The 71,602-nt window shown below is 39.8% G+C and overlaps 3 protein-coding genes and 1 pseudogene across 5 annotated transcripts; all 4 read right to left on the bottom strand.

Moving 5' to 3' along the window:
- Window positions 1-984: 984 nt before the first annotated feature.
- On the bottom strand, window positions 985-18,919 carry LOC143859994 (protein NPGR2-like). Of its 2 annotated transcripts, XM_077370496.1 has the most exons (6): window positions 18,810-18,919; window positions 17,656-17,768; window positions 13,492-13,744; window positions 4,987-6,203; window positions 3,950-4,100; window positions 985-1,444 (listed from the first exon to the last, which is right to left on the bottom strand). In XM_077370496.1, exons 3-6 carry the CDS (start codon window positions 13,640-13,642, stop codon window positions 1,128-1,130), a joined length of 1,836 nt encoding a protein of 611 aa, XP_077226611.1. In that variant the 5' UTR covers window positions 13,643-13,744; window positions 17,656-17,768; window positions 18,810-18,919; the 3' UTR covers window positions 985-1,127. The 2 variants fall into 2 exon arrangements, with proteins under 2 accessions (XP_077226611.1, XP_077226609.1); XM_077370494.1 differs by having other exon boundaries at window positions 17,656-18,915.
- Window positions 6,229-10,203, bottom strand: LOC143860196 (protein FAR1-RELATED SEQUENCE 11-like; annotated as a pseudogene).
- A 10,772-nt stretch (window positions 18,920-29,691) lies between the features above and the next one.
- On the bottom strand, window positions 29,692-33,798 carry LOC143860872 (cyclin-dependent kinase inhibitor 4-like). Its single transcript, XM_077371715.1, has 3 exons — window positions 33,389-33,798; window positions 30,859-31,062; window positions 29,692-30,376 (listed from the first exon to the last, which is right to left on the bottom strand). Exons 1-3 carry the CDS (start codon window positions 33,685-33,687, stop codon window positions 30,307-30,309), a joined length of 573 nt encoding a protein of 190 aa, XP_077227830.1. The 5' UTR covers window positions 33,688-33,798; the 3' UTR covers window positions 29,692-30,306.
- A 15,314-nt stretch (window positions 33,799-49,112) lies between these two features.
- On the bottom strand, window positions 49,113-57,342 carry LOC143861709 (E3 ubiquitin-protein ligase PRT1-like). 2 transcript variants are annotated; one of them, XM_077372597.1, is made up of 8 exons: window positions 57,182-57,342; window positions 56,536-56,564; window positions 56,269-56,448; window positions 55,702-55,773; window positions 55,368-55,616; window positions 55,067-55,270; window positions 50,740-50,867; window positions 49,113-49,841 (listed from the first exon to the last, which is right to left on the bottom strand). In XM_077372597.1, exons 3-8 carry the CDS (start codon window positions 56,405-56,407, stop codon window positions 49,635-49,637), a joined length of 999 nt encoding a protein of 332 aa, XP_077228712.1. In that variant the 5' UTR covers window positions 56,408-56,448; window positions 56,536-56,564; window positions 57,182-57,342; the 3' UTR covers window positions 49,113-49,634. The 2 variants fall into 2 exon arrangements, with proteins under 2 accessions (XP_077228712.1, XP_077228711.1); XM_077372596.1 differs by lacking the exon at window positions 57,182-57,342 and adding an exon at window positions 56,999-57,175.
- Window positions 57,343-71,602: the final 14,260 nt, after the last annotated feature.

Here is a 71,602-nt window from a genome sequence, read left to right on the forward strand (position 1 = left end):
AGGTTTTGATTCGCACTAAATAAAAAATGTAACCCCTTAAAAAGTAGCAGAACCAAAATACAAAGGTGTAGATACATACTGCACCAATAAGCTTCAATCTTTTGAACAGATCCAAAAATAGAAAGGCAATAAAAGCCCTAAGCACCCTGCTCTCTGATAACATACAAACAATGTGATTAAATGGAAAGTATGGTATGGCTAATTTGGTCTCCTCTATCTAAAATCAATGATAAGTGAACTTCAAATTTTATAGATCAAGAAACTCATAAAACTTAATACAAAAACAATAAACAAGTACAAAGTATTCAAAAAATTGGCAATAGTATCCTTCAATCTTTATATTAAAAAAATTGGCAATAGTATCCTTCAATCTTTATATTCATAAAAATGGCAATAGTCTTCCAGCATCTCTAACAGCGTTGCAAACGACTAATCATTTGGATGTCTTAGTTGGAGGCTGAGGAAACTCACAAATTCCATTTGGTTAATTGTAATGAAACCAGGTCTGTCTTCCGGGGGACTTGTCCTCAAGAATATTGTCACAACTAATCATACCCTCCATATGAAATGGCTGTGGAGAATTATAATTAAAAATTCACATGCCATTGGAATTCCCAAATCACTCCTTAATGAATACTTAACTGAATTACTGAATGACCTGGACACACCAGTGCCAACTTTGCCAGATAACAAGGCCTTATCCGGATATAAAACCTTGACACAAGAAACCAGGTACTTCCAACAATGGAATAAGAAACCAAGCAATTTCCAACTGATCATTTATACCCAAGGTAAACACAACCTTCTGCATGTTCAAAGAAGAGAGGTGTTTCCACAACAACAAAAGGGACCACTATAGACACTCTTTTTGAAACTCAACAGAATATACAGAAAATATCATGTTCCTAAAAGTTGGGAAGAAGACCGAATTTAGAATGCCATATAGTGCACAAGCGAATAGGAATATTATATTGAACCCAAACAAAGCAAAAAGAAATACTATTTTTATTGCTATTAGGCTATAAATTATAAATCATATAAAAGTTACATTTGAAAGGAAGGGAAGGGATCATTTAGATGTATTTTGTTGGCTTACAGAAATGAAATTTGCTAGCAAAGCTTGAGGATCATCGGAAAGGTTCAACTGGTGCAGACTCTTCAAGAAAAGCAGCGGCCTGAAAGCACTCAGAAGCTTCAAGTGATGATCTACCACCCCCAACTTTAAAAACACGTCCGAGATTGAACCAAGCACAATGGTTTGTTCTGTCGAGCCGCAGGGCATCAGTTAGAAAGCTCCTCACAACTGGTGATGCTCCGTTGCCAAGCTGTATGAGAACTGTGGCTGTAGAGACCAAGCTAGGGACATGAGTGGGTTCTACTTCTAATGCACTTGCAAATGCTCCTAAAGCTTCCTTGTAGAGTCCCTTGGCTTCATACATTACCCCTGAGAAGATCAACAGAAAATTTAGAATTTTTATCTCAAGATCATGGCACAATACGTAAATTTTTTCTTTTAGTTTGTGTCATAATACTTAATTGTTTAGTAATCAATGCAACACTGATGAAAATTTGCCTATTGAAGAACAAAAAAAATTCAATGAGAAAGGGAAAGTTATCAACCGCTATAAGTTCTTGGGAATGCCAAACTACCATAAAACCAAACATTTTTTATGCTATGAAAAGCAATCTTGAACGGAAGCCTGCCTACTTACGGAAACTCAGCCATGGTAGCAGCCAAAGTGTTCAGTATCATGAATAAGGTAAAAAGACTACAAATTCATTGGAATATAAAAGCTGAAAGAATAATGTGGCTCACCTATCTCCCATAAGATCATGTAACATATAATGATTCTTTCAAATGGTAAAGAAAAGTTTAATGTCGTTAACGTGGCAGTTAACGGGACTTTGTAACCTCTTCACTTGAAAGAAAGCTATTTTCAAGAAGGGAAATGCTATCAGCACAACAGTGATTTAATAATTGCACAGATTCAGAAACAAAAAGGCTAATCAATTCAGAAAACATAGTTTGGAAATTATCAAAACATGGTTGTGCTGGTATCATTTCCCTTTAGTTAGGAACCGGGTATCTAGTGTTCTCTTTAGGTCGTGGGATATGTCCCAGATCAATTAGGTATCAGCATTCATAGCCTAGTATCATCTTCGTTTCTGGTTAGGAATCTCAGATGTTTCCAGAGTACGTGAGTTGACCTACACATCGATTCCACATATCCAACCTATGGCTAATAGGGTCAATGCTTCTTATCAAGGGCAAGGACAAGTCCGTCCGTTAGTAAATTTGAGCAAGGACAAGTCCGTCTGTTAGTAAATTTGAGCTCATTATTGCATCTTTGATCAGGATCATTAGTAGGGTCAATTCCACCTTTGTACTCGTTGTTAGCCTGTTATGGTCTCATTTCACGCAAATTTGTGTAGCTAACAACTCTCCTTTCTACCCCCCAATCTTTCCACTGTTCTGGATCTTGATCTCTTTCCTTGAACTTTATCGCTTCTTGATCATGACCTTGATCTGTTTCTAGTCCTTGATTCCATATTCTTCTCTATCCCTGTTTCGTGGTTAAAATCAGCCACGTACCTCCCAACTCTAGCTATCTCTCCCCTCTCTTGGGGATTACCTGCGGCAGGATGACACCCGAGTCCCAAGTACGGATCAATCATTTCTTTTCTTGTTAGCCTATCTATATTTCCCTTGACTTTTAAACTCAACCTTAACCCTAATATTTCCTATTTTATTTCTCCTGCTTCGTACCGTGAACCTATCAACCTCATTAGCCTTCTATTATGTTAGGATCCTTCTGAGTTGTAGTTAGTCATCAGTTAGTAGATATGATTTGTTTGATAGATTTTTATTGAGAGATGATTTCCTTGCTTAGTTCGCTAATTTTCTTTTGATTATAACCTATTGTTGGAACTTTTATTCGGATGAGTTGAATTCTATTGATGACTTAATTTTAAAGAGTTGAATCTTTATGAAAAATCTAGCTGCTTTGATTATTATGTGTTATTTATTTCGATTTGGGAATGTAAGTTGATATTATCTGAATTAGAAACCATTTCTTATGCTCCCAAGCTTCAAAAATTTATCGGTGAACCTATAGGTTTGCATCAGTAGAATAATGATCACTCTCACAAAACATTTAAAAATTACTGATTAAATAAAATGATGAAATGACCCTATGAGACCCATCCCTAGTAAGATTTACACAAAAGAAACTAAATAGAAGGGTTTTAGACGGGTAGAAAAAATTTCACTTATTACAAAACGTTAATAATTTACTGGCTTAATAAAATGATGAAATAACCCTATGAGACCCATCCCTCGTTAGGTTTACACAATGATATTAAAAAGAAGGGGTTTTAGTAAGGTTTTAGATGGGTAGAATAATGATCACTCACTACAAAACATTTAAAAATTACTGGTTTAGTAAAATGAAGAAATAACCTTGTGAGACAATGAGACTAAATAGAAGGGATGTTTTAGTAGTTCCTGCAGAACTAGCGGAATCATCTAAAATTTCCCTAGTGCAGTACTCAACTCAACTAAGCCTTTGTCGCAAACTAGTTGGGGTCGGGTAATGAATCCTTTAGAAAAAATTTCATGAAGAAGGTGAAAGGATCTACCCGGCTCAAATTGACTAAGTCTAATCCTGACAGTAGTTGGGTTTGTCTACATGGATCATTTTCTTCCATTCTATCATATGCAAGGTCATGTTCTCTGTTATATTCCTAGCCCTAGTACAATGCTTCCATAATTTAGAGCACTAGTAGCAGAAGATACTTTCAGCATCGCACCATAAAAGAAATTCCAGGCTATCTTATACATGCTGTTGAAAGAAAAAAAAAAGAAAAAAAAAAGAGAATACTACCTGTGGCATGCCCACCTGTTTTCTACATGATCTTGAAAGAAACTAAAAAGAAAAGAGTAGAGTACCAGTGGCATGCCACCTCGAAGCCGAGTGAGGACTAATGGCCTTCGATTTCGATAGACAGATCTCAGCATCACGCCATTGTGACATGCTTGTGTAGACATAAGCCAAATCATGCCATGTTTCCATTTCCAAACTCTTATCATCATTTCGACTCTGTCACAATTCAATTATGAAAAATAAAAAGGGTATAAGAACTTAACTAATCTGTTTTGAATTGCATAACAACTTAACTACATACTATATACACCCAACTCTTTAAAATATCATTAAATCCAAACACTACCCCTGAGCTACCATAAACGATGAAATAACCAAATTTCAATGTAATGAAAAAGAAAAGGAAAGATGAAGAGCATGCCAGTGTCTGAAAGCGGAAGCCATGATCAGATTTCCAAATTAAAACAACAACTTGAGTTCTAAAAGAAATTACTTCGCATGCTAATAGATTCACATTTTATTGATAACTACAAAGGCAACTTTAGTTCTGGTCAGCCTAAAAAAAGTAATGCAGGTTAACTTCAGCTTATAAGGGAAGAACATTGAAAGTTAACTTGCTTAAACTACGGCCTAGAAGGCAGTTTTTACATCCATTCACTGTTTTAAACTCATAATGGCAAGAGACTTGCAATTTTTATTTCTATTGGCCTAGAAGTTATGTCCATTCCCTGTTTTAAACTCATAATCGCAAGAGACTTGCAATTTTTATTTCTATTTTCATTTTGAATGGTAAAAATCATCTTAGGCCTTGTTTGGATTGAAGGAATTTTTTGGAAAGTTTGGAAAGGAAAATATTTTTAAATTTTCCAACGTTTTGACACTCGAAGAAAAGTAAGTTGAACCAACCCTATTCAATTTTTATTTAGAGGGACATTCAATTTATGTTGTCATCATGCTAAATTAACCAGAATCACATCATTTCCCTCTAAATCATGGAAAGAAAGAAACATTCCTGAGAAAAAAAAATTGGTCAGAAATGTTTTCCTCTCAACCCAAACGGCGCCTTAGTGATACTAAGAAACTAAAATGTTTTTCGTCAAACCTTTAGAAGCTTCTTTCCAACTCCATAGGTTTTACGTCGAACTTGAAGAACAGCAAGAAGTTGGGTATATGTTTCAACAGCATTCTTGAATTGACCCTGTGAAATTTGGAGTTTAGCTTTAGTTCGTAACAAAGCACCATGATCCCACTTCCCGGTCTGATCCAGGGAAGCATTAATGATTATCTCAGCATCAGGAAACCGTTTTTGAGCTGATAATATTCGAGCCAATAGAACCCACCCTCTAATATTAGACCCACCCTCTATTTTCAGCAACTCCTTTGCGTAATCAAGTGCTACATCCAACTTTCTCTGCTCAGCGTTTTCTAAGCTGAGATAGAATATTACTGTTGAATCTCTTTCTCTCATTAAATTTTCAGCGGTTTCCAAAGCCCCAAGTGCCTCACACTGTCTTGTTATTCTTTCTGAATCAGTGGGAGCAGATCTCGCCTGAGCCGAAAGAGAAATACCCAATAAGCAATTGGCGACACTTTTAATCTCATCACACCCACCGTGCAAATTAGCAAGCACCCTACGTGCAAAACATACGCCTTCTTCTGAATAATTACTGTGGTCCCCACAAATCTTAGAAGCTAGTATTAAAGCTTCAATGCAGTTTGGATTCTCTCTGCTACTCAAAAGCTTTCTCAAGAGATTCAAAGCGACCAAGTCATCGCCTTCCCCAAAGTAACACAATGCAAGAGTATAATATCTTTCACTTCTCTCCAAAGTCCCAGGAAGTAAATCTTCAACCTGATTGGCTAATGATTTTAGTTCCCCTGACACAGATAATGCAAAAATAAGGTGATCAATGATTGATGGGTCCCACTCGATCCTTTTGAGAGTATATTTCCTCAACAGAATCAATAACAGGAGAACGGCCTCTTCTATATTGTTTTTAGGTATAAAGGAACCTTCCATTTGGGAGCGGAGGTTTGGAGGACTTGCATCACAACCACCATAGAGAAGAAAAATAGCAAATTCTTTCTGTATTTCGGCAGTGGGCTGTGAGTCAATATTCCAGTGATTGAGAAGGGCCCGCCTATATGACAAGATTGCTTCATGAAAAAAACCAGCTTGTTTCCATAACTCGGGAAGAAGCTCAACGGCATTGTTTAGCGTCTCCTGCAATTTAGAATCGGCACCAAAGTTTTCAGGCAATCCTTCTGGTAATGCAGATTCAAAAGTGTCTAGAACAACTTTGCATGATTGAGCAGCTTCTGCAAAACAAAAATGACTGGCCAGGTTCAAGAGCTTCATCGGTAAATATAAGTACCCACAGTATTTGGTCAAAATGATAAATGTATACTAGAATTTTAAGAAAGAAAAAATAACAATAATCCATAAAATGGAGTGTGAGGCTAAGCACCTCATGCTTTTTGGAAAATGCCAAAACCCAATATTAGTAAACTAACAGTTCAATCGACATAGTTAAACTCCATAAAACGGCAAAGTTCACCATGATTTTAATTCATAAGAAAATCAGGACACACTGAGTCAGCATTCTTGGCATAAAAATGAGAAAACGAAGTGCAAGTTTTCAGAACCCGTCACTTCTTTATACAACTAATATGTAACTTTCTTATACGACTAACATGTCTAAGCCACTACCTTTGTTAGGGAATTCAAGAATCTTCTTTACAAGGTTTCAGGTTTCAGTTTTGATATGCATTTCTGTCATGGCGAACATGGAAACATGTTGGTTTCGAATGGATATTTAGGTAGAAAGTATGCAAAATCATGAAAACATATGCAAATGATGGGCACTTAAGATGAAACTTCAAGAAGCGGAAGAATATGTGCAAATATATACTCAAAATCTTCACATAAGCAAAAAACCACTCATAATGGTGTAACAACGATGAACACGTGTTATCACACTTGTCTAATAATTCAGTACATACCACATTTCACATATTATTCATATAAATATGTAAACACCATGTTTCGCATGCAATTCATTTAAATATATTTATATAACACATTCTGGTATAGTATATCACTAATACACTTATAGTTTTGGTTTCAGTATGCTTTTTGGTGGGGATGGAAACGAAAACATTATGGTTGTTTCGTGTTGGTTTCGGTGGAAATTTAAAACCATGCTTCTTTATGGTGAAAGAAAAATAGTAGAAAGTCGGCATTACTCATTATTTTAAGAAGAAACGACAACATTAAAGATTATTCAATGAAGGAGAACAGAAAGCTGGAAATAGGATTAGGAGTGCAACTTGGGTCGGGTTCCACGTGAACCCGATTTTTTCCCAAGTTGGGTTGGGCAATAGTCGGGTCGGGTTAGGGTTAGGGTTGGAAATTCGAAACTGGAGTAAAATTCGGGTTGGGTTCAGGTTGAGGGTCATGCAACCCGACCCGATTTGTACCCGATTCTCCTTTCTGTTTTTTTAATATTTTAACCTTCTAATAGTTGCTTTAAAATAAAGTTAAAATGTCAAAGCTTGCTTTTCTTTGAAGATTTCCAATGCCAACATATCTTCTCTTCTCACGACTTCACATGCGTAACAAATGTTTTGCCCGCTCTCTCTTTCCCATGTATGACAACTCTCTGTTCCCTATGTATGACAGCATCATCATTATGCAAAAGCTATTTCAACTTTCTTTCTCTATTTTTAACTATTATTTTTACTTCTTTCAAGACAACTATCACTATCGCTACAATTTTGTTAACGAGTGCCCCATTAAAAGCTCTTTTTTCATGTAGGCTTTCACGCTGGCCTTAACGATTCCTAGCTGGCATTAACCACCTATTAATTGGGGAAATCAATCTTCACACCCTTGAAAATAGGCCCAATTTATTATTACTTTTTGTTAACGAGTGCCCCGCTTTTCAAGCTGGCCTTAACGATTCCTAGCTGGTATTAACTACCTATTAATTGGGGAAATCAATCTTTACACCCTTGAAAATAGGCTCAATTTATTATTACTTTATTTTTTGGAGAAAATTGCATAAAAGGATAACTTCAGTCATTCGGAAATAAAGGGGTTTGGTGCAATTTTGGAAAGAGAATGGAAGACGGGTTTGTAAGTCGGAATATGAGTGCTACTTTATTATAAAAAGACAAGAATACCCTTTATTTTGTTAATAGACAAGAATACCCAACGAATAAATGGTGTAAAATTGTGGGCATGTAAAGGGTGTGCCCCAACCTATTCATCTGCATAAGGGGAGTTGGTAGGGCCCACCACATCAAAACATGGTGTAAAGTATGGAGATTTTATATTCTTTGTGCCCGCCAAGTCCAACATTTCAAATTGAACACAGGATTTAAACCTAAGTCTTTTTCTTCCTTCTCTGTGCATCATGTGACAAGCCAACATTTTCCTTTTCGGAACATGTTGTAATATTATGACCAGCACGCTTGCAAAGTCCACAAGTCTTGATTTGCTTTCCTAATTCCCTTCCACTTTTCATTCGCTTCTTCTTAGGCCGCCCTTCTGTTTTTTAGATCGGAGGACAATAAATAAAGTCATCTCCATCGGCTTCATCAATACCATCCAATATAGCATCTCCATCTAGTGAGATTTCCTTATCTAACACATGCACTTCCTCTCCATTATGTGATACTTCACCGTACCAACGTGATGGCAAATACATAAGTGGAATTTTGTAACAATCTTTATGAAGAAACACACTTAATATATGACGGCAAATTATCTCCCAAAATTCAAAATGATGACAACTACAAGTCGTCTTTTCACCATCCAAAAAAACCATATGCTTTTGACTATTTATCTCCTTATAATGTTGCACCACAAAATCATTACCATTCTCTTCAATTGTTGAATACTGAGTTGCTCTCACAAGCTCCATTTGGAACTTTTTGAAAGAAAAGGTGTGAGAACCCCATAAGCTTGCTCTTCTAAGGTGACATTATTTTTAAAGAACCTCTATATGTTTCCAACAGTGTATCATGCATTTGTACTTGCTCAATATCCTCAATAGAAAGATCAGCCTGAAAATTTAATTCATAAAATAACATAGAAGTTTTCTAATAATGTACAAATCTTGAACAATTATTTATCTAAAAAAAATTGAACCTAATAGATAATAACTAACTTGTTCAACAAATTTACCCAAGTATGAATGCGAATTAACAAAATGCTTGATAAATGCATTTATGCTTTCTGATCTTCCAATTGTCGTTATCACGCCAAAGAAATAAGTACGAAGATAAGCGGGTACCCAAAAGTGCTTGATTTGGTACAAACCATTTACATGTTTGTTGAAGTGCAAGTTATACTTCATAATCACTTGATACCATTAGTGCTCAAATTATTCAGGTGTATCTAACTTATATAACTTATAAAAATCAGCACACCATTTTGAATATTGATTTCGAAGAATTCCTGTAAACCAACCACTAAATTTAGCGGTAATATGCTATATGTAAAAGCTATGTTTTGTCAATGGTAATTCTTTTGCAATTGCATCGGTCATCCATGGATCTTGATCAGTCAAAATGGTTTTTGGTAGTTTCTTCATCAAAGATATAAAAGTCTGTAATCAAATGAAAATATATCAGAAAAATAATATACAACCAATTAAAAAAATATAACTATATAGCTAGAATCTTACCTTCATTAACCACCGGAAAGCACTCGTTGTCTCATTGCGAAGAAATGCACACCTAAATAGTATTGTCTTTCCATTATTATTAATACCCACAAAAATTCCAAAAGGCATTTTGTAGGCATTTACCTTATTATAAGTTGTATAAAAAACAACGACGTCTCCATATTTTTTGTACCAATCAAAACAAGGTGCGGGAGACCAAAAAATATGCTCCAACTTTCGTTCTTCAGCTATTGTGAATGTATATTGAAACTTGGGGTTCTCTTCCTTAGTAGCTTTGCAATGTTGTAAAAAGACCCATAACATAATTCCCCACATGGTTCTTCTTAAACTTGACATAAAGGTTACGAATGTCCCTTTGGAAAAATGGAAGATATCCATGTTTGATATTTTTCTCTAACTCCATCACACATATTATCTGTCTCACTAAAAGGCCCCATTCTTTTAATAAGATAATGCGATCTTCATCATCTTTAGTGATAATTCAATTTGCCGGAAGAAAACGTACTTCTAAAGGGGCTAATTATTCATGGTTATGATTTTCAACAAACGTAGTGACTTGCCATTCTTTTGGAAAAATATCAAAAGACTTACGTAAAACGATTCTCAAATGAGCCTGACATCCACATTTTAATGAGATTCTATTTTGTTGTTCCTTTGATGGGTCAACTAATTTCCATGGTAGTCTTCCTTCACGATGGCAAAAGAAGTCACGCCTATTTGGCTCTCCATCTTCAGCAATAAATCGACCTAGATCAAGCAAAGCATAAAATAACGCCTCTAGATCAAGTATTTTGTTAGTTCACACACATACTTGGGTAAATTTGTTGAACAGGTTAGTTATTATCTATTAGGTTCAATTTTTTTTAGATAAATAATTGTTCAAGATTTGTACATTATCAGAAAATTTCTATGTTATTTTATGAATTAAATTTTCAGGTTGATCTTGCTATTGAGTATATTGAGCAAGTACAAATGCATGATACAGTGTTGGAAACATATAGAGGTTCTTTAAGAACAATGTCACCATTAGAAGAGCAAGCTTATGGAGTTCTCTCACCGTTTTCTTTCAAAAAGTTTCAAATGGAGTTTGGGAGAACAACTCAGTATTCGACAATTGAAGAGAATGGTAATGATTTTGTGATGCAACATCATAAGGAGATAAATAGTCAAAAGCATATGGTTTTTGGAATGGTGAAATGACTACTTGTAGTTATCATCATTTTGAATTTTAGGGGATAATTTGCCGTCACATATTAAGTGTGTTTCTTTATAAAAATTGTTACAAAATTCCACTTATGTATTTGTCATCATGTTGGTGCCGTGAAGTATCACATAAAGGAAAGGAAGTGCATGTTTTAGATAAAGAAATCTCACTAGATGGAGATGCTCTACTGGATGATATTGATGAAGCCGATGGAGATGATTTTGTTTATTGTCCTCCGATCTCAAAGACAAAAGGGCGGCCTAAAAAGAAGCGAATGAAAGCTGGAAGGGAATTGGGAAAGCAAATCAAGACTTGTGGACTATGCAAGCGTGATGGTAATAATATTACGACATGTCCCGAAAAGGAAAATGTTGACTTGTCACATGATGCACAGAGAAGGAAGAAAAAAACTTAGGCTTAAATCATGCGTTCAATATGAAATTTTAAGAAATGCCGTTCTCTAAAAAACTACCTACCTTTTTTATGTTATTAGATGTGTTTTATCTCTTTTTGTCTAGATGTAAACTCTTGGAAGTGGAATTTAATTCACTATGTGGTTTATCTCTTTTTGGTTAGATTTGTTATCTTCTATTCTCCTTTTATTTTCCCCTTATCTTGGTAGGTTTAATGGTAAATAATGATAAGGCCACCTCAGGAAGTGTAATTGATTTCTAGAACAGGTCAGGCAGGCATGGCAGTAGCTCAATTCCTTTTTTTTATTTTTATTCGTTGTTTAGTTAACATCGTACTAGCTATGAATTTGTTTTATCCATGGATGAATTTCATTTTCAAAAGGTGTTCTTTTGTTGGGCTATAATTATAGATTCCAACCTTCAGAAGTTTTATTGGTGTGCGCACGTGAAGTTCATTATTTTTTCAAAAAGTATTGTGTGGCCTGCTTAATATGATGATCCAAACCAATCATTTGTTGGGCCACAACTTAAAAAGGCTGTACCGCGTAAATCATCAGCATAGGATGATTCTAACCCAGATCTATAGAGGTTTCTATAATGTGCAATCTCTCTACAGATAGTAGGGTTAGGATCTTCTTGTGGAGATGATTTACGAGATACAACCTATTTAAGTTTTGGCCCAACAAATGAACGGTCTAGATCATCATATGAAGTGGGCCTGAAAGTACTTTTTGAAAAATACTGGACTTGCGGGCACAAAGAATATAAAATCTTCATACTTTACACCATGTTTTGATGTGGTGGACCCTACGAACTCCCCTTATGCACATGAATAGGGTGGGGCACACCCTTTACATGCCCACAATCTTACACCATTCATTCGTTGGGTATTCTTGGCTATTAACAAAATAAAGGGTATTCTTGTCTTTTTATAATAAACTAGCACCTATATTCCGCCTTACAAACCCGTCTTTCGTTCTCTTTCCGAAATTGCACCAAACCCCTTTATTGCCGAATGGCTCAAGTTATCTTTTTAGGCAATTTTCCCAAAAAAAATTAAGTAATAATAAATTGGGCATATGTTCAAAGGTGTAAAGATTGATTTCCCCAATTAATAAGTAGTTAATCTCAGCTAGGAATCATTAAGGCCAGCGTGAAAGCCTATGTGAAAAAAGAACTTTTAATGCTCCTTAACGAGTGCCCCAGAGGCACTCGTTAACAAAACCCTATTTTGCTTATATATTTGCTTTTGTCAAGGAACATGTTTCTTACAAGCAACATATTTCCTTCCTTTTGATTCTTTTTTGTGTATTTCCTTTTGTCTTCTCTACAAAATGCCAGAAACGAGACAAATTTCTCCAAACCAGTGGAGTATTCCTCCATTGAAGGAGTCTCTCGAGCTGGTGAGGCGGCCATTGAAGGAGGTGCTGCAAGAAGAAAAAACAGTAGTTTGGCTGGATTATCTCAAATCAAAGTAGTGAACGGCATCTCCCATGCTAGTTGCGCATGGAACAGAAGCGACGCTGAGCGTGCCATGTTTCAAGCTTTTTCCACCTCATGGCTTTGATTTCCAACTAAGTTTAGTTTTCATTCTGTTGTATTAATTCCATTTAAAGAATTTTTTTTGTGTTTTTCTTTTTTCTCTGGTTTACAGTGAAATAGTCTCCACAAGTCACATTGTGTAGTTTCAAGAGATGCATTTGATACAGGAGATGCACTATGTAGTATGCATTGCACAAGAACTCAAAATGGATTCGGGTTCCGGTTGGGTTCGGGTTGAGTAAATGGTTCCTCGGGTTGGGTCGGGTTAGTGTTGAGTATATGGTTACTAGGGTTGGGTTCGGGTAGGCCTCTACACGACCCAACCCGACCCGAGTTGCACCCCTAAATAGGATAAGTATTTTAAACATCTCAGCAGAAAAAAGCTTTTTTCTATCGTTCAAAGTAAACCTGGAACATCCAAAACTTGTTCCTAGTAATAACCTATTGTAAAATATTTGAGGCATTTGAAATACCTATTGGAGAACATTATCCTATTGACATGGGAAAGCAACTTAGACCCACTAAACAAGTGGCAAACAAGAGAAAGAAAATGTGCTTCCAAGCAATGGGCAATTTCTTTCACATGGTTTCAGGGATATCCAATCTTGGAAAACAAACATGATGATCATTAACATATAGAATGACAAAAAGTCCGAGGAACTAAGAAAATAAAAAACAAAAGTGAAGAAAAAACAAATACACAATAATAGCTAGTCAAAATATAAAAAGTAAGCAAATCAAGTATTAAAATATACCTTTAAACCTCCCAAGGTCCTGCAATGATTTTGCTTTGAGATAAATAGCTTCAAAGAGTAAACTAACAGCATGCGGAGACATGGGTGGGGTAGCATCGCTGCTAGAACGGCGCCTACGACGTTCACCTCTTTTGGCAATGGAGAGTTTCATTTTGAGAGTTACAGCAGCAATGTCTATTCCATCAAATACACGAAGCGCAGCTTCTACATTTCCTCTTTGGTATTCCAGCCTTCCCAACAATGCTCTGGCTTCCTATAAATAGAGGAATGGTCTTTGAGCCTATAATGAGAATTCGTAGAAGATAAATCTAAAAACTTTATGCAAACACTGTTTTAAATGATGGGAAAACCTCATTTTTGCCATCTAGGTTTATGAAATATTCATTTTTGTCACCCTATGGAGAATTTTCAAGATTGCCACACATTTTTAAAGAATACTTTTTGACAAGGGAAAGAAGGAGAAGAAAATATAAAAGGAAGAATTAATAGCAAGAGAAAGTGTGTGTGTGTGTGTGTGTGTGTGTGTGTGTGTGTGTGTGAGAGAGAGAGAGAGAGAGAGAGAGAGAGAGAGCAAGTGAAATGAGACATCTTAGTCAATGGAAATTCCAAGAGAAAAAAAAAATTAAAAAAAAGCTATTGGGAGTTCTGAAGTTTGTATATAAGTAAAGGATAGAGGAGGAATATGGGCATTTTAGGAAGAATGATTTAATGAGGATGGAGTCAATTTTGAAATCAAGTGCATTTTAAGGTGCAAATGTGAATTATGAGAAACTAACAGAAAAAATAAAGATTCAGAAAATATGGGTAGCAAAAATGAGATTTTACTTAAAAGAAATGCATGGAAAAGTACCTACAATATGTCATGTACCCATGTGTGCCACTGGTGAAACTCATATTCATACCCAAGACTGGAATTTAAATTTCAGTACTCAAGGAAATTTAAGATTAAAACCAATGGAGCATGATGGGAGATTGGAGGTGCAAAACCAAAACAGAATGTTGGATGCATACGCACCTGTATACGTGTGGACTGTGTACATTAAGTGGCATAAATGTAATTAAAATGCAGGCTTATATATTAAAAAGGGCACATTGTCATCATATATGTTGTAAGGGGAAAAGAAACGAAAGTTTTCACCTGTACCGGGCAACTAGAATCCATATGTACTATGTGACCAAATCAGACTGCAGTTGTATGGATTCCATGTAGGAATCCAAATTGGAATGTTATAAATTAATAGCTTCCAGAACATTCCGTTGATTATCGAAACAACCAACAAAATTATATCCAAATAGCATAAGAAAATTTTCACATAAATTTACAAACACGCAGAGAAGAGGCAACCTAAGGAATTCAATTGGTGCTTCTACTAATTATTATAGCTTTTTTCTTTTTCTTTTCTTGAGTGACAACAAAAATATCAATAAATCAAGAAAAGGTATGGGATGGCCGGATGTAAAAAGGTCGAAAGCCAAATGACAAGCTCTAATCTTTCCACACCTTCCTCACAAGATTGCTTGCCTTTAAAAAAAAAAAAAAAGATTGCTTGCCTTATCATTCGCCGACTTTGATGTACGCTTAAAAAATGGATTCATCACCACGTTGATCTAATATCTGCAATATGAATCTCGCTGGCCTCCAAGGTCCTGGAGAAAGCTTTCACACCCATGAGATAACATTTCTTGAATCTCCCTTCAATAACAAGTAACCAGATAGATTTTCCTTAGAGATGGGGAGGCCAGTGAGGAGAGCTCCCACCTCTGCTTCATTGGTATTGGGAAGTGTTTAAAAACGCGGATGTGAAGCAGAATGCGGCCAAGAAAAATCCTTGTCGACTCGGCACGGACGCGGTTGAGGCAGTCATAACTCGGGAGAGTCAAAGGAGTTTATTGACTCCGTAGAGCAAAACGCGGAACGCGGTACAACGCGGTCAAGGTAAAAGGTAGTCGACTCGGGCAAGTTCCGAGTCGAATCAACGAGTTTTTAAACACTGGTATTGGGGACACCAATCAGATCGGAGACGACCTTCATTACTTGACCTTGTGAGTTCCTGAAAATTTTGCCCAACCCGCAATAAGATTACCATGTGAACTTCCACTGAAGTTTAACTATATCGTGTTATGTGGCAGACAAGAACGTCTTGGAAACATAGTCAGAATCTGGTGTTTCCCATGAGCAACCCACTTCCAATTCCCAAGGATGCATCAATAGATAAGCCGCGGAAGTTATTTTTCTTGGCAGTCCATTACTCCGTCTAGTAATATCTATGTTGATCTCCCTACTTAAATTCGCCGAATGATCTTTTTTTCTCTGTGAAAATCTGATTATTTCTTTCTTTCAGAAAATGCCAAAGGACCGCATACGAGTACCTTCGAAAGACTCATCAAACACACACTGAACAAATGGGTGTTCCAATTCCCGATAGCGTCACCAACCAATTTTGGGAACACCCAATCCACTCTGAAGCAAGTTAAAATTACTACTAGCCTTTATGGGTGATAGGGCAATTGAGCAATAAATGATTTGATGACTCCTCTTCATTCTTAAATTGAACTACCAAACACATGCTTGCTAGCAAAATTTTTTTTCTAAATCATCACAAGTGTTTAGTTTCCATGTTGCACCATCCAACAAAAAAACAGTTACCCTTCAGGGTTCAAAGAAAACCATATCAACTCAACTCAACAAAGCCTTTGTCCCAAACTAGTTGGGGTCGGCTAAATGAATCCTTTAGAAAAAATTCATGAAGAAGGTGAAAGGAACCTACACTGCTCTAATCCTGGCTCTAGTTGGGTTCTTCTATGTGGATCATTTTCTTCCATTCTATCCTATCCAAGGTCATGTTCTCTGTTATGTTCCTAGCTATCAAGTCTTTCCTCACTGTTTCTACCCAAGTTGTTTTCGGTCTGCTCCTACCTCTTTTACTCTATCAATTTGGCACGAGTCGCCTCTTCTCACCAGAGCATCCAAAGGCCTACGTTGGATATGTCCAAACCATCTTAAGCGGTGCTCTCTCATCTTCTCCTCAATTGGTGCCACCCCCACCTTTTTTGATGCAGCCCAAATCATAGGGCTGATTTGTTTCTATTTTCCAGCATGATTAGGGTAGAGTTGTTTCCAATTTCATACATGCCAATTAGATAGATTTATTTCTATTTTCTTTCATGCTAATTAGGATAGATTTATTTCTATTTGTGCATGGCCAAATAAGGAACATGTCATTCCAGGCATGGCTAATTAGGGCAGTTTAGTATTGTGTTTACTTTTATTTAGGTTGCCTTTAATGTGGAAGCATCAATTATAGATGTTTTTCCTTTTGCTTGAATGAGATTGGTTTTTTTTAGAATCCCTCCTAATCTTATTTAAGGGAGTGGAAGAGACATGTAAGGGGACTTCTGTTTTGATTATCAATTAATGAATTAAGAGAGAAGACATCCACTCTTGGAGTTTTCTTCTTTTCTCTCTATTTTGCTATCGTAGGACTACGATTTTCTATTCTTGTGATTTATTTTCACACTTCCGCTGTATCGGATTGCATTATTTTTACGAATGTCTTCATTTTTAATTCTATCTAACCTTGTGTGGCCGCACATCCATCTAAGCATTCGCATCTTCGCTACACTCATCTTATGCACATGCTGCTTCTTGGTGGCCCAACATTCTGAGCCAGTTAGCTGTACAGCATGGCTGGCCTCACAACTGTCTTATAAAACTTTCCCTTCAACTTGGTAGGGATTTTAAACGACATGGATAAAGTGAACCTAGTTATCTTGAGAGAATATGCAATAGATTCTACAGGGAAAGATTAAAAGCATCCCAATAATAAAGGTTATCATGAGAGAATATGCAATAGTCTCCACTGTAAAGATTAAAGGCATCCCAATAAAGGTTCCCATGATCAAATTGATGAACCGATGAAATAAGTCCAACAAGCAAGACGAATATGTTCAAGCAAGAAAGCAAGCAACACCAAATTAAAAGCATAACAGTTTTTCTTCAAAATTCTGAAGTCCAAAACAATGTTTCATACAGATCTTCAATTCATCTATGTAATTAAAATTCAATAATAAACCATCATATGGTTCCTCATAGAGCTATCTTATACATTATACAAGGAATGGAAAAAACTAATAACCAAAATACGAAGTCTTAGGAAGACCAACCTCATAATTCAAACAACCGCCCTCACGAAGAGATAATTCGGCTTCTTCAATGTTGCCAGTGTCAGGCTTACGTTCCCCCTCACCGATTCGAGAAGAATGCCCGCTTGCTGTTGCTGAATAAACCATGGTAGACAGAGACTCAGATGATGGGACCATTTCATCTGCTCTTAACTGTTCTGCTGAACATAAACACTTCATTATCTTTCCAAACCACTCCCTAATCTTGATTCCCCGCCTCTTCACCCATTTGCTACCACTTGTATTGTTTCATTACACTCCAAGTCTTTCTCACCGCCATTGCCCACAAGAGATATGGCTTGCGAAAAACTAGGCTAACTGTGAAATGACAACTTTACTATTCTAGAGGCTTGGTAGTAAATAACTAAATAATCTTCTAAATTCCAAACCCCAAACCACAAAATTCATGGAAGAAGAAATTCAAGATCTTTCATACAAAATGAAACAAAAAACCCTCAGCTCAGAAGGAAAATAAAAATATATAAAATCCTCACAGGCCAAATTTAAACCACCAAGACAAGAAACAGAATCCCTCAACAAATGTAACCCACCATTTTTTTTTCCAATAATCCAAATTCAAAACCCAACAATTCAACCCTAAAATACTATACTTCAACCCACCAAAAAAAAAAAAAAGGAACCAAATTCACCCCAAGATGCCAAATTCAATAGCACCAAGAAATTGGGTACAACAAATTCGCTCCTCAGCAAAAAAATCTCACTACTTCTCTTCCAAAATCCGAATTCAAAATCGCCCCTCAACAAAACAATCCCACTACTTCTCTTCCAAAACCCGAATTCAAAACCCTAAAAATTTTAACCAACAATTCCAAATTCAGACCACCAAATAAAACTCCCCTTACAAAGAAAAACCTACCATGTTTCTCACCAACCCAATTGAGAATCCCACCAAAATCGTCCAAACACAACCCTTAAAACCCCATCCATATTCCAAAAGTAGAAACCCTAATAAGAAAAATAACAGAGTTTATCCCCACACAAATAAATTCATAACCACCCAAATGAAAATCAATCTCCAACCATACCCATTAATACCATTCCAAACCCTAGATTGGAGAGCCGTCATATCAAATCAGGAACACCAAAAGAGCTCAAAACGCCATTAAAGCAAGTACCTTTTCACCTTGCCATGTACCAAAAGAAGTTGAAGCTGGGCCCGTAAAATGTTAACGGCACCACCCATCGCTCCAATTTCTTCACAGAAAACTCTCTCGCTCTCTCTCTCTCTCTCTCTCAAATTCAAAGTTTTAGAGCTACAAAAGTGAAGAGAAATTTGTAATAATTTGAAAGTTTTGACTTTTGAAGAGATATTTGGCGAGAAATCTTGAGAGGAAATCTCGGGGAAGAGTTTTCTGTGGGTCCCAATCTGTGCTCTTTCTTAGCCCTTCAAGAAGAAAAGATACAATGGATGCCCAAAATGCCCTTGTATTTAAGATGATCCAAACCGTTTGTTTGTTGGCCCTCCGATCTATTTAAGATCATCCTATGCAGATGATCTACAGGTTACAATTTATTTATGCTGCAGGCGAACAAATGAACGGTTTGGATCATCCAAAGGAACCTCTATAGATAAGAGGGTTAGGATCATCAAGTGGAGATGATCCACGGGGTACAACCTATTTACGTTACGGGCCAACAAATGAACGGTTTGCATCATCGTATGAAGTGGGCTCCACTGTGAAGTGACCTAAGTAGGTTATTGTTTGTTTCCTTTTTGTGACAATTAAAGAAGTTTTTGCCCTTTCTAAAGTCTAAACCATGGTTTTAAATTTCGGATTTCGGTGAAGACCGACACCAAAATTGACCAAAACCGAAATGGTCATTTATTTCAGCTGAAATTTTGGAATTTCAGAATTTCAGTCTAAATTTCGGTTTTTCCGAAATTTGACAAAAAAAAAACTGTTTTTTTAGTATTACTTTAATATTTTACCGACCAAAATTTCAGCAATTTAGGCCAAAATTTAATATTAAATAAAATAATCATTTTGGGTTATTTACCAGATTATTTCCGTCGAAATTTTGAAATTCCTTGGCCCGAAACCGAAATTTTAAACCTTGGTCTAAACTAGCTTGTGAAATATTAGCATGTGAAATTGTAATTGATGCCAATTGCAACACCAAGATGCCACAGTTAATCTTGACTCGTACAATATATGGGGAAAAAGATGGCATAAGAGCGGTCACGACTAATTGAGGAGTATGGAAATTGTCCATTTCAGAATTAGCATTTATATTTGAATTTATTATGAATCCAAGTCAAGATGTGTTAGGTCTAAAATTGGTAACAGGTTATGGTAGGGCCGGAAGGGCTAATCTGGGCCTGAAGGGCTGATCTGGCAAGTCACACCTGAAAGGCTAGGGGAGTCCTGCGCTGCACAAGGGCACAGACAAGAAGAGAAAGGGTCAGAGGACCAACCCGGAGTGGTGCTCCGGACGGGCGCTTCGACACTCAAGTCAGTATGAGCAGAAGTGCAGAGCAATGTCAGAGCAAAAAGCTTAGGGTTTTGATTTCAGATCCCTCACCTTAGCACAAGTGAAGGCTATTTATAGTGATTCTGAGCCACCTGTCTAGGACAGGTGGTAGTTCTGAGCCACCTGTCCAGGACAGGTGGTGGCCTCTGTATGGACTAGGTCTCATACCTAAGAAGGGTAGGTGGAAGTCCCTAATTGGTCCAGGTGTCACACCTAGCAGGGACAGGTGTTGGCTTTGCAACGGTCCCTGTGAGGGCCACGTGCCAACAGCCAATTGGTTGCTGAGTTCGGACCTCATCAGTGCTGAGTTCGGACCCATCAGTGCTGAGTCCGGACCCCATCAGTTGCCCCCTGGTTCTCTGAGTCGTGACAGCGGCTAGGGGAAGCAAAAAGAGGGTTAAAGCAGCATCTGGCCGGCCTTGAGGCCTCTGGGCAGCTGAGGCCGGCCTCAGACAAGGGCCAGAAAAAACCGCGGTGGCCAGGGGCCTCTGGGCGGCATGGTCCGGCCTTGAGACTTGGCCTGAAGGGGCACGGCCGGGCAGGAGCACCTGTGCAATCCAGTCCGGTCGAAATTTGAACCAGAAATCTGGCCGGCCAAACCTCCTGGGCGTCGTGGCCGGGCAGATCTCCTGGACGGGGTGCCTAGGCCGGACAGGTCCTCTGTCGCCTAGTGAACGGTCATATCCTGTCCGCCTAAGCCTTCTGGGCGGCTAGGCCGGGCAGGTGTTTTGTCGCGTAGCGATTGCGCCATATCCTGTCCGGCTTCGGCTAAGGCGCTGGACGGCCAGGCCGGACAGATATTTTGTCTTCTAGCGAACGCGTCATATCCTGTCCGGCTAGCCTTCTGGGCGGCTAGGCCGGGCAGGTCTTTTGTCGCGTAGCGATTGCGCCATATCCTGTCCGGCTTCGGTTAAGGCGTTGGACGGCCAGGCCGGACAGATATTTTGTCTTCTAGCGAACGCGTCATATCCTGTCCGGCTAAGCCTTCTGGGCGGCTAGGCCGGGCAGGTCTTTTGTCGCGTAGCGATTGAGCCATATCCTGTCCGGCTTCGGTTAAGGCGTTGGACGGCCAGGCCGGACAGATATTTTGTCTTCTAGCGAACGTGTCATATCCTGTCCGGCTAAGCCTTCTGGCCGGCTAGGCCGGGCAGGTCTTTTGTCGAGTAGCGATTGCGCCATATCCTGTCCGGCTTCGGTTAAGGCCTTGGACGGCCAGGCCGGACAGATATGCTGTCTTCTGGCGTCATCACTTTGCGCTTTGGAACTTTTACCTTGCATTTAATGCGGACGGTGCATTTAATGCGGTGGGTGACGTGGCGCACTCCGGCTGGTGGGAAAAGGGCGGGATTTTTCCCGCTCTTCTAAGCCTATATATACCGGAGTTTTTACTCTTCATTTTTTACTTTTCACATTCTCCTCTCCTTCTCTACTGCTCGGCTAGTCAAATTTCTGCCCGCCTCGGATCAGTGAGCCCGGAGATCTTCGGTCAGCACCTCAGTTCGGTAATTTCTTTTAGCTTTTCTTTTATTCCCTTTTAATGTCTAGCACCAGTTCCGAGTCGGACTCCGGCTTAAAGGAGTCCGGTTCGACTAGTAGTAGTACTGGGTCCAGGGCGTCGGAGAGGACGAGGCCGGCCTCTCCTGCGGAGGCTGGTGTTGAGGACGAGGAGGTAATAATCGTAGTAGACGAGGAGAGCGGAGAGGAAGAGATTGTGGACTTAGACACAATCCCGGTCCGTGGGGATGGACCGCACCGGGTAGAAACCAGTGACGACGAAGAACACGTTGAAGTTCCACGCTTGCCGCGCGCACCCGTGGAGGTGATAGCGGAGGCGCGGATGGAGGCCAACCCACAGTACAACGTCGGGGCCCTGTACGAGGTGAATCATCTGGGGCCGGGCAAACTTCAGGCCGTCAAGGACAAATACTTTATCCCTGATCGGTACCTTTTGAGGGCGGCCGTTGAAGGGGACCGGGCCAGCAACGATAGTGCAGATCTCTGCCTATACGAAGAAGCCTTACGGGCCGGGCTCAGGCTTCCCTTACATCCATTTTTTGTTGACGTGCTGAATTATTACGGGCTGGCGGTTACACAGGTCGTGCCGAACTCTTGGAGGACGCTGGTCGGTTTCCTGCACCTTTTGGGAGTTCGGGTCCGTAGGAACCCCACCCTGCCCGTCTTCAGGATGTGTGCGCATCTGAAGAGGCACAAGGACGGCGGTTGGATCTACATCAGCCAACGGCCCGAGGTGAAAATGATCACTGGCATACCTACTTCCATTCACACATGGAAGAACAGGTTTTTCTATGCTAGGGACACCGAGCAGGGCTCCCACTGGCCGTTCTCGTAGGAATGGAGAACGCCGGACACCAAGGGCCTTAGTCAAAAGCCAGTCCTTAAAGGCTACGACTACATGACCTTCGTTTTGATCAAAGAAGAGCTGAAGCGCGGTCAAATAAACTGCTCGGAATTCTCCGAGGAGGCCGTCCTGGTGGAGCTCGGTATCAGCCGTGCGACGCCGGCACGTACGTAAACGTTTTTAGGCCAGCTCTTATTTTTTGAACTGTTCCTTTCTTTTCTTCTTTTTTTTTTATAGTTCTAACTCTGTTCTGTTTTCACGTTCAGAAATGGTGAAGCAGATGTCCATGATGGACAGAATCATGCAGAGCTCCCAAGCGTCCCCAACGCATGAGCAGCCCCAACCTAAGGGCAAGAAAAGGAAGGTGCCGGAGTCAACTCCGGCGATGGTCGCACTGGCTAACCCTCTCAAAAGCAGCCGGGCGACACACAAGCTTGCAGTTAAGCCGAGCCGGCCAAGTCTCACCGGGCAGAGCTCCGGGTCTGCACGGGTGGCAGAGCCCCAACAAAGCGGGCCAGTCCTGGGCATCCCTGCCGCCACGGAAGCGAGAGGCGACAATGTCTTCCGCCCAAACTGGGCGGTGCAGAAAACGGACACCGGCCTCGGGGATAGCCGGGTGGCCACAGAATTGATGTATCAGGGCGTCCTCCCGCACGACCGTCGGGAGGCCGAGAAAGAGGCGCTGGAGACCTGTGCAGAGGCGATCGCCTCCGCCCTCTATCAGCTCCAGGTGTACTCTAGAGATATGGCGAAGAAGAGTTATCTCTTCTCTGAGACGCTCACAGAGATAGAGTCCGAGAAGGGCCAGCTCCAAAAAGACAAGGATGGGCTTAGTGAAGCCGTCCAGGTCAAAGAGGCCGAATGCAACAGCCTGAAGGACGAGGTGCAGAGGGTCAAGAACCAAGCCGTGCAGGATCTCCTAACTGCGAGGGAGAGAGCCGACCAGAGGGAGAAGGCGGCTATCGAGGCGGCCGTGAAAGTGGCAGTGCGGGAGGCCGAAGAGAGGAAGGACACACAGTTCTTCAACCTGGGCCTCCAAGCCTATAAGGCGGGGTTCCTTCTCTGCTCTGAGCAGGTTAAGAAGGCTTACCCCGACATCTCTCTGGACGGACTGGACGTCCCGTATGCACCTCCAGAGGATGAAGAGGACGAGGAGGAAGAAGGTGAACTGGACTCCTCCCAACCCAACGAGGTAGAACAGGAAGTCGCTCTGGCTTCCGAGGTCACCCCTCCAACCGCCGAGGCCGGCCAGGCTGCAGCCCTTACTGCAGAGGCAGTCACCGACGAGGCGGCCGACGGGGAGGCCTGAGTGGCCGGGCAGATCTCCTATCCTTAATTTTTGTAAATTTTTGTAATGGCCCGCGAGGCTCAATCTTTGTAAGCCAGCTCGGCGAAAAGAGCACTTTTGTGATACGAATACAAATTCAATTTTGTCTAACTGTCTGTACGGCTGTCTTGTTTTTGTATTTATGACGTCTGTGCTTCTTCCTCATCTCTCTGCCGAGCCAGAGTGGTTAACCGGATGTCATTGGCCGGAATGACCCACTTCTGTCTCCGAGTTTGCAAACACTTAGTCTTTTTGGCGTCTAGCGATTGCGCCATATCCTGTCTGGCTAAGGCTGTGGACGGCCAGGCCGGGCAGGTGTTTTGGCGTTTAGCGATTGCGCCATATCCTGTCCGGCTTCGGCTATGGACGGCCAGGCCGGGCAGGTCTTTGAGGAGGTTTCCACTAGGGCGGGTCCATGTGGTCGGAACTGATCTCCACACCAAATTGGACGCGCCGGAGTGCTCCACTGCTGTTCTCTAAGTCTGCAAACACTTAGAATGAGAGCTAAGTCTGCAAACACTTAGAGCCTTTTTGGCGCCTAGCGATTGCGCCATATCCTGTCCGGCTAAGGCTGTGGACGGTCAGGCCGGGCAGGTGTTTTGGCGTTTAGCGATTGCGCCATATCCTGTCCGGCTTCGGCTATGGACGGCCAGGCTGGGCAGGTCTTTGAGGAGGTTTCCACTAGGGCGGGTCCATGTGGTCGGAACTGATCTCCACACCAAATTGGACGCGCCGGAGTGCTCCACTGCTGTTCTCTAAGTCTGCAAACACTTAGAATGAGAGCTAAGTCTGCAAACACTTAGAGTATTTTTAGGGGGGAGCTGGCATATACTAGTGACTCAAAAGTGAGGGACACAGTCTAGTGGTAACTCCACTTTATTTCTTTTTGAAATTTCATTACAGAGATTCTTTACAGGCCTTCAAGCATTGGCTCTAAGGAACTCAACAAGATCCTGCTGCGCGGCCTCTGACAAGGCAGAGCCGATCCGGACAAGCCTCTGGTCGTCATCGCTGTAGAAAGGGATCTGGGCTTCATCCCTTAGATCAAACAGTTCGATTGGCAGAGACTCGGACGCATTCTTCCCTTTCAGTGCCGCTGCATAGCACCGCCTTGACTGGGGTTGATTCCCTCTGATTTCCCCTATACCTCCTGGTGTAGTAAACTTCATCTTCTGATGATAGGCGGAGGGAACAGCTCGGAGGAGATTCTGGCCGGGGCGTCCTAGGATCGCATTGTAGGCCGACTTGGTCCTTACCACCAAGAAGTTCACCATGGCGAAGGACTGGCAGGGCGGCTCCCCGATAAGAACTGGAAGCTCGATCTGCCCTTCAACTTTGACAACTTCTCCGGAGAACCCGAACATATCAGAGTTGGCCTGCTTCAGACGGTCAGTTCCGATCAGCATCCGCTCGAAGGCGTGATAATAGAGGATGTCTGCGGAGCTCCCGTTGTCGACCAAGATCTTCTTCATTTCCCAGTTCGCCACCAGCATGGTGATGACCAGGACATCATCATGCGGGAGGATCAGGCCGTCGAGATCTGCATCTGAAAAGGATATCACGTTCTCTAGCCTGGCCTTATTGCTGCAGGTATGGACGGCGTTGACCTGCCGGGCATAAGTCCTGCGGGCTGATGAAGAGGTTCCTCCTGCGGTCGGCCCTCCTGAAATGGTACCAATAACACCATGAGGTTGAGGTTGAGGTACCTGAGGAGGGGGGTTGGCCAGGGCAGAAGCTTGGATGTGGTCGCCCAGAGGTTGAGCGCCCCGGGGGCTTCTGCCTCTGGGCCTCGGCTTGTCCTTGCGCTCTCTTCTGTTGTCATCATTTTTCAAGTACCTCCCGAGGTACCCTCGGCTGATCAACTGCTCGATCTCCTCCTTCAGATGAAGGCACGCGTTGGTGTCGTGGCCGTGGTCCTTGTGGAACCTGCAGTACTGGGACATGTTTCTCTTTGTCGACGAGTTCTGCCTCTCCGGCCACCGGATGAAGTCCTCTTCCCGAATGGCTGCCAGGATTTGTGCTCTGGACGCGGTCAGCCGCGTGTAATGCTCTCTCGCTTGGGGGCTTCTCCCCTTTCGAGAAGGGCTTCTCTCCCTGCGGGAAGGGCTTCTCTCATTCTTCTGAGACTTATCATCCCTACGCTGCTTGGTAGGGTTCTTCTCCTCGGGCCTTCTCCTGCCAGCGGAGTCCAGGGCGGCGAGAGTTTCCTCCACCGAGATGTATTCCTCCGCCCCGGTCATCAGGTCTGCGAGGGACTGCGGGTTGCGCCGGGCCACTGCTCGCCTGAAGTCAGTTGATCGGACGCCGGCCAGAAGGGCGTTCGTGGCCGCGGAGGGATCCAGGTTGGGAACCTGAAGAGCTTCCCTGTTAAAGCGACCGGCGAACACTTTCAAGGCCTCATCATCTCTCTGCCTGAGGGCCATCAGCGAAGCGGTCGTCTTCCTGGGTCTCCTGCTGCTCATGAAATGGCGGGCCAGGTCATCCCCAAAATCCTCAAAATTATCCACTGACCTGGGCTTAAGCCGCGAGTACCAGTCCCGCGCCGCTCCGGTCAACGTGGTGGGGAATGCCCAGCAAAGGAATCCATCTGACGCCCTGTGAAGGAGCATTGTGGTCCTGAAAGTCTTCAGGTGGTCCACAGGGTCGGTGGTCCCGTCATACTGCGGAATCTGCGGCATCTTCCAGCCCGTAGGGGCCTCTGCGCTGAGCACTCTGTCCGAAAATGGTTGAGCGCTTGTGAAGATCCGGGAGGCAGGCCGGCCCTGCTCTCTGGCGAGCTCTTCGATCCGGTGGTCGATCTGCTGGATCCTTCGCAACACCGGGTCCTCTCTTTCCTCAGCCCGGTGGACGGGCCTCTCTCTCCTCACTGGCGGGCTCATAGCCGATCCGGACTGACTGGCCGGACTCCTTCGCCGGTGCCGCGATCCCTCTCCGTGCGTGGCGTCTCCCTTGCTGCCATGCCTTTGTACGGAGGGAGATCGCGACCGGTGATGTAGGCGAGGCTCGGGGCGCACATGCTTGCCCCGGGAGAGGTGATCTCGTCTTGTGGAGTGACGAGTCTGCTCCCGGGGCGGAGGCGTGTGCTCTCTACGGGAGCTTCCCCTCCCCTGGGCGGGCTGAGAGGCTTCGGCTGGGTGCTGCTGGAGTGCGGTGGCCGGATTCCTGAACTGCGCAATCACAGCAGTCATTTCTTGGAAAAGAGCACGCATCTCCCTCGGGGTCGGGGTAGGGTCTGAACGGTCCGAGTGAGTCGGCCTGCGCTCCCCTGGCGCCCCGACCTCTATCTGCGAGGCCAATCGCTCGCTTCTTCCTTCGCGGGGGGCTGTAGCCCAGGTCGTCCGAGAGGTTGGCACATGCTTTCCGTTTTTTCCTACCATTGTTTTTAAGTGAGGTTCCGAACAGCTTTTTGTTGCGGCGTCCCACGGATGGCGCCAAATCTGTTAGGTCTAAAATTGGTAACAGGTTATGGTAGGGCCGGAAGGGCTGATCTGGGCCTGAAGGGCTGATCTGGCAAGTCACACCTGAAAGGCTAGGGGAGTCCTGCGCTGCACAAGGGCACAGACAAGAAGAGAAAGGGTCAGAGGACCAACCCGGAGTGGTGCTCCGGACGGGCGCTTCGACACTCAAGTCAGTATGAGCAGGAGTGCAGAGCAATGTCAGAGCAAAAAGCTTAGGGTTTTGATTTCAGATCCCTCACCTTAGCACAAGTGAAGGCTATTTATAGTTATTCTGAGCCACCTGTCTAGGACAGGTGGTAGTTCTGAGCCACCTGTCCAGGACAGGTGGTGGCCTCTGTATGGACCAGGTCTCATACCTAAGAAGGGTAAGTGGAAGTCCCTGATTGGTCCAGGTGTCACACCTAGCAGGGACAGGTGTTGGCTTTGCAACGGTCCCTGTGAGGGCCACGTGCCAACAGCCAATTGGTTGCTGAGTTCGGACCTCATCAGTGCTGAGTTTGGACCCATCAGTGCTGAGTCCGGACCCCATCAAGATGTGATTCTCACCTATCAAAAATTATAATTGGGTTTTGCTAACCACTTGTTAAGCATCATTTAATTGCCTTTGGGATCTTGAATTTACACATACTTTGAGGAAAAAATAGGGTGGGGGTGGTGGTTACCATTTTTTTAGGCTTTCATGTTTAATGAAATTATATTAAAAAGGGAAAGATAAACCTTTCCCAAAATTCGTGCCTCATATCTCTCTGGGCACCAATTTTCTATTTTCAATATTCGTCCTCTCACCTGCAATTTCTATTCTCTCGTCCTTTTCTCCATTTGTGCGTGTCATCCTTAATATTACATTCAAATAGGGTGTTATTATCAGACGGAAAAAAAAAAAAAAAACACCAACGGTAGGGTGCGATTATCAAAATATTACATTCAAATAGGGTGTTACCCCTTCAATTTGAAGACAGCAACTACATTAAAACAGTCATATGTCTATTGAAATGCAAAGAAAACTAGAGAATTGCCACTTCCTTATTTCCAAACTGATTGTATCACACAGAATCTGTCCAATCCAATCCAAACTAGGATTAGGGCTTTAATTGCTGTGTTTATGTGCTGCAAATCGTCTTCGATTGAAAAGGATACGGTACATACAAATAAGGCATAAATTAGGCAAGGTGGGATGAATTGAAAATCACACAAATGGTATCATCTTCCTTTATAAAATTTTCTTCTTTTTACACAAAAAAAAAAGAAAAAAAAAAGACAGCTTGAACCAACCCTATTCAAGTTTTATTCAGAGGGACCTATGATATCCCTCTAAATTAAATATCATTGCCCAATAAATCATGGAAAGACAAAATATTCCAAAGGAACTTTTTTTTTCCATCGGGTATTTTTTCTCTGGCAGGAAAGTTTTATAAGATAGCTGTGAGGCCACCATGATGTACGGCTCAGAACGTTGGGCCACCAAGAAGCAGCATATGCATAAGATGAGTATAGCAGGGATGCGAATGCTTAGATGGATGTGTGGCCACACAAGATTAGATAGAATTAAAAATGAAGACATTCGTAAAAAAGTGGGGATGGCATCAATTGAGGAGAAGATGAGAGAACACCGCTTAAGATGGTTTGGACATATCCAACGTAGGCCTTTGGATGCTCCGGTGAGAAGAGACGACTCATGCCAAATTGATAGAGTAAAAAGAGATATGGAATAGACCGAAAACAACTTTGGTAGAAACAGTGAGGAGGATAGCTAGGAACACAACAGAGAACATGACCTTGAATAGGATGGAATAAGAAAATGATCCACGTAGAAGAACCCAACTAGAGCTGGGATTAGAGCCGGGTAGATTCCTTCCACCTTCTTCATTAAATTTTTCTGAAGGATTCATTTTAGCCGACCCCAACTAGTTTGGGACAAAGGCTTTGTTGAGTTGAGTAGTATTGTTTTTCTGGCAATCCAAACAAGGCCTTAGTTCATCAAACTAGAATGATCAGTGTCAAGAAATAATATTGGGCACTAATATATTTGCCTCCTGTTCTTTTCCGGGCCACCCGTTATTTTTACAGTACAAGAGGGTGGCCAAGGGTAGAAAAGAGGGCAAATATATCATTTCCCAAGGTTTTTGAGATTTGAACCCACCGCATCAGCCGAAGATTTGGACCCCACTGCATCACCCGAAGATGGCCCATCAAGTTGGTAGTATGCAACATGACCTTTTTAATGTAGTATACTAAAAATGTGAGTGTAGTTTAGATACAAATTGCACTCAAAATGCAAGTGGGAAAATAAAGTAATATGTGAGTTTCATTTAGATCTTCGCAACAGATGTTAAACAGCCTCGTTAGAACAAAACCCAGCAGCCTCATAAAGATAATAAAGATACCCCAGAGAATCGATCTTCAATTCGAACAATCCCCAGTAAAACTCTTAACACAAACACTCCTTACCAGAGGGACGGAGACTTTTTTACAAGTACAAGAATGTAAAAAATAACAAAAAGAAATCAATCTTTAATCCCTACAAACCAACCAGTCAATACTAACAGCTTTTCACCACAGATAAAAGTAAAAACAACTTAATAGTGCAAGTACAAGCAGAGATATGAAGACAAAGAAGGGTAAAGGGGAGTCATTTATTTCCATGAGCTTTCAGCTGAATCAGTAGCAGTATTGACGAAACAAAATCAGTGATTTCATCCTATACCCCAGAGAGTCATTCTGATCAAACTGGTATCATCAGTGACAAACATGACAATTGAAAGACCCTACCCCTTCCCAAATGACCTGTTAAAGGATTTAAGATTTATGCTTCTAAGTGTAACTTAGCTATCTATGTTACAAACCTTTAGACTGCACATTATCTTTGACACTTCTCCTTTTTTACGGCAGAAAACAATGGGTGGAATCATCACCACCCTTGAAAAGCACTCTCGAAAATACTGGGCAGAGATCAGTAGAGAGGTTGCAGGAAAAGAAGCCCAGATGAAAAGCACGAGCTATGGATCCAACCTCACCCATTCGTAGAGACCAGGGAGAGGCGAATCATTTATTGGGTCAAAGTTATACCTGCACAAATTCAATGTAAAACTAAAAACCACAGATAGCAATGCAGAAAGCATTTGTTAAATCAGAACACAAGATAATGATCTTGATGTGGCTTCAGAAAATGGGCTCCTTAACTCTCAAATCGAATATGGGAGTTCTTTTATTATTTGATCAACATTATATACATTGGGGAAAAAATATGACTAATAATCAAGAATTTTTTTGCCATGACAATCGAAAATTTGGGTCTTTTATGCACTTGGTAAAGCTTATTTTTGCAAGTTTTCTCAGAAAAAACCTCTTTCTTCATTGGTCCGCTTAAATTGTATTTTGGCCTATTTACTACAAATTATTGGTGGGGTTTCAGAGTCCTTTATTTTCTAAAGTTAAAATACTTTTTTTTTAAATAGAGTACCATATCCTGAAAACATAAGTAACAATATTGGAAAACTTCAGGAAGTAAAGAATCATAACAGCTTGAGGAAGGATCAAGGATTATATACTTTTCTATGAATATTCTCTGCTGCTGCTGCTCTAAACCGGCAAAGAACTCCTCTATCTCAAGTGAGGTTGGAATATTATTGTGCGCCGCATTCCGTATTCTCCTGTTTGCTGCAGTAGAGTTTGTAGGTCTGGTTGTAGAACCAGGTGTCTCTACGTTATGTGAGTCTCTTATCAGACTAGAAGGTGTGGTCTCCCTAATGTTCCTGTAACAAGGTAATAACGGGGTTGAATCTTCATTATTGTGATAATATATATTAAAAAAAATAAGAAAATGCATTTTTTTTCCTGTCTTGCGAATTTCAAAGTTCAAGGCAGTGGTTCCTTTGCCAAAATTCTTTTTTCTTTTTAAAAAAAGGAACCATCCAACAGAAATATTAGCTGACATAGAATTAGTTTGCCTTCCAAGATGCTTGATTAGCAGAGAAATCAATAGAAAGAATCGGTAATCCACAAAAATCAAAGCCGCATAGGTGGATCGAAACAAATATATTTAAACAAGATATCATGTAAATCTAAGTTATTAAACCAGTTAGCACAAGTAACAATGCACCAGGCCCCTGCTGTAGAACTGTTTTTCTTGCAATCAAAACATTTCCGATGGAAAACAATTTCTAGGTAAATTTTTTTCTTTCAATTTAGATGGAAATGATATGATTATGGTTAATTTAGAGGGATATCATTGTAAATTGAAGGCCCCTCTAAATAAAAACTTAATAGGTTGTTGGTTCAAGTTTTTTTTTTTTGTGTAAAAAAGTTGGAAATTTTAGAATTATTTTTCCTTTCCCGACTTTTCCAGAAAATTCCTGCAATCCAAACAGGGCCTAAGGTATAGCCAAAATTACAAAACCAGTCAATCGATAGCAGTACGATACATAGATATATAAATCAAAGGTCTTGCAGTAAACAATCTCCCAAACAACTTAAACCCTCCAACCACACACACACACATGGATGAATAAGCTTCAGAAAAAAAAATTAAAATTAAAAAAAAAAAAAAAAAGCTCACCATGAAGACAACAAGGGCATTAAATCTAAGTTTTGTCAAATACAGAAAAGCAACTTGTACACAATAAACAACCTAAAAGGAAATAGGATTTTGAAGTATCCATGCTCCAGAAACAGAACCGTATCTCCATATTAAAAGACCCCCGATAGGTGGAGTCCTATATGAAATCAATGTAAATTGTACCCATGTTTTAGAAATGAGGCAGAAATAACAAGTGAGAGAAAAAAAAATATCAAACAAAGAAAAACCCACAAAGATCTTCTCTCTGTCTCTATTTTAATACTAGTATACAAGTTCCAACAGCACATGTCAACACGGTTCCAAAGATGATCAGCTCTAAACAAGATTTTTTTTTTTTTTTTTTTTTTTGCAGTTACCAGAGTGTCAGAAACAAGCCACAACAAAAATTAAAAAAAAGACATGTTCAACCATGGATTACCTAAAAAATATATTTATGCTACCAGGGCAAAGAAAATCAGCATCATAGAAGAGAGAAGTGGGGAAAAAAAAGACCAGTTACCCATATGAATAAAAAACTAATAAAAACAACCCAAACCAAATTCTAAACATGAAAATTAGACAGAACTTTAATAGAAACAACTTTCATAAATGGAAACCAAAAATAACTTATTAGTACCTACTAAGTAAAATAGAACTTTTCCATTTAAAAAAACATGAATCACTCAAAATAACATTCTCAATATCCGAAAAAAAAAAAGAGGAAAAAAAAGAAGCAAACAGCCAAAAAGAGCGGGAAAAAAGCCCAGTTTCAAAGATGAAAAGCCATAAACAAAATCAATCCCAAAATCACAAAGAGCAGACATGATGAAAGGCAAGGATGTTTTAGTACTACCCAGGTTTTAGAAACAAGGCAGGAATTAAGGATTAGATTGGGGGAAATGAACTCAAATAAGCAATTTTTAACACAACCCTTTTATGATCAAGAAAAACCCTAAACTAAACAACAGCACTCAATTTCCAAAAAAAACTCACCCTGGCAAGACAACAAAGGAAACAAAATAGCAACTTTTGCATGCATAAAAAAAAAAAAAACAAAAAAAAAGGGATTCCAAAAATCACCCATTTCCAAAAAAGATTTAGCGAACATGAAAGAAACCCTAAAACAAAAATAGTATGAAAACCAGTCAAAATCCCCCCAGCAGCTAAAAAAACAAAAACCCTAAAAAAGAAAAAAGAAAATATAAAAGAAAACAAAAACCAACAAAATAATCTCCCTAGCAGCTAAAAAACCAAAAACCCTAAAGCCCTGTTTGGATTGCAGAAATGTTCTGGAAAAGCTTGGAAAGGAAAATTATTTTAAAATTTCTTACTCTTTTCACACCAAAAAAAAAAAAAAAAAAATTATATGGGGCCTTCAATTTATGATCATATGAGTCTAAATAAGCCATAAACATGTCATTTTTCTCTAAATTGTGACATTAAAACAGAAAAAATTTCAATTGGCCTAAAACAAAAAAAAGAAGAAGTAAAAGAAAACAAAACCCTAAAAAAATCAAACCCACCTCTCTCTTCCATCGATCTCACAAACATTCTCTCCAAACGAAGCCTCGTTCTCGAGGATAGAGGTGGAAATACTCTCTTTCTCAGTAGTTGGTTTTTCTTTGGTTTTCTTTGGTTCAGTAGTGAAAACAAAGGTGGGTTTCTCAAGCCTACGATTACGAAGCTGAAGATAAGAAGTAGAGGAAGTAGTCTTTTGGAGAGCTAGGGTTTTGGCTCGGGTTATAATCCCTAGACTCGACTGAGAAACCTCCATGACAGCAACCTCGCGAGTGGCCTTAGCTTTTCTCATGTATTTCCCCATTACTACTGAAAAGAAGAGATGAGAAAAGGAGGGAAAAATACACGAGGGGAAGAGAGAGAAAGAGACAAAACCCACAAAACGGGGGGGGAGAGAAAGAGGGAGAGAACGGAGGGAGAGGAGGGGGTTTTATATGTTGCAGGGCTGTGTACTTTTAATTTATCGTGATATTTTGGACGGAAAGTAAATATGGGGATAGATAGGAAGGACTATAGGAGAGATTCTTTTGTGGGTTCAAAAAGGAATTAGGGTAAAGTGGGACCCCCACTTAATCAATTGGGTCCCACTATGATTGGCCATTTGAAACCATTCGATCTGAAATCTACATATTGATAGTTGAAAAAGGGGGATTTTATTTCTTAATTTGTTATATTTACTTCTGGTAGGGCCCCCCCTAATCCCAGCTTGCCTACCCAAAAAAAAAAATGATTCTTACCAAAACCTAGTTTCCTAATAGGCTCTGTTCACTTGTTTTTTCGGGAAAGGAAAAGAAAAGGTTTCACGGAAATCTGATGTGACATTAGGAAAAGAAATCCAAGGAAACTGTGCAGGATAAGGTTTCCCGCTCCTGTTCACTTGCATAGGAACTGTGTAGGAAAAGGTTTCTCGAGAAACTGCTTGCCCACCTTTTTTCACTTGTTTTTCCTGGAAAAGCATGAATCTCATACTTGTGAAAAAAGACTCATTTCCACATTATTTTTCCCAATTTCCATGTCAGATGTGAGATGTTCCACCTAGGCTCCTTCAAAATCCCGTGAAGACAAATGAACATGCAAATTTTAGCTTTCTCGAGGAAAAATGGGGTGTTTTCCCGGAATTTGGTCTCCCGGGAGCACGAGCGAACAGAGCCATAGGGAATTACTAGCGAGGTGGCTGGGTTTAAATATTACGAGCCAGCTGCGAAATGCCTTTTGCGAAGGACCCTTTCCAATATTGCCATCCTATATGTATTTTTTTTGTACTTTTCACCACCACTTTTATTTTAAGTGTGTGTTTTGCTCTGGGGAAAAATAATTTATGGAAAAAATATTATGTGGAAAAAAAATCCAAGAGCCTTGCGGGTTTGCACTTTTTCTTGAAAATAGGGAAATTTTATTTTGAAAAATCATGGAAAGTGAATTTAAGAGTTTATTTTCTTCAAAAAAAAATTCAAAGAAGAACTTACCATGTATACAAAAGAGCCATTAAAAGATACCATGTATCCAAGCAGGTTTTTCAATGAGGAGGTTCTAAATAAAAGAGACGAGTGGAATGTAGGGGTGTCAATGGATCCACTTCGGATCAGATCCATCTATGTTTGGACAAGATGCATTCAGATTGCTTATCTATGGATCTTTACCAAATGTTTTTTTGGATCTTACTATCTGAGTCTAGGTCAAGATCCATTTTGAATTCAACCATCTATCAGAGTGTCCTGGGTCCTGGTTACTAGGGGTGCGATTTGGATTGACTCTTGGGAAATTGGGTTGAGTTTTTTTCCATAAATAGGGTTGGGGCGGGTCGGGGTGGGTCGGGTCGGATGGGGTTCAAGTTGATTCCAAGTCATTTTTTAGCAAAAGCTCAACCCGACCTGACCCAGGTTGCACCCCTATTAATGGTTACGCTGTACGCAGTTATGGCTTAATGACATGGTAGAGAAAAGAGCGAAGAGGGAAGAAAGTAATTTCGTGCCCGTCTTTTGCATGTGATAGCGGCCACGTCAACAAATAAGATGAGATCTGACAAAAAGTAACATAGGTGGCTGTCATCACATGCAAAAGTCTGGCTCGAGATGGCTTTACGTATTGATGGCTAGCATATTCCCCAAAATAATTTTGGGCCTTGTGATATGGATCCAATAGACATGGTATGGTCCTCCGCAAATCAGAGGGTTAGATCATCCCTATGGAGAGCTTAAGGGCGCACCCTATCTATGTTAGGGCTCAACAAATGAATGGTTTGGACCGCCCAAATAATGTGAGTCCCACTGTACTTTTGTGCTGCAATGCATGCATGGCCATCCACCGTCTAATTTCTTGGCTTTTACCATTGATCTTAAAAGTGATTTTTTGCAGTAATTCGCTCTCTTTTTTAAACATTCTTTTAGGATTCAAAAAGATGAAAATTAAATTTTAAAATGAGAATGACTTGATGCCAAACATGGTGATCTGATCAAGAGCGTTGATCTAATCAGCTGACCAAGTTGGTCTGATTCCAGGGCCAAATAAAGAAGGCACTCCCACGAAGATTACGGCTTACATAAATCATCATCTTGAAAAACTATATTTTTGATGCTTGATCAACGGTCTATAATCATCAGATGAGAGTGGGACCAAAGGCTTTAGGCCGATCAAAACACTGATACTTGACCATCTAGGTTCATAAGATATGCTAATTGAGATTTATTGTCCAGATATTGTGAATTTGCATTAACTAATACTTATCCATCCCCATATTTTGCGAATATTTGCTTACTATATTTAGATGAAAAGTGCATCTTAATTTAATAACTTAATGACGCCACCAGAAAATACGAGAAACTCCCGAGAAAACGTATGACTTGATAGCCGAGTCATTGGATACCCTTTCCAAACGGACAGGTGGAAAGTGCATTTGTTTTCTGTGAGCTCTCTCTCTCTCTCTCTATTTTAAACCACATCATTCCCTCTCTCTAAAATGTTAAAATAGGAAGGTAGCCCAAGTTCATGCATTAGAAGGGATTTGCTAAGCTCCATCGCAAAAGGCTTTCCGCCGGCTGGTCTGTTGCACTTCAGACCACCCACCTCGTTAATGGATACAAAAGTTGGCTAGTCCGATGTGCGACAGACCAGCTGCGAAAACCCTTTTGTGATGGACGCTAGCAATTCATGTGTTAGAAATATTTTGCTGAATTCGCTGGAAAAGTTTGGAAAGGAAAAATATTTCTAAAAATTCAAACTTTTTTCGCATATAACCATGGTTTAAAATTTCGGTTTCAGTAACTGTTTCGGACCCCACCAAAAACTGAAATTTCATAATTTGGTTCCAAATTCCGGACCCAAATTTTGAAATTTCGAACCGAAATTCCAAAATTTTGTAACACTTTTTTTTTTTAATAAATAATGTCTTTAAACCGAAATTATGGCGAAAAATTGAATTTCGGAAATTTTCGGTTTCAGTCCCCACCGGTATCCGAAATTTCAGATTTCAGTCGAAATTTTAAACCGTGCATAGAACAAGAGAGAGAAATTATATGATGAAGGGAAGAATAAACACGTACTCATCATCCCATCCTTGATATTTGATCCAACAAAAGCTCACTTTTTGAGGATCTGCTGTTGGATCAAATATGAAGGGTGGTACTTCTATCGTACCAACTTTATGTATTTATACAGCATTTCACTGTATAATTTCTCTAAAAAGAGAATTGAACCAACCCTATTCAATTTTTTCTTGGGAGACCATCAATTTATGATAATATCCATCTAAGTTAACAATAATCTTATCATTTCTCTCTAAACTTGTGGAAAGAAAAAATTCTTACGATAAAACTTTCCATAAAAATGTTTTTCTTGAAATCCAAACAGGAAAATTACATCAAAATTCTAAACCTCTTGAACAGAGATTCTAAGAGCCACCCACATCTTTATTTTCAGATATTATTGAATTGTGGAGCCCTCTTGTTTTTCCCTCCCCTGTCTTCTCATTTCTCTCTCCTTATCTCTAACTTTCCTAATTTAGTAGCCTCTAGATTTTAAGTTTTTAAACCCCCGGAATTCGGAAAACACATTAAATTAATGTTTCAAAATCCATATTCATGGGCATTGGATACCCATTTGGATTTCCCTTCTTTCCATTATTAAATTCAACCTATTCATGTAATTCGAACATACTTTTCCATGCTCTGAACATTTCATTGAATCCCATTTAACTTCCATTTTCAACCCCCCGTCATTTTCAACTATTTTGCATCAGTTTTACCCAAACTCCTATTAAATGTAGGAATTCTTCTACCCTTTGGTCAAACTTTTGAATAAAAATTAAGACACTAATTAATTCCCAAATACAAGTTCTTAGCACCTTCTCATGTAATGGGCCCACCATAGATGATCTATTTGAACCCATCTCATGATCTTCACCGTCGAACGAATCAACTTATGATTTGTCATATAGTGGACCTAAAATAGATGGTCTATTGCTGAAATTTGCACCCATCACGTGATCTCCACCGTCGATTCAATCATTTTATGAGCTATAATATGGTGGGCCCACTACAGATAAGCTATTGCTAAATTTTGCACCCATCAAGTGATCTTCACCGTCGAGGCAATAAACTTTTGCCCATTGAATGTGATCCATCGTATCGACTAATTTTGTCTTAAGTATATTGTGCAAGTAATCGAATGGCTAGGATCATGCCACGAGCGGGAAATTTGTGCTGGTGGGCCCCACCTTTTAAAATGAGATGGATCTTTCTTACTTTCACCTAACTTGCCTTAAATTTAGACTGTAGCCCTAGATAGTAGAAAGAGAACCTCAAATCCAATTTGGATATGCCACTCCGAGAAGGAATCTCTCAAAGAGAAGTTCCCGCCAAAAACAAAGAATGTTATTGGTACACGTGGCTATGCAATAACGTCATACAATCCGATCCTTTTCTCCCGAACCCTAGAAAAAAACCCTAACCCTAGTTATTTCTCTGACTATTTATAGGCACGAATTTCACGTCATTTCCTCGATTTCCTCGGCAATTACTGTTATAAATGTGTTTGTTTAGCGCGCGAAAAGTAAACGAGTGTTATAATACATAATATACGTTAGATTTTATATGGTGTATGCCCGTATCGTCCAGTATTTTACGGCTTAAACTATAGGATGATCGAAACCGTCCATCCAGACAATGAATAGTGCGAAAGGTTGCTGGGGATGAACAAAAGAGCATACTTGGGGCGATATCTGATCTCACGAATCTTGATTTGTCATAATTAACCGTAATTAGTGCTTATATATATATATATATATATATATATATATATATATATATATATGGGGAAAGTGATTGTGAGCGGCCCCTCATATAAGCTTATATGAGGTGACCGCTAAAAACATGGTGGGCCCACATTTTTGGGGTGATCCGAACCGGTCATTTGATAGGCCCTGACATAGATAGGGGGTGTCCAAAAAATCCGCTCCATAGGATCATCCCAACCCTTCGAACTGTGGAGGAGAAAGAGGGGGAAATGGGCGGGTATAAATTTGCCCACTTACCCGTCCATTTTCCCCTCTTTCACCCCCACAGTTCGAAGGGTTGGGATGATCTTATGGAACTGATTTTTTGGGCACCCCCTATCTATGTCAGGGCCTATCAAATGATCGGTTCGGATCACCCCAAAAATGTGGGCCCACCATGATTTTAGCAGTCACCTCATATAAGCTTATATGAGGGGCCGCTCACAATCACTTTCCCCTATATATATATATATATATATATCAGTTAGCAGATAAGAATAGAGAGATAAGAATAAGTTTAATTAGGAAAAGATTGTTCGAGTAGATCAGATCTCATCCGTTAATCAAGTATAGATGAGAGATGAGAGATAGAATAGATTACAGGGAAATGATATAGAATAGGATTACCATTATGTAAGTGCTTATATAAGCACTGATTATTTCTAGTAAAGATTAACTGAGATTAGTGAAATCTAAAGCTTATTATGGTATCAGAGCGGGACGATACGACCATGCATTGTGCACAACATCATCGATCCCATCCTCTTAATAACCAAAGTCCTTCCCAGCCGCAGCATTAGCAGCTTCCGCCGTCCGATGGAGGTAGATCAAACCTCCATGGATCTGCTCCTCTACTTCCCAACACTCCATGCATGACTCACAACTTTTTTCTTCGCGGCACATAAAAAGAAAGCAGCGCCTCATTCGACAATCAGCATCGCCCCCTCACTGGCAACAACATCAATAACCATTATCAAGGGATCAACGTCATCAATTTTCGAGACGGTTCATCAAAGTGGTGGATTTTGATTACATTTGTAATTTGGGGAATTCTATAATCAGATGTATATTGATAAAAAGAGTGGGTGGGAAAGGGGTCACTGCTAAATTGCCTAGACGTTAGTATGTATCAAATCCTGACAACAAAGCTAGGCTTTGAATTGCTTAGGACTATTGCTTCAATTTCTATTTTCTTTTGGATTCTCAGCCCTCTCTTTTTAGTTCAAGCCATTTTAGAACCAAATATCAAAACAAAAGGGTACAAAAAACTTATCAAATCCGCGATTAAGTTGACATAAACCAAAGAAAAAGGATCCGAGGATTTGGCCAGTTATTAAGATGATCTCTCTCTCTCTTAATAATTGGGTTTTTTACTTCATGTGCTTGTAGTTAAATGCCATATTAAAAAGGCACCATATTGAATGAGACATATCATGTGTAACGCAGTTCTTTTTTTATCTTTTTCCTTTTTCTCATAATAGAAGCAAAACTCTGTTTTTTTTTTTTTTTTTTCTGTACTTGCCTTTAGAAAAATCCTTGCTTTTAAACTTTCCTTCTCGTCCACACGTTCATTAATGCAGATTCTTCTTATCTCTGGACCCTTCTTTCCTCTTGCCCTTTATTTGGGCTTGTGGAAATGCTTATAATTTTGTAGGAACAAATATATTTAAAATGAAAGCCCCATCAATTTTGGTGGGAAACGATATATTCGCCCCTTTTTCTTCCCGGGAATTGCTAGCATCCATCGCATAAGGCATTTCGCGACTGGTCTGTTGTATGTCAGACCACCCACCTCATGAATGGAGACAAAACCTGTTGTTGTCTTTATTCACGAGGTGGATGGTGTAACATGCGACAGACCAGCTGCGAAATGGCTTTTGCGATGGACCGTAGCAAATCCCTTTCTACCCTGGGCCAGCCCACTACTTCTTTACACTAGAAGGGGGTGGCCCAGGTAAGAAAAGGGGTGAATATATCATTTCATTTTTCCCAATAATAGCTTTCCTCCTTGATATTTGAGAATTTTTTTTCACTTTGGAGTGAAGGACGAATGTCATGTGCTTATTTTCTTTCTCTGAATTCATCGCCTCTTGCATTATCAAGGAAGAATGACTGCTTCATGTACTATAGTTTCTTGCATTGCATAAAATACACCCAAAAAAAATGCATACTATAAAACGAGGGGGTTTCAATTTCAATATTTCTCAGCCTCATTTCATGAAATCTTTCTCAGAGACAAGAAAGAATGAAATGCACCCTATATTTTTCTATTTTGTCCACCACCAATGACTGTATTTGTTACAGTGAGCCCAACATCTCTACCCAACCCATGAACAAGGTGGGCCCATCATTTTATACATAATCCAGGCCGACCACTTAGCCAATGGTGTCATGGGTGCAACACCTTTGTGACACCCATATGGAGGACAGTGGTCTGAGCTTAGTCCCCAGAAGGGTGGACACTCACATTGCGCCAATTGTTTTGTAGTGAAACATGATGAGGTGACCTACATGATCCTGGTCTCATGACAAACAAACATCCCATGTGTAGGACTAAGGACTATAAATATTGAATGGTTTTAACTTTTCTTGGCAACCCTAAATCAGCCTCGACCAAAATGCGAAGCTATGATTCTAGTGATTGGAAAAAAAAATCTAAGAATTTTATTTCCAATTCAATATTTATGTATTTTTGAATGAAGGTTGTTGAAAAGTTTAGGATATGAAAATGTAAAATCAGATCCAACACTCAGACAAACAAACAGCGGACAAATCCATTCGAAGTTATCAGGAGTACATGTGCATTCATTTTCTCACAACAATGAGGAATTTTAATTCGCTGCATCTGGGAGGGATTTCAGTTCCCCACCTATTCCGACAAATACAACTAGCAAGTGTGTGTGCGTCTTTTGATTGAAAGTTATGTGGCTCTTTGGCTTAAAGTCATGGGTATGCTCCTAGGGACGTGAGTTCGAATCCCCGGGCTTAAGTGATTGTGAGCATCCATAGGGAATAGTCCTGCCCTAAAAGTTGGGGTGGGGACACCCTACGTCAAAAAAAGAGTTGAAAACGTTCAAACGTGTGAATCACATGGGGTTGTTTTAGGCTCATTCTTCTTGGATTTTGAGAATTGATTTGGAGTCCAAAACTGATTATTGAACCGGATATTGTGTTTGATCGTGAAAGTCGTAGTTATTAGGTTGTTTAATTATTTTCTATTTTTTTTCTAGACATCTCGCTGATGCTTATTAATCCTATTACCTTTTCTCAAGAAAAAAAAAACAACCTACACCTTTTCATCAGAAGGGTGCGATCATACCGACACAAATGCATTGGATCCCATTAGAAGTCCAAACTTAAGCGTGCTTGGGAGAGAGTAGTACTAGTATGGATGATCTCTTGGTAAGTCCTAGTGCTGCGCCCTCCTTTAAGGAAAAAAACACTTTTTTCATCTTAACTTATTCCTTGTGTCATTGAATTGGGAGGTGGGTGCATAGTAATCACTAGATTCCTTGAACACCGTTGTAAGGTCCACCTCTGACCTTATTCCTTTTCTATTGGATTCTGTTTTCATGTTCTTTATAAACGCAGGCCCTTCAGATTGTAGAGAAGATGCGGCTGGGGTAGCCAGGTTTGAGGTTATTTTCACAGGTAAAATCATAAGAACTGGCAGGGTATTAAAGCATCCAGTCTCTAAGGAAGAGGCTACAGAAGATTACTTTTAGCTTTGAGATGAAGTCTCCTGTTCTTGAGTTCCGGATGAAACCCGTTTTATTGAAGTAAAATTGACCCTGACTGTTACTGATCAAGAGAGTGACTTGGATGAACACAAGAATTACAATGGGGAAGATTTTTGGGAGGTAATGGAAGATTTCTTACAGTTGTAACTGATACGATGGAACCTGCTAATTGTTTCTGTCAAAAGTCAGACTAAGTGCAAGGATTCCCTCGTTTAAGTTTTAAGTGAAAGAAGAGTTTTTGGGAAGGATAGGCACCTTGAGGTGAGCAGGGGAGCTCCCAAATACCCTCCTTGATGGTGAAAGTGAGAATAGAAAGCCCCCCACCTTTGAAAGATGGGAAAGACCAAACATAAAGGGCATTTGGATACTATTTTCATAAGAGGGGGGGAAAAGCCTTCCATTTCGCCATTTTTGCAAAAAAATATCAGAATTGCTTCTCACTGTATTCTTTTTGCTGAAGGTTTCTAACGAACTTGTAATAGGATCCTTACAACGTATAAACTTGTGAAGCAACTCCTATGTAAATTTATGGAGAAGAAATAACAATTTACCTGTTGCAGTTCTTTACATGGTTTCTTGGGCAGAATTAAATGAAACACATTCTTTTTATTGAACTTGTTGAATTGTCTCTCGTTTTATCAGAAGTTTACATCCTTACGAACCAGTAATCTTTTTATTACATAGTGGGATCTTTGACGTAAAGAAGTGGATCTTCAAGGGAAGTGGGAGAGAGTGCCTCCTCTCCATTGCTTCAAGGGTGTGCCTCTTATTCAATTATATCAGATTGGTTTCAGTCTTGTAGGGAGCTCCAAAATACTAGCAGTTGTAAGGTTTAGTAATTTCCAAGGAAGCAGGAATCTCTACTCAGGAATCCCTTTCGGGTGTCCCTTCTCTTTCTTTTTAATATATGTCATTTCAAAAAAAAGGAATCTCTACTCAGAATGGGGATTCTCAATTCCCCGAAAATCGATTCCGAAACAGGAATCTTCTCGATTCCCTGATTTTTGGAAATCCTGTTTCAAAAATGTGGGAAAGATGAACATCAGCATACACTACAGGTAGAAGAGAGAGAGAGAGAGGGTAATCACTTCCATGGAAAACGGTCACAATAACCAGTAAGAATTGCTGATTACTAGGATTAAACTAAGTAAAAAAAATATTTGGAGATGGCACAATCCACTAGAATATTCATTAGTAGCTAGAAGATGTTGGGTTACATGACCAAAAAGGTTAAATAATAAGCAGAAGAGAATCCATCCCATGATTGGGAAAGTGAGAACTTTAATATTGTGGCAAGGCTTCTACATCTGATGAGATCTCTAATTAGTATAAGACTTATTTTTTTGAAAATTTAGTAGAAGACTTCTTTTGTAGAACATTTTCTCAATGAGAGGATAACTTCAGGTATTCAGCATTAAAAACAAAGTACATCTGCATATAATGGTGGCAAATCGAGTTTAAATGAATTCTCTCTAATCTTCAAATTTTTGGGAGGCCCGTATCGAATAGGTTTGATCTTCTTCCTTTCATCTTTTACTTCTATTGTGACATGCAATTGGGCTTCTACTTCCTGATGCACTTCTCTAATCTTTTCCAAAAACCGTCGACCTTTAACACATTCTTCTTCTTTCCCCATCACTTTTTTGTCCAATAATAGTGAATTCCATGTCAAGAAATACACTATCAAACAGCCAAAACACGCTCGAATGGATATTTTTTGGGTGAAGTGTGAATGGCTCCATTATATGCAACCTTGAGATAGGAAAGACTTTCATCACAAGTTTTTGAACAATTGGAATTATAGCATCATGGGAAATGCACCATCGTCCTGTTCACAACCTCTGTCTACCCATTTATCGTCTTCCAAAAGTGATTCAGAAAGCAGCTAGCTTGATAGAAAAATAATGGATGAAGGAAGCCCAAAGTTCTTAGTACTAGGTACCGGTAATGGCATATATAGTACTGATTTTTGATTGGCAGGTTTTGAGGTGATATAAAAGACACATCCCTAAACAAAACAAGCTACATCATGTTGCATCTTCGGCCATGACACGTATCTTCGTAGGTTCAATAGTGTCTTCTCAACCCCAGAGTGGAATGCTACCTTTGAAGTATGAAGCTCCATGATCCATTTCTCTTGGCATACACAATGTGCACCTTCATACAACGGTGCATCCATCCAATTGAACTTTGTAAGTTCAACTTCTACAATTGTTGAATGAGATCATCATCATCATATAATTCCACATACCACACCTTGTCATAGGTAGGATAATTGACTACTCTATTGGGCATCTCTAACTAGTCACTCAAACAATCCCTATTTTGTTTTAAATGCAGTCTTCCATGTACCTTCTTCACGAACTTGAACTTGATGATATCCAGACTTTCAATCTAGCTTCGTAAAGAACCGTGCAAGCTGCAACTGATCCAACAAATTGTCAATCCGAGGTAAAGGGTATCAATTCTTGATGGTAATCTTGTTGAGGGCGTTTTCCATTTTTTTTAAGGGTAAAGAATCAATAAATAGGAGAGGAAAGAAGTACATAGCTGACCGAGAAAGTCAACCAAGAAGAAAGAAACAGAAAGAACATGCAATCAACAATGAGAAACATACCATTAAAAAAAACCAATGAGAAACAAAAAACTACTATCACTAGGGAAGAAATTCGAAAAACTATGTAATTGTAAACAAAAACTTTTTCCATCTGCCTCTTAACCTCGTCGTTTTCCAAAATGGATTTGCAGACTTGCAGTACAAATGCAGGTTCGGAAACAATGCATTTGCTGCCAACTGGATATAGTGCTCCACATGCCTCTTGGAGCAAGGCCCTGCACATCCTAGAACATACTTGCAAAGTTTAATAGAAGGAGCTCAATATCATATTTATGCCTGGAATTTAAGGGCTGCAAAGATGATGAAACTGTATTGAAAAAGAATCCTGAGAGTCGGAAGAAGGAGCGCATAACGGCATTAGTTTGAATCATTTAGTGGGTACCAAGATGGGGGGTTCGACATTCGAAAGTTCTGGCCGTAGACCTAGCGCTTCGCGGGTTCTGCTCCTTCAGCCATAGCATCAATAATACAGTTTCTTCGTTGGCATTCACTCCATCATTTTTCCTTGAGTACTCGTAATCAGTGATACTGCCTCCTCTTGCGTTTTTTGGGATTGATCAGAAACTCCTTCCCCAGCTTTACAAACCTGTATTTCTGCAACCTCTTGTAAAAGATGGAATCCCTACACCACAAATAGGGGCTGCCTAATATGAATTGGCAAACATTGAGGTGAATTACTTCATATGTTACCTCATCAATATACTTATTGGTAATTGTAAACTTGAAGGTACACTTCTTGGTGATTCTCATCTCCACATCTCTTACTATCCATCCTAATGGATGGATATGGTGATGTGGTGTAGTAATTGCCTCAATGACACTGCTTCACTTGAATCTTCAAGTAAAATAGTTCTTCCTTTGTTTCCAACTCTGTCGAGGGCTACACAGGCCCTGCCATGAGAGAAAGCTTCTCGCCGGGTTCCTTCAACTCAGGTAATTCTTCCGCCTCGTTGACAAAGGCATTATTTTTCCCTTGTTGTCTTCCCTATTTGTCATGCTTTTAGGTTGCAACTCAGGGTGGAGCTTCCAACGCTCTTCCTTCACTTGATCACACCTCATAATGATCACAGTAATTTTTTCGAGTACTCTAGGGACCTGGGACCCCTCTTGCACTGCTCCCCTTGTTTGCCCCGTTTTTCATAAGCCTTGCCCTTATCCTGGATCTATCATCTTTTTTCCTGGATTTCTTGTTTTTCTCTCCAATAGTCCTTGCCTTTGCACTAGCTTCATCGAATAAGCTAACTTAAAAGTGTTTTAATCATGTAGTTCAGTGATGTAGTACTTTACAAGGACTCCATGTTCATCTATTGAAATCCCTAGAAGACTTGCATGTTATGAAAATCAGTGTAGTTCTGAATATGTTGCCCATATCTCCATTGCAGGTACTGCCACTTAATCCACCTTCTTCATAGCCAATAAGATAGAACTACATTTTTTAATCAACCCCTTATATCATGAAATTACCCAAACATCATGTCTCCACATATACGAATTCCACCATGCAAGGGAATGTCAAAATAACTTGGGTGAGCAAAGCTGACATTCATATAATACTAGTATACCCGTATATGGTAAACTACATTTCCAATTGATCTAGCCAATTATCTAGTTATTTGGCATCCATTGTTACATCATACATAGTAATATTGAGTTTTGCTTCAACTTTAAAGGGTGGAAATGAGATTTACCTCTATTTTTGGACACATCCTCTAAAGTAGCTCTCTCAACCTTGCACTCCTTGTCGTCCAGCAAATCAATGGCTAAACATCTTCGTGGTCATGCAAGGTTGTACCCTTCGATCAAGGTACCAAGTGACCACGACCTCCGCCAAGGCATCAAATTTCTTCTTCATCAAGGCATCAGATTGCACCTTCTAGTTATCTCTGTCAACCATCCTCTCAGGATTTCTCTTCCTTTTGGATTGATGGGATTGTGGCGGTTCTATGACGCCAACTCAGTATAGAGAAAAGAGATCGTTCCCTCTAATTCATTGAACTCGGACTACAAAATAATAAAATGAAAATAGGAGGAGACAAATACATCCACAAGCAAACACAAAGGTTTTACGTGTTTTGGCAATGGTGACTACATCCACAGACGTTATTCTTCTACTATATCTCAGTGTGTAAAAGATTAAAAAAAGCGCGATGATATTTGGTGAAAATATCATCTCCCTAAAAAAAGATTAAAAAAATCCCCCCAACATAGTGTCAGGGATTTTCCTAAGCTCTAAATTATTTAACTCCACATTATAGTAGGGGCAGTAAGTACTTTAAATGATACGTTTGAATAATGAACATTATAATATGGGTTGATTACGGGCATACCCATAAACTACACTATTGCTAATAGAAAAGATCAACCAATAAAAAGAAATTAAAGGCCAGAGTTTCTATAAATAGATTGTGATTTTGAAGGGCTTCCAAAATTCAAATTTCGTAGGGCTATTGATAGCCCACCAGCACCCATCGACAATGTAGTACTCCTCGAGGTCTTTCCAACAGCACAAGAATAAATCACCACAAGCACAGTTGATCGTCTTAAATACTGCACTTTCTCGATATGCATTTTGAATAAGTGCTTATGGCCATTCAATTTTCATCAATAAGGCATCAGATACATTTTTTTGGTAGGTAAGCTGGGATTGAACCTCCGACCTCTGGGTTGAAGAACAAATCCTTTGACCATTGAGCTAGAGGCTCAATCCCCACGGCATCAGATACTACTATTATTTTGATAGTATATGTGGATGACATTGTTCTTACTAGTTCAAAAGAAATTGTCAAACTCAAACAATACAAGTGAAATGTTTTTTTAATATCAAGGACTTCAGATAGAAGTTACTCGTTACAAGCAATGATCATCTTAAGTGCTTCGGATGGAAGTTACTCGTTAAAAGCAATGATTATCTTATAGTACTTCGGATAGAAGTTACTCGTTACAAGCAATGTATTTTTATTTCTGAATGCAGGTATGCAATGGATCTCTTAGTGACATAGGTTTATTGGGAGCAAAGCCAGATGGCAATCCTATAGAAATTAATCATCAGCCATTCAGGAAAAATATTGATATGCAGTATGACTCTACCCTTGATCAGAGCCTTGTTGGGACACTTATCTACCTACCACATGCCTGGAAATTGCATATCTCGTGAATGTGACTAGTCAATTCATGCATGCTCCATGTATTCATCGTTGGGATATTGTTCTTTGCATAGCTTGCAATTTGAAAGGCTACTTAGGGAAAATATTGTTATATTGAAATCACACAATTAGGAGGTAACGGGACATTGCGATCCAGACTAGGTTGCATCTCCCAATGATAAAGTCAAACAGTGGTTATTGCATGTTTTTTGGTGATAAACCGATGGCTTGGAAAACAACAAACAATCAGTTGTGGTTCGTTCATCAACTGAGGCGGTGTATAGAATATAGATCAATAGCCTATACTACAAGTGGGTTAATGTAACTGTTCAAATTTTCATAGAGATGGGAGTTGTTATTCCTGTTCCCATGTAGCTTCATTGTGAGACCAAGCGACAATTTATATCGCCTCCAGTCCGGTCTTTCATGAGAGGACTAGGCAAACAGAGGTAAACTATAAGTTTGTGAGGAACCAAATGACATCAAGACTATTGTCATTCAGTTTGTTCATTCTGATTTCAGCTAACTCATATCTTCACCAAAGTGACAATGCATGCTTGCTTTCATAGTACTTTGGGCAAGCTGAGTATGCATGACATTTATGCTACAGCTTGAGGAAGAGTGAAGAAGAATATGTATGGGAATACCCTTCTTAATTTTAGAGACGGTTTTGTCCTTATTTTGTAGCTATTGTAACTTAAGTGACAAAGGGCAGTTACGGACTTTCAGTCACATTTCACTAAAATATAATAAGATCGGGGTTAGAGAAATGTATGACTAATAGAGGTGTAAGCCTTCTAGAGAAATGTATTTCGAAGTCAATCCCTCCTTAATGGACCAGTTCCTTATATGCTCATTGGTTTGACAAAAAGAAGTGAAAAAGAAAAGACTGAAAATAACTTATGATCGAATGAATAAACAGTATTCAGGAATGAGATCTAAAACAACACACTTTCAAAATATGAAAATATCTTAACTTCTTTCTGCATTAAAACAATCAACAAAAACAGCTTCACCAACTCCATTCTCCATTTTATTTGTTTTTCAAAGATCAACAGATTAAACAGATCTTGTGGACATAATATCCTATTAGTGAGAAAGTTGAGAATCCAACGCAAAGTCAATCTAGATTATTCAAATGATAGTGAAGTAAAACTTTTCTATGTATTTTCTGAGGGTAATATCAACACACTTTGATGCTTTGGATCTGATATTCCTGATGTTTGGAGTGTGAAATCTTGTAAAAGTGCATCTCCCTGATTGCCTCATACATAATGACTTAAGCTACGGTCCTGGGCTTAAGCCTTCTTGTATATGGGATCTGGTTTGGGTTTCCAAACTTGGAGCCAAAATATTTATATCATGATTTGAGGTCCCAATAATGAAAGTGGAGATTCTGAGTAAACTTACAGGTTCATATGGTGGAATCATTTTTTCTCTGAGACCTCTGGAGTATCACTGAAGAGAAAACCATCTTCATCTTCAGACTGATCGCCCCCTAGCCAATAACATTATGTTGGAGAAAATAACATTCCGCTGAACAAGAATAAAATTGTGATCGGGTCTGTGTTTCTGATTGAATCGTCCCGGAAGCTTGGATCGAGTATTATAGCACCTTTCACACAGGTCAAAACCAATCGCCTCAACACAATCTTTGCATCTGTACCACTTTCCAATTATTGGATACATCTGCAAAGACAAATCCAAATTGTTAAATGTATTTTGTTAGTTTATGTCAAAGATGTTACGTACTACTGGTAATTTGAGGACCGACAAGATGAATGAGATGCTTCGATTTTTCAAAGGATAATGTAGAAAAAATCCCTTACCTTCCTCTCATGGCCATGGTTTTAAATTTCGACCGGTGGAGACCGACACCGAAATCACCCAAAACAGAAACGGTCATTTATTTTGGCCGAAATTTCGGAATTTCGGTCGACCCAAAAAATCTGTTTTTTTTAATATTAATTTAATATTTCACCGAAATTTAATATTAAATAAAATATTGAATTTGGGTTTTGTACCAGATTTCAAGCGAAATTTCAGGGTCCGAAACCGGTATCGAAACCGAAATTTTAAACCTTGCTCATGGCAAGCATACCATTAACCGGTCTACTCATAGGATACTATTGTTCATATTAAAAAATTGTCCGTTTGAAGTTACCAAGGTTGAATGAACAGAGTGGGTATAATTACACAAAATCTCACCGCCAATAGCAAATATGTCTCTAACTCATGTATATTCTCAAGAGAAAGGGCAGATCTCTCTTTCCCCCAGTTTAAAAAAGGACAGATCTCGCTTTCCCCATGCAATGGTGGCAAGAAAACCCTGGATATAAGAATTCTTTTTTTTTTTGGGTGGGGTGGAGGGGAGAGGGGAGAGGGGAGAGATATCAGTTATCAGGTTAAAATAAATGATATTTCCAGCATAAATGTCTTTTTTCTCAAATATCAGATCCTTTAATATATTTTTTGTAGTCTAACATAAAAAATTGGGTCCCTTAAAGGGTAGTTAATCAAGTCTGCATGTCAGAAAGAAGACTATTGCTCTGTGTGCATAAAATGACTTAGGTATGAAAGAAATTACCCCGCATCCATCACAACCAACTCCAGCATTAGCTTCTGATGCAAGTTCGTTCCATGTTGAGACATCGAAACCGATAGGCCTTCGCAATGATTTGGTTCCTTGTTTCTCACTCTCATTTTGCCTGGAGCCTACAAGCACATATCACTTTTAGTAAATAGCAAACAAAAATTATGCCATATGCTGGTATTTATGCGATCATTTGCTGAAGAAAATATTAGGTACGTAGTCTGCTTGATAAAATACCAATCCCAAATCACTAGTTGGTTGATCTTGTTAAACCATTATGGATGGTTGTCTTGCTTATGTGGTTGCTTTTATGCATATATTTGTGCTTATTCTAGCATTTCCTTAAGGTTAGTCTTATATTTTCATTGTCTCCATGGACTTTCATTAACTACCATGAATTTTAAAGGATTTCTCATTAGGGCTTTGTCCACGAAGTATTTCCACTTCCGTTGGGGCCAAAGTCCATACCAAAACCAGTACTTGCTTGCAGGCATACGGGTGAAAAGTAATGCTCATGAAGGGTACACCTCAAATGGAGATGCATGTAAGGCATAACACATCAATCACGATGATAAAGCCCTAATGAGAAACTTAATAAAAAATTGTTTTTTATTTTTTTTATTTCACTTCTGTGTCCCTTCAGGCCCTCAGGGCTAAATGGTAAGGTTGCAACTTGACCCAACCCACAAATACCCTGGGTCGGGTTCAGAAATCATGGGTCTTGAGTTGGGTCAGTTTTTATGTTGAAAATCCTTACCTGACGGGTTGGGTTTAAAGAGAAAAAAAAAACTCAAAAGCCGACCAGAGCTTCATAACATAAAAAATAAATAAAAATTCCCCACTGCTTCGTTAAAACTAAAACAATGATATCCTAATACTCCTCTCTTACCCAATGCACCTGACAATCAATGCCCGTCCACTTCTTGTTTCTTCGATCTCCTTCATTCCTCCAAACTCCAAAGTGAAAACCGTTAGTCGCATCTCAGAACCGACCTGAGAAACTGTCTCGGGTAGGGTCGGTTTTATTCATCTCGAGTAGGGTAGTGTTATGGAAAACCCAAACCACCCATCCCAGGTTGCAACCCTACTGAATGGTGTCAAAATAAAAGTTGGGATGGATTCATTCAGCATATTTGAGACTTCACCCCATAACTTTGTGTTCTTAAACTATGTCACAAATGTCGTTCTCAGGAATTTCTCGGCAAGGGAAAATCTCGGGATATATTAATTTTTATTAATTTTTTTGGGTTTATATAGGGAAATAAACTGTAAATTAAAATTATTTAAAAAATATATAAAAATATTAAAGTTAAGAAAAAATATAAAATAAAAATATCGGATAATATCGAGATATTATCAGGATATTTTATGATAAAAAAGAAAATATCGCTATATTTTTAAAATCTCGGGATTAGTTCGGGATTTTGTTGTTTTATCAAAATCTCGCGATAAAAACGCTATATTTTGAAAATATCGGAGATATTTGTGACATAGTTCTTAAATACTGCATCCAATATTGCCAGTGAAGGACAGCAGCTACAGTGCATTTACTTATTCACGGAAGTAACAATTACAAATATATACCTTTCAAAAAAAAAAAAATTACAAATATATAAGAGCTGATATGCCACACGAAATCATGACTGTTCCTGTAAACAAAATAAGAGTTGCATAATCCAACCATCCCCAATATGGAATTCAACCATATAAATTAAAGTTCAATGAAAGCAACTAATTGAAATCCATTTTCAACATTTTAAGAAATTTCAGAGGTCACTACAAAAGTAATCTTGAGTAACTCTAACGTTACGGCAATGCACGTATTCGGAAGATGGAATATTTTGATAATTTTCTCTTGGTGGCCTATTAATAAGGTTGGCGCAACGGTAAGGTTGCTCCATTGTGACCTGGTGGTCACGAGTTCGAGTCACGAAAACAGCCTCTTTGCAAAGCAAGGGTAAGGCTGCGTACATCTAGCCCTCCCCAGACCCCTCATGCATTGGGCCGCCCTTCGGCCTATTAATAAGCAACATTGACTCCGGTTTAGAAAGTATTTCGTGAACATGAAAAGTCAAGTAAAATAGTCTCACGAACACAAAAACATTTGAAACTTCCAAGCATATAAAAACCTAAGCCAAAATATAAAATTGAAGAATGCAAAAAAAGAACAATGACAAAACATATACCCATTGGGTGCTAGATTTCTTTCCATTTATGTCAAAATTGAAGTGGATATAATAGTGTGGATTTTGACTCTCTTCAGTTATACACTAATACCTTCCTACAGTGGTGTTGTGGGTTGTGTTGCCCGGAGTCCTGGACAATTGGCACGTATGCAGGTGTCCACGAGTCTGACACAGGAAACTAAGAAAATCCCAACAAGGGGACACTTACATCCATACAAAAATTAAAATTATAAAAAATGCAAAAAACAAAAAAACAAAAAAAAACAAAATGTAATTAAAAATAGAAAATTGTGGAAATTTTGAAAATGTATAGGAGCTATTGAGTTTGTGATTTATTGTTTATGATATATGAATAATCATTCTAAGCCTCTGATTTGAGTGATTTTAAAAAAATGAAAATATAAACTATGTAACTGATAAGCCTCTGTGGCGGAGATCTTGGAGGTTGGAACTTCAATATGTTTGGCCACTTGTGAATGCGGCAATGCTATTGAAAGCATGGAGGGAATCAAGCACATTATAAAGTAAAACAAGCATTCGAGACATTGGATCTGGAGAAGGATTGCTGGAGAAGGAACATGGTTCGGATAGAAAACAGAATGAGCATCAGAAAAGAGTAACCGAGAGACATAGAAAATGGCACTAAACATTGGGAGAGAAGGGATCTAGAGCCAGAGGAAAAGAGGGAAGAGAGGTATCCAAAAAGGCCCTCTGAGTAGGATCGAAGTGCTTCCAGGAAATTAGCTTTGTGAGTCTTGTAGTTACCATAACTTCAGGAGCCTGCTCAAATGTCGTTGGTGCCGGAAGAAGCCAACCAGTGGAAGAGAAATAAGAGAGGCCCTGAAGGAGCCAGCAAAGTGAGCCTTCGAGGAATGGTCTGGAAAGATTGACGAAGGAGAACATCATGCGGTAAGTATATCAGGTGAGGAGGTGGAGGACAGGGCTCAAATGTTGGAGGCTTGCCTAGTAGGGACATTGAAGGAGAGCTGGTTGATTGACGAAATCCACGATAGTTCTGGAACCTTCTTGACCTTTCTAAGCCAAGCATTCTCAGCCAAAAAGTTCTTTTCTTCTTCACGTTCAAAAAACAAGTGAGATTTAACCAAAAAAAGAAAAAAGGAAGGGGGAGGGGGGTGTGGGTTGGGTTCTGGCTGGCTGGCTTAGCTTTGGAGAATGTTTAATATTAGAAGGTTATTTTGAACAAACACACACACAAATACACAGTTCATATTACAAGGGAGCTCCTTTAAGGGCCTCTCTTCTTCTCCCTCACTCCTCCTCCTACTTCTCCCCCTTCTCTTGTGGCCATGTAACATGGTATCAGAGCGGATCCCGGAAGATTGAAGCGGGAAACAACCAAAAAAAAAAAAAAAACTACCCCCAAGTTGTAGTCAGCGTCATGGTTTTAAATTCCGTCCGAAATTTTGGATTTCGGTCAAGACTGAAACCGAAACGTTTCAAAACCGAAATTGGCAAAATGTCCGAAACTTGGAACCTTCCCAAATTTCAGCCTAAATTACCAAAATTTCGGCCCAAAAATCGACATTTCGAGTGTCTTTACTGAATTTCGACCGAAATTTCGGGATTTGGGCTGAAATTTCGGTTTTGGCTAGGTCTGAAATTTATGCCAAAACCGAAATTTCAAACCGTGGTCACCATAGCTGCCCCTCCTTCAGGCCACCACCGCTGCAGCTGCATCCCCGTGCCCTCCTCGCTCCTTCAGCCACCCCTTCACCTGAAACCCTAACCTGCTCGTCCCCAACCCTCCACCCTGGAAAAGTTTGGAAAGGAAAAATATTTCTAAAATTTCCTACCTTTTTAAAACACCAATAAAGATAACTTGACCAATCCGTTACAACTTTTATTTAGAGGGGCCTTCACTTTATAATCCAATTTAACCATAATCACATTATTTCCCTCAATGTATGAAAAGAAAAAAATTCCATCAAAAATGTTTTTCTTGCAATCCAAACAAGGCCTAAGGTAACTCAATTGAAAACATGGGATAGTGTGAAAAGGATTTGATGCGGCAATTGTGACTGTGTCATGCCAAATTATAACAACCAAAGTTTCAACAAAAACATGTAATCAATTTTAACTCAGAACAATAAATACGGATGACAATGAGAACTTACATTCAGTCAGACCCTCTTGTGGATGATGTACATGTTTGAACTGAAGGACCTCTTTTCTAAGTGCATATTCATTGGGAAATTGTTTCTCCAGGAAATTATCAAGCTCCAAACATACTTTTGGGAGCCCTCCAGGATGCAAACTCAGACAATCTTGACATGTAAGAATGTCATCCACTGAGGCAGTTATACATGTTTTGCAATACACTGTACCAAAAGATAATCAGGATAAGAATATGATTTCTTCCTGTAAAAACAGCATACAAACTCCAACTAGGTGCAGTGACTATTTGAGAGGGCTCACCGTGGCCACAATTAAGAACAACAGGTTGGAAGAGCAGATGTTTGCATGCGGCACACATCACGTCAGTGACAGAAATGTGCTTACAATATTCATTCTCTATACCATTTTCTGGCAATTTTTTTCCATCCAAAGCTGTATTTCTATTGTCTTCAGACTTCCCCACACAAGATTCTTCAGGAACCATCATGACAACATTAGGACTAGAATCACAATCAAAGGACTCGACAACCGTACAAGTGTTAATTTTCTCTGCAGAAAAAAGGAACCCGTGAAAAAAAAAAAACAGCGGATATATGTTTAGAACAGTCTATTAGGACCAAGACAGGGTGTTCACCAGTATGTAGCCTCTCTGTTTTCAAAAAATCCTCAAACTGGGGAGAGAAATGGCCAATTTTCTTTTCTTCCTCTGAAACATGAAATAACAGCAAACTGCTCAATCCCAGTTGAATACGTACCAACAATACTGACCCACGGCAATAACGAATTATGGCTTAAATGGAAGTTAGCCAGCAGAACACTAGTGACAATGCTGAAGCAAGTAGCTTGAAAGGTCAATGGGATAATCAATCAGTTCTTGTTAAAATAAAAATGATTAAATAACACCAAAAAAGCTTAAGCTTTGGGAGTAATTGGTTGTTTAACATGGTATCAGAGCAGAGGTCCTGAGTTCAAAACTCCTTGATATTAAAAATCCACATGTAACGGCCAACCCAAAAGAAAGGCCACATGTGCCATGCGTAGACCAACCCTAAAAAGTGGGGCCACAAATGAGGAGTGTTAAAGTATAAATGATTAAACAACACCAACTTTAACAGCTTAAGCTTTTGGAGTGATTGGTTGTTTAACAGTTCTCAATAACATTTTTACAAAAATCTGCAATCATAATCCAAGTAAAGCTCACCTAGCACTTCCCTTTCTCTTCTCTTGTAAGCCACGGGGAACATTTTCAGGAGTAAGAAGTGGAGCACGTGACAGATATAAGGGAAATGAAGAAATGGGTGTCTACACAAGGGACAGTGAGACTCGCGAGAACCACTCATGGCTATATTAACACACCAGAAACAAGAAATGTGGCCACATGCTGCAATGAGAATAACGCATTATAAGATTAGCATTGTGAGCTATGTACATTCTAAAATATATGGCACAGGCAACAAAGACTTCTTACCAAGTACAACGGGCTTGTAGAGCAGATCCCTGCAACATCAAACAGGTATCACATTTAGATAGATTGTGAAACAGAAATAACAGAAAATTAATCTCTCTAGAAATCTTCGTATAGGTTTTGCAAAGTACAACTGTAAAAGTAAATTTTTTGTGTCTATTTTCCGAACAAATAGGAAAAAATAATTGCGGCTAAGAGAAACCATTTTCATGCGGGAAAAAAAAAATCTAAATATACACCCTAATTCAGCTGAAAAAACCCTAATCACATCAATTACTAACACCGCTGCTTTCTTAAGACAAAAAAAACCCTAATTCAGCTGAAAAACCCTAATCACATCAATTACTAACACAACCGCTTTCTCAAAACAAAAAAGAAAAAGATCAAGACAAACATCAATCACGAAAGAAGATTTCGAATAGGTAAAGATTGAAAATATGGAAAAGAGAGAGTTGAAAGGACTTACAGGCAGATACAACAGATAAAGGATTCAGTGAATTCTTCGTCCATGTTTTCGTTGCATGAATCTAGGGTTTGATCTTCCATTGAAGATCCACGATTATCAAAACCTTCTTCCTTTCCGTGAATGGATGAGGAGAAGAAAACCCTACAAAAAAAAACACAAGGGTAAAAAAGAGAAATAACCTACCGCTAATTTTAGTGCCACGCTATTTGTACAGCTGGTATTTGATATAAATGGCGATTTCCTTTTCCGCCGCTAATTCTTTGTCAGCTGTTTGGTTTGCGTATAATAGAATTCCGAATAACAAAATTTTTAGAGCCAAGGGATTGGGCATGAGTTGGGAAAGAAAGCTTCTTTTTTTTTCAATGGTTGGGAAGGAAAGCATCTTACTAAAACCCAAAACGTGGTGTTGAAGCAATAATATGACAATTCCTAGAAGCAAAATGATATTTATGCCCTTGTTTTAGGGTAATGATTTAAGCACCCCACTGTTTTAATAAGATGTGCGCCCTTGTTTTAGGGAAATGATTTCAGCACTCCACTGTTTTAATAAGATGTGCGAAAGCATTTTGTCGGCTTTGTATTTAGAGGGCTTGAAAGAGCTTTCCGAGAACCATAATATTCTTTTGACAGCCCTTTAAATACTACACTACAAGAAGGGCCGTGCATCTTATAAAAGCATTTGAGCGTTGTTATCATTTTCCTTGTTTTATTTTAGATTGTTATAAGTATTTCTTGAAATGACCAAAATGCCCTTTTAATGGTCCTATAATGGGGGGAAAGGAAGATGGGAGAAAGATTGGTTTCATGGAGAGAATGAGGGTGTGTTCGGCAACCATTTAAATAATAGTTTCTCCCCTTTTTGTAGGCAGGAGAAAGCTAAAAGCCATAAAATCTAGAAAAGGGTGGTTAGTAAAACATGAGCCGTCGGCCTGTTTCCGCGTATTCTACTTTTTATGTGGATAAAGTATGAGATTTTATATCATTCCCGCCCATACAACACCATAGGATAATCCAAACCGTCCATTTGATGGGCCATAAACGTAAATAGGTTGCGTCCCATAATATCATTTCCATAGGCTGATCCTAGCCCTCCGATCTAAATAGAAACTACATCTTATGCAACCTCTATAGATTGTAGGGTTGTGATCATCCTATGGAAATAATTTTTGGGGCACAACCTATTTACATTGTGGCCCATCAAATGAATGGTTTGGATCATTCTATGGCGTTGTTCGTAAAGTAACATTAAGGCCCGTCCACAACATAGGATGATCCCGTCCATGGTTTGGATAATCCTATGGAGTTGGTCGTACAGTAACATTAAGGCCCAATCGTAGGCCCCACCGATATTTTTTCAAATTAAAGCGTACCATCCACAACATAGGATGATCCAAGCCGTCCATGGTTTGGATCATCCTATGGTGTGGTTCGTACAGTAACATTAAGGTCCAATTTAGGCCCCACCCATATTTTTGAAAATGAAGTGTACCGTCCAGACCATAGGATGATCCGAGCCGTCCATTTAATGGGCCATAACGTAAATGTGTTGTGCCCCCAAAAGGGTTGGCCCATCAAATGAATGGTTTGGATCATCCTGTGGTCGTACAGCAACATTAAGGCCCGTCCACAACATAGGATGATCCAAGCCGTCCATGGTTTGGATAATCCTATGGAGTTGGTCGTACAGTAACATTAAGGCCCAATCGTAGGCCCCACCGATATTTTTCAAATTGAAGCGTACCGTCCACAACATAGGATGATCCAAGCCGTCCATGGTTTGGATCATCCTATGGTGTGGTTCGTACCAATTTAGGCCCCACCCATATTTTTGAAAATGAAGTGTACCGTCCAGACCATAGGATGATCTGAGCCGTCCATTTGATGGCCACAATGTAAATAGGTTGTGCCCCAAAAATCATTTTCATAGGATGATCACAACCCTACAATCTATAGAGGTTGCATAAGATGTAGTTTCTATTTAGATCGGAGGGCTAGGATAAAATAGCCTACAGGGGGGGATCAGCGCCCGTATTTTATATGCTTCTTATAAGTTTTTAAAATAACCAAAATAACCTTTCATGGTCCTCGCCTCATGGGAAAAGAAAATGGGAGACAAATTGGTCGCATCTATCAAATGAGAGCTGTTAGGTCTAAAATTGGTAACAGGTTATGGTAGGGCTGGATGGTCCGAGCTAACAAGTCACGGCTGAAGGGCTGGTGGAGTCCTGCGCTGCACAAGGGTACAGACAAGAAAGAAAAGGGTCAGAGGACCAACCCGGAGTGGTACTCCGGACGGGCGCTTCGACACTCAAGTCAATATGAGCAGGAGTGCAGAGCAATGTCAGAGCAAAAACTTAGAGTTTTGATTCTCAGATTTCAGAACCCTCACCTTAGCACAAGTGAAGGCTATTTATAGTGATTCTGAGCCACCTGTCTAGGACAGGTGGTGGCCTCTGTATGGACCAGGTCTCATACCTAAGGAGGGCAGGTGGAGGTCCCTGATTGGTCCAGGTGTCATACCTAGTAGGGACAGGTGTTGGCCGTCCACAGCCTTAGCCGGACAGGATATGGCGCAATCGCTAGACGACAAAGCGCTAGAAGACAAAAGACCTGCCCGGCTGGCTGTCCACAGCCTTAGCTGGACAGGATATGGCGCAATCGCTAGACGACAGAGCGCCACACGACAAGAGACCTGCCCGGCTGGCCGTCCACAGCCTTAGCCGGACAGGATATGGCGCAATCGCTAGACGACAAAGCGCTAGAAGACAAAAGACCTGCCCGGCTGGCCGTCCACAGCCTTAGCCGGACAAGATATGGCGCAATCGCTAGACGACAAAGCGCTAGAAGACAAAAGACCTGCCCGGCTGGCCGTCCACAGCCTTAGCCGGACAGGATATGGCGCAATCGCTAGACGACAAAGCGCTAGAAGACAAAAGACCTGCCCGGCTGGCCGTCCACAGCCTTGGCCGGACAGGATATGGTGCAATCACTAGACGACAAAGCGCTAGACGACAAAAGGTCTGTCCGGCTGGCCGTCCAACGCCATTGCCGGACAGGATCGCATGAACCGCCTGAACCAATTACGCCCGGCTATGACGCTCAGGAAGCCCGGCCGACCAGATTTCTGGTCCAAAATTTGGCCGTACTGGATAACCGAGAGCCTTCTGCCCGGCCGTGCTCCTTCAGGCCAAACTTCAAGGCCAGACCAGGGCGCCCGGAGGCTCCTGTCCGGCCACGATCCCTTTTAGCTGAATCTGAGTCCGGCCTGAGCTGCCTAGAGGCCTTAAGGCCGGTCAGATGCTGTTTTTATCTTCTCTTTGCTTCTTCTAGCCACTCTCATTGCTTGAAGAACCAGGGGGCAACTGATGGGGTCCGGACTCAGCACTGATGGAATCCGGACTCAGCACTGATGGGTCCGAACTCAGCATCCAATTGGCTGCTGGCACGTGGCCCTCACAAGGACCGTTGGAAGGCCAACACCTGTCCCTACTAGGTATGACACCTGGACCAATCAGGGACCTCCACCTGCCCTCCTTAGGTATGAGACCTGGTCCATACAGAGGCCACCACCTGTCTTGGACATGTGGCTCAGAACTACCACCTGTCCTAGACAGGTGGCTCATAATCACTATAAATAGCCTTCACTTGTGCTAAGGTGAGGGTTCTGAAATCTGAGAATCAAAACTCTAAGCTTTTGCTCTGACATTGCTCTGCACTCCTGCTCATACTGACTTGAGTGTCGAAGCGCCCGTCCGGAGTACCACTCCGGGTTGGTCCTCTGACCCTTTTCTTTCTTGTTTGTACCCTTGTGCAGCGCAGGACTCCACCAGCCCTTCAGCCGTGACTTGTTAGCTCGGACCATCCAGCCCTACCATAACCTGTTACCAATTTTAGACCTAACAAGAGCTCAAATTATACAGCTTCATAATTTATACATCCAAGATAGTAGAATGAGAATTAGAAAGGTTTTGAAAATTACAAAAACTTGAGAATAAAATGATAGCACAATGTAAGGATTTTGTAAGCTCACTGAAAACTAATATTAAACGTAATTGAAGAAACACAAAAAACATTGTCAAGATGTTGAATGGCAAAAATATCAATAGTTCCAACATAAGCCGCATGAGCAGAAGTGTCATTTGACAAATTAACATACTTATTTATAAAATTAGAAGGAATACAAATAAGGATTGAGAAGAAAATGTCATGTGATCTGAGGCACCGGTTTTTACGACAGAAGAGAAAGTAGACGAGGAGGGGCAGCATAAAGACAAGCATGTAAGATTAATGATAGGACACTTGGATTCAGGAGAGAAATCACATGTTGGTATTGCTAGCTATCACTAATCAACTATTAGTTGATGAACGGCCTCTTTGCTCACCTTAGTAATTTCAAATGAGGTAAATGGAGTATTGACACGTTTTATTGGGTTCAAATATTGTCTCGTTTTATTGTGTATTCATGTAGTTATAACCATGGTTTAAAATTTTGGTTTCGGTAACCGTTTCGGACCCCACCGAAAACCGAAATTTCAGCGAAATCCGAAATTTGATAATTTGGTCGAAATTCCAGACCGAATTTTCGAAATATCGGACCAAAATTTTGTAACACTTTTTTTAAAATAAATAATGGCATTTAAACGAAATTTCAGACCAAAATTAAAATGGCTAAAAATGAAATTTCGGTTTCGGTCCCCACCGAAATCCAAAATTTTGGACTTCGGTCGAAATTTAAAACCATGGTTATAACACTTAGCCTTTACATGTCCAAGTTGTCTATGTTGATCGGAACGAGGTCTATTTCACATTTTTTTTGCTTCGTTGGTGAATTGATTCTGAGTACCGGTTGAATCCATCAACTTCTACCACTGCAAGTGTTAATTCTTCTTGCTTTGGCAGCTATTGAGTAGTATGTTGTTGTAGACACCCCATTTTGACCGGACCCAAGTTCGTGTCGTTTGGGCAAGGCCTCGTCAAATCAGTGAGTTGAGATCTAAAATTAAACCCTGGGGTAGCTTAAGGTCTCCCATAAGTCCCTGAAAAGTTTCGTCGTGATCTGAGCGTGTTAGCCTAGCCAACGAACCAGGACGGTGCGTGCAATGCAATCCGAAAAGGGGGGTGATTTATCCTGCAGCGGGCCAACCCAAGCAATAATAGGACAAATTGACGGGCGCGCCAATCAGATTTTGTGCGCCCATCAATTTGGGGTGTGCCATTATCAGCAGCCATCGTGTGGGTATAAAAACCACCGATGAAAAATCAAAGGGAGAGGAGGTCTCATTTTCGTTAGAAAATTAGCAGAGGGAGAGAGAGAGAGAGGGAGAAACCCATTTGCAGAGAGAAAGAAGCCTCGACGATTTTTCTTCTCCGGCATCAACTCCGGCCAGACCCACCTCCACCTTCTTCTTCTTCTTTTTCCCCAAATCCTCACCTCCCTAGCAGCCATCATCACCTCCACCTTCTTCTTCTTCTTTTTCCCCAAATCCTCACCTCCCTAACAGCCATCATCACCTCCCCAAATTCCTTCTTCTCCGGCCAATCCCCCTTCCTCCACCCATTTTCTGCTTCTATTTCTCCACCGAAGCTCCATCACAACCTATATCCCTTTACCTTCGAATTTCCCCATTTCATCTCTATCTCTCCCACCTCCAAGCCAGCCGATCATTGCTAGATTTCAGATCTGAGATCTGAAATCTCAGATCTGAGAAGAGAGGGAGAATGAAGGGAGAAGAAGAGAAATTGCAGAGGAGAGCTTGATCTCCTCCTCCGATCAAGCCCTTGCCGGATGCCGGCCAATGTTGGAGGGAAGCTCGGATATGAAAATAGAGAGAGGGAGAATGAAGGGAGCAGAAGAGAAATTGCAGAGGAGAGCTTGATCTCCACCTCCGATCACCTTGCTAAATGTCCGGCCAATTTCCGGCAAAATCTCCTCCTCCGATCAAGCCCTTGTCGAATGCCGGCCAATGTTGGAGGGAAGCTCGGATCTGAAAATAGAGAGAGGGAGAGAGGAGATCTGGATCTAGAAACCCTCGTCTGGAGTTCTAACCCTCGGTTTTTCTTCTTCTCCGATCAAATCTGGCTAAGATCCGATCTACTTTTCTCCGGCAATCCGGTCAGATTCCGACCAAGCTCCGAACATGGAGGTTTTTGATGCGTATTTTCGGAGAGCGGATTTGGATCAGGATGGGAGGATTAGTGGTGCTGAAGCCGTGGCCTTCTTTCAACTATTCAATTTGCCCAAACACATCCTTCCCCAGCTTCATCTGTTTCACAGATTCACCTCTTGTTATACATCTTGAAACCTCGGATTCGACTCCTCTACCTCCGAATTCCGTTTCAAGGTTTCTTCTCCGGTCTCTACAGCAGATCCGGCATCGTGATATTCTCAAAATTGTTCTCCCCTCCTAAAGGTGATAATTCGGGCTTCACTTCAAGTGCTTTGTGGCAGATTCATGAGGTATGTTGTATGAGCAATCTATTTCCATATGCTTAGTGCCTATTGTTCCCTGATTATCCATTAATTGTAGTCACTTTGTCATTAAAATTAACTTCCTTGTTTTATCAGTTGGCATGCCAAGTGTTGTTATAATTTTCTATTTCTGTTAACAGAAGGAAATTTGTTGAATTTGTGTGGAATAGTCTTTACTTTTATTCTCTTATCTTAAGATCAATCCCTGTTTTGATTCCATGGAAATGTCGATTGAAAGTCATAATATTCTTACTCCTGGCTCTTTCTTATACCTTATGGAAATAGTTCAATTATTCCTTTCACTCTCATCAAGTGTAAGAACTGATTAGTTGATTGTACTGTTGTTTATGAAAGGAATCAGATCAGATGAAGAGTTAGTGTTCTACATAAGAATAATGACATGCTTTAGGTTCATTCTCCTGTTGAGCTCATTTCCTTGTTCAGTTGGTTATAGTTCATTGGGAAAAATCCTAAGAATCAGTTGATGGTCTTATGAATAATATATGATAAGGTAGGTTATTGCAAATGTTTGATGTTGGTGTCATTTCCTCAAGTAATTAGAGGTGAGTTGATAACTGCACAATGATATTTTGATGATGTCGCTACCATATTGTTTCACACTCATTAATTGAATTGGGTATTTCACATGAATGTGTCGTTTTGCTGAACAATCAAATGAAAAAGTGTGCCTCAAGTTTTGTAACATCAATATCATTATATGGTAATGCAAATGTTACTTTCAGGCAATTGATGTATACATTATCTAGTCTCTTAACAGCCACATGAAATTGGTTTGCCATTGGTCTATTCTCTGCGATGGAAGGATTATTTGATGACAAATGTTGTTTGGAGTACCCATTGCTGTGATATCATCTTTTATGTGTTTTGGGCATATGGTTTGGGATCATTTCTTTATGGTGCATGTGAGTTCATGTTGTCATTTAATTTTGTGCGTCTCTGCTTGCCTCCATACGAGTAACATACTTTTGTGGAGGCATTTAAGATTCATGTTTATACTGATTGATGTTGGATGGTGTAGACACCCCATTTTGACTAAGCCCTAAACCTTCCTGGCTCGTGCCAAATCTATCTGAATCTCAGCATTAGGGTCCCAAACTTCGCCCTAGGCTGGATTTGGGTCTTTTCTAACCCCTTGCAGAATTTCATCAAGATCGAGACTCGTTTGCCCAGCAATCGGGCTGAGAGAGCGTGTATAGTGCAATGAAGGGTGGCCCACTAAATTTTCATTTTCCCCTAAAATCCTTGTATTTTAGAAAAAAAATCCAAGTCAAATCAAGCCCCTAAATGCCCATGAATACTTTTAGAAGCCTTAGGACCTCAGAAAAATCTCTGCAAAATTCCAGAAAGATCCGATGAAAAAATTCGAAAAAGACAAGTGGAGTTAGTGCGGTTATCAGGAAGCGGGAGGGTGCATTAGCCAGCTGGGGTCGCGCATGTGTGCGCTTATCAAATGGGAGTGCTGATATCAACCACTCATTTTCCTTTAAATAAAGGCTTAAGCCTCATTTTACAAATCTGAGCTTTTCCTAATTTTTAGAAAGAGAGAAAGGAGAGAGAAAGTAGATCTCGCGAAAAAACCCAAACCCTTTTTGTCCGATCGGAATTCCATCTTCTCCGACGGGTAGTGCCGGAATCCATCCCCAAATCGCATCATCATCGCTCCTAGGGCCCCTCTGCCCTTGCTTCCATTACATCCACCGCAAGCCGCAGCCAATATCTCCATTTCCATCTCCTTTAAAACCTATTTTTACCCTAAAAACTCTAGATCCGAGTAGTGAAACTTTAGATCTGGTCATTTTGATCCTAAATCCGGCGAATCTCCATGGATTCCGGTTAACATCATCATCTTCATCTTTTCTCTCTTTGATTTTCTCGGCCCGTACATCACACAAAGATCTTCATCAGCATCAGGTTATAAGAGAGGAGTTTTCTTCTTCTTTGTGGTTTGAAAGTTACAGAAATTTCAAAAAAGTAAAAGTTGCGAAGGAGAAGAAGCTTTGCCATCAGATTATTTGCCATCGGTATCATCTTTGCTAAGATCCATCATTCAAATCCTGTCATCATAAGCCATCAAATTGTAACTGGAGCAAGAAGAGATTAAGAGATCTTTAAACAGGTATTATTCGTTGCCCTTTTGATTTCTGTGTACTCTTAATTTCCTATTTCTAGTTCTTCGGATGAAAAATTGTCCTTCATTTGTTATTTTCATCATTTGGTCAAAATTTTTCCATCATTTCTTTTGATTTCCAAAATTGATATCTCTACCCTTTTGTTAATGAATTTCACTTCTTGTTTAGTTATCATCTGTCATAAAAAAAAAATGGTAGGTAAGCCTGAAAAACTTGCAAATTGAAGCTTTGGGGTTCTTTTGGTGGTTAATCCTCAACGTTGGATTTTTGTCTCTATTGAATAAGATAAGAATGTTTTTATATTTGTTTCTTGGATTAAATTTTGGATTTAATAAATTGAGATCTGTGATAATCTATAGGGGTTTAGATAAAAACTGAAGCACAAATTGAATCCTGTGTGTCTTGTGTGATAGAGGTGCTTAGATATTGTTAATCTCTCCTTATACTTAATTCTTTTCGGATTTAATGGTGTCACAATTCTATCCAATATGGAGCATTTTTTTTTTTTAGTCCAGAGTAGCAATGCAGGTCCTCTTTATGGTGTGTAATGCCTAAATCAACCTCGGCCATTACATATAATTAATCGTTTCCTATTACTTTAGATGGGCTTCTTGTGTTGTGTTAATCATAAAGGTGCAATGCTGATGTAGAATGTATTTTTCTTATTCTGAATTCTTAGTTTTTGATATATCTACTCAAAGGAAAATAAGAGAAGGTTCGAACATGGGGATTTCGCCAATTAGAATGTGTAAAAGCTTCGAATGTCACCATTTGTTCCACTCCACTAGGGTCTGATTCTTTTTCCCTTTGTAAACTAGACCCCATGACCTTCATCATTATTTGGCCCTTTGTTATCTTTTCAGCCACAACATCACTCTCCTATAACACAGCCCTTTTATAGCTTTTTTTTTTTTTTACAGTCATCTCATTGATAATGACAGCTCTTTCATGGTGTTGTTTTGTATAGCCCCATTCCATTTGATATTTACAGCCCTCATACCTCATTTTAAATTTAACAGCCCTTCATCCTTGATAATAGCAACCCTCACTTTGCTTTGGCATGTACAGCCTTCATCTTGTTTTAACATGTGCAACCATGTGCAGCCTTCACCTTATTTTGACATGTGTAGCCTTCATTTGGCCTTGATATATGTAAACCCTCTTTATGGCAACCATTGATTTGAAAGATTCTAGATCCAATCCTTATTCTGCTTGTCTCTTCATCATTACTTTTGAAAATTTTGTAGAGATAGATAGTTGAGTAATGAGAAAAATATATTCGAGACTGAAAAGAGCAAAAAGAAAGAATAGAAAGATGCCCCCATGCTTGCTAGAATTGTTGTAAAGGTTTATTATAATTAATGAGCTTGATCATTTTTTTGTATTTAGTAATTTTCTTGCTCAGCTTATGCTCTACAATTTATCTAAACTGAAATTTTTAATGCTTTGTCAATGTCATTTAAAGAAATTAGGGGGGTCAGCTATGACTAATAGTTGATTTAGAAATATTCTTTCTTTCATTTGAGTGGTTTCAGAACCTATGGATTATATTCTTCTCTTGTTTACTTGATCTCAAGTCTGTTGAGTTAATTAGTAGGTTGGATCAATCAGCTCTATACATTTTAGTTGTGTTTTGGAGTCATTTATTCCTCCGGGTCCTAAATAATAATAAAAGTCTGTATGTGCATTGTTTTGTTAAAATGATAATTTTGACCCCAAAGTGGATTTAAGCACAAACTATTTTATGAGAAATATTACAGTAAAATAAAGTTGCAGGTCATATGGATCATGTTCGGTTGTTCACATTTTAGCTGTTCCAGGAAATGACGATCACTTTAGTTATTTCAGTTGTCATACCTAAAAGGCAACTTGTTTGTAAACTATTCATGTTTTGACTGCCTTTTAAAATACTCTTTTGATTAGTATTTCATTTTGTAATTTAAGACTATTTGCATATTAAGTTTAATTTTGAAGTTTACATTGCTGTTTGAAATAATGAGGTATTTTGTGATTGCTTATAATCGTTGTTGATTGATACAAATGTTTGATTCATTATCCCCCTGTATAGTTCAACTAAGAGGATTTAAGAATTTGGATTCTACTTTATCTAATCTCTAAAATTCTAGATATGGATTAGTGAGAGATTTGTTTTTCCTTCCTGATTTTTTTTTATGGTTGATCTTAATATGACCATGTTTTAGTGAATGCCCAAAAATGGTTGCTATCCCCTTTGACTCGGTCACTGTTTGTAATAGTGATTAAATTATGATGATTTTAATGGCTGTTTAGTAGTTTGAATTTAAATAAATTGTTTAATAGGAAGAAGGAGATCAGATGACTACTCTATTCGATATTATCGACATGAGTACTGTCTGATCTCAAGGCGGGATTAGAAATATTATCATGTGTATATGATATCAGATGATTACTTTGGCATCATCTGATTTCATTGGAGTCCCCGTATTGGGGTTTGTGGTTGGTTTAGAAGTTTTTGATATTGTTTTTTACTTTATTAGGCTATCCAGCGGCTGGTCTGGACTAATTAATGTTAGTTATCATTTTATGATTGCAATTAAATTGTATATTCTTCTTTGCTTAGCACTTGATTTGTTTTTAGAATAAAATTTGCGATTATCTGGTAGCATTTTCTTCTCTTTTTGATAGACTAACACAGTCTTATAGATTGCTATTAATTCTCTTTAGATATTAGAATCCCCTTTTCTTGTAGGGCGATGAAGGCGCTAGCCCAAGCCCATCTCTAGGGGGACTTGCACAGTCCAAATAACATTCTATTTTCTCAAAAGACTTGCCTAGTCTTTTAGATCCAAATCTTTGGAGACAGGCATTGTCTCATTAATGAATCAACCTGAGTTAACCTCTAGAAGACTACCTCTAGTCTCATAGGTCTTAAACCCTCCTTTTTGTGCGTTGTTTAGTTTTGGGAGAACACCTTGCTCGGCTTGGCATCATACCCCTTACCTTATGGGTATTGGGTTGCACATTTGTTGCACCCTAGGGCTAGGTAGCTGTCCGGCCTGGTTGGGTGTTTTACCTAAACCAAATAGGCACAAGGTCTCTTTTTCCTTGTTCACATTTTTTTCCTCTATCCTACTTATATGTCTAAGAGACTTGCCCAGTCTCATTCTATTAGCATCCTCATCTTTGTGCATCATTTGGTTTTGGAAGAACATCCTACTCGGCTTGGCATCATACCCCTTACCCTTATGGGTATTGGGTTGCACATTTGTTGCACCCTAGGGCTAGGTAGCTGTCCGGCCCGGCTGGGTGTTTTACCTTTGCCAAATATGCACAAGGTCTCTTTTTCCTTGTTAGTATTTTCTCTATCCTACCTCTGTGTCTAAGAGACTTACCTAGTCTCATTTTCTTACTAAACCTCCTCTTTGTGCATCATTTGGTTTTGGGAGAACATCCTACTCGGCTTGGCAACATACCCCTTACCCTTATGGGTATTGGGTTGCACATTTGTTGCACCCTAGGGCTAGGTAGCTGTCCGGCCCGGTGTAGACACCCCATTTTGATCGGACCGAAGTTCGCTATGCTTGGGCGAAACCCCATCCAATCATTTCCGCCATGTTTCACACTTTTCCGTTAAGTGTTGAGAGAGATTATTCCCAAGAATTCGAGCAAGAGAGAATTTGGATCCGATTGATGGGCCCGTCTTGAGCATTTGTTTAGATTTGGATCAAACAGGGTGGCCCGCGCATTGTTTTAGTGAAAAATGAGTTTTGAACCTACTTCGATCCAACACCTAAAGATGATCATCAAGAGACGGTCAAGATCTCAGAGAAGTCGTTTTAACAACCAATTTTGTTACGATCATCAGGTTGAGTTACTCGGATCAGCCCATTGAAATGATTTAGGAGGACACAACCTACTTAGGTAGGGGACCCATCCATTGGATGGTCTGGATCGTCATAGAGGAATGATTTAAGGGGGCACAACCAATTTACATTGCGACCCACCATTTGAACGGTCAAGATCATCAATTGTCGCCCATCAAATGGACGGTTCGGATCATCAAATGGGAGTGATTTAAAAATGGGGTAACATATTCACATTTTGATCTATTGGATGGCTTAGATCAGCCCATAGGATTGATTAGCGGAGCACAAATTAAATCACATTGTCGCCCATCAAATGAACGGTTCCGATCATACTTTGGAGTGGGGCATATGATTTTATGCACAATTGAGAATTTGGTCACATATGGGACCCATTTGGATTATCTTTTACCTACTCAAAAGGACTTTAAAAAACATGCATGGGGCCACACACATGTCAAAATTCAATGTCCACAATGGTGGCCACCTACCATGGAATATGTCCACAATGGTGGCCACCTACCATGGAATAAGTCCACAATGGTGGCCACCACCCTCCCATTCCTTTGCTATAAATGGTTCAATGAGGGTGAGTAAGAAGGAACTCATTTCTCTTCTATCATGTGTTCTAACAAAGTTGCTATGTGGGGTTGAAAAGAAAAAAGAAAGAAAAAGAAACAAGAAAAGAAGAAAAAGAAACAAAAAAAGAAGGAAAAAGAGAAAGAAAGCGGAAGCGATCGCACGGAGGCGGGATTTTCGAGTTTTTCGGCTCTCGGATTCGGCGAGGATTTCGATCACAGGTAGGTACACCGTTCTCGGAATTTTTTTTAGAATTATTTGGTATATTTTCGGATTTTTGCATGATTTTTAACAAAGAAAACTAAACGATATACTAAACAGATTCCAAAAATAATGAAATTTCGTGGGAAAATAATATGATAATGATACATTCTACCATGAATTTGTGAGAATTTTTGGATTTTGTTTGGTATATAATTTTATGCTTTCTTTGAAAATCAGCAGATTTTGGGGGAATTTGTACTGACATTAGATCACAAAGAAAATTCTTAAAATTTTTACAGTAGTCTTATATCTCATATTGCTTGCTTCTATAAAAGTTTCAATTACTTTGGATCTTGTTTTACATGGGATGTAGTGTTAATTCATAATCTGGTCTAACAATTGAAAAATCCGAAACTGATAGTAAATAGTTTTCTAAATTCATGAAAATCTCACAGCATGCTACTTTCACTTATATCTTACTAATGTAGAAATTTCATGGAATTTAGATTTCTATTTCTAGTAGTTTCTGTGTTATTTTTGCAATCTGGTCATATTGTTGTTAAATCAAAATTAAATATGAGCTTAATGTACAAATCCACAAAATTCATCCCGTAAGCTGCATGGATACCCATCTTACTGCTGTAGAAATTTTGATTCATTTCGAATTCGTTTGCTACAGTTTCACTTGTAAAAACACTCATATGTTTAAAATTGATAAAATCCATTGAAAATCCGAAATTAATTGAAAATCATCTGAAAATTTCTAAAGAACCTTAAATCTCTGTCACATGTTAACTCATTAATCCATTGAAACAGAAATCTTAGGGTCTTTAGATTTCCCTCGAAAAATGGCCAGTGCATCCACAATCGTATCCCAATTGCAACCAATCTTTGACAATTTAGATATTTAAGCTATAACATGTTATTGGCTCCGAGGTTACTGTCCACGGAAATCCTGAGATCTGCCAGGCAATAAGATGCTATAACCTAAGTATTAAATTGCGCAAGGAAAGAGCGCACGATTCCCTCCCTTGGATGCCATTCTGGGCCGAAATTGGTGTACCCATAGGAGGCATGCTTTGCCTCATATAAGAGTCTTTGACTCATTTGTTTGTGTGATGTTGTTGTCAGTGAGTCTTTGACTTGTGTTTCCATCTCTTTTAGGGAGTCTTTGACTCGTCTATCCTTTAGTTGTTATCAGTGGAGTCTTTGACTCGTTTTTCCACCGCTATTAGAGAGTCATTGACTCATTTGCTCATTTGTACCCTTCTTTAATATTTTTAGTTAGGAGTTTCTCCTTTAGAGTTGTTGATTACTTCGCTTTAATTAGAGGCTAACTCAGTCTTATTAGAGCTTTGCT

Source organism: Tasmannia lanceolata, unplaced genomic scaffold (genome assembly GCF_043159265.1).
Source record: "Tasmannia lanceolata isolate RefF3 unplaced genomic scaffold, GAP_Taslan_0.1 ptg000037l, whole genome shotgun sequence".
Taxonomy (NCBI): Eukaryota; Viridiplantae; Streptophyta; class Magnoliopsida; order Canellales; family Winteraceae; genus Tasmannia; species Tasmannia lanceolata.

What these genes read in the sequence shown, in the direction of transcription:
- LOC143859994 (XM_077370494.1), bottom strand. Translation starts at nt 17,853, where the DNA reads ATGAAGTGTTTATGTTCAGCAGAACAGTTAAGAGCAGATGAAATGGTC. An exon ending in GCGGTTGTTTGAATTATGAG is followed by an intron (nt 13,745 to 17,655) that starts GTTGGTCTTCCT and finishes CTCTATTTATAG; the next exon opens with GAAGCCAGAGCATTGTTGGG. An exon ending in TTGGAAAGAAGCTTCTAAAG is followed by an intron (nt 4,101 to 4,986) that starts GTTTGACGAAAA and finishes GAATTGTGACAG; the next exon opens with AGTCGAAATGATGATAAGAG.
- LOC143860872 (XM_077371715.1), bottom strand. Translation starts at nt 33,687, where the DNA reads ATGGGGAAATACATGAGAAAAGCTAAGGCCACTCGCGAGGTTGCTGTC. An exon ending in GAGATCGATGGAAGAGAGAG is followed by an intron (nt 31,063 to 33,388) that starts GTGGGTTTGATT and finishes ACCTTGTTACAG; the next exon opens with GAACATTAGGGAGACCACAC. An exon ending in CAGAGAATATTCATAGAAAA is followed by an intron (nt 30,377 to 30,858) that starts GTATATAATCCT and finishes GAATTTGTGCAG; the next exon opens with GTATAACTTTGACCCAATAA.
- LOC143861709 (XM_077372596.1), bottom strand. Translation starts at nt 57,078, where the DNA reads ATGGAAGATCAAACCCTAGATTCATGCAACGAAAACATGGACGAAGAA. An exon ending in AAGAGAAAGGGAAGTGCTAG is followed by an intron (nt 55,774 to 56,268) that starts GTGAGCTTTACT and finishes TTCATGTTTCAG; the next exon opens with AGGAAGAAAAGAAAATTGGC. An exon ending in TTGGTTGTGATGGATGCGGG is followed by an intron (nt 49,842 to 50,739) that starts GTAATTTCTTTC and finishes TTGTCTTTGCAG; the next exon opens with ATGTATCCAATAATTGGAAA.